Consider the following 72,089-nt stretch of genomic DNA (forward strand, 5'->3'; position numbering starts at 1 on the left):
CAATGCTGTTTTATATCCTATTCAAGTTGACCAACCATTTATGAAATGGGGTCTAGATTCTATTGGCATCACTAACCCAACATCAAGTGTAGGACATAAGTGGGTATTGATAGCCACTGATTATTTTACCAAGTGGACTAAAGTAATAGCTCTTAAAGATGTAAATGAAACCACTATTTTGAATTCCTTTGAAGATTTAGTTTGTAGATTTGGTGTACCAATTTCAATTATTTTAGATAATGCACTTGCATTCATAGGAAACAAGATTGCAGAATGGGCTGTTAAGAAGGGCATGTATGTGAATACTTCATCAAATTACTACCCACAGGGTAATGGATAAGTTGAATCTACCAAAAAAAATCTAATTCATATTATAAAAAGGACATTAGAAGGGAATCAACATTCTTAGCATGAAAATTTGAAATTAGCACTTTGGGATGATAGAATCACTCCTAAAAGATCAACTACTATGTCTCCTTATACATTGGTTTATGGTAAAGAAGCTAGATTACCTATCTTAGTTGAGTTTCTAGCATTAGATTTTATGCATTAGCTAGATATGATTTATGAAGAGCCTATGACTATAAGGTTGGCTCAACTCACTGAATTAGAAGAGAAAAGGAGAAGTTCTTTACAAACAATTGAGCATCACCAAGCTCAAATGAAGAGGATGTTTGATAAGAAAGTGTCTCCAAAAAAATTCCAGCTAGGAGATGTAGTATTGAAATGGGATGAATTGAAAAGTAGACCTAGAAAGCATACAAAATTTGATGCTATGTGGGCTGGTCCATATATCATAATGGGTAGCACACAACATAATGCTTTTCATCTATCTGTAGACACCTACATTTGATTACACTACTTTGGTAATCCTATTTAGTTATCTCTAAAGGCATCATTAATTAAATTTCTATTTATTTAATCATTTTCCATCCCCTAGCTGATTAATTTAATTAATCATCTATAGTCCTAATTGATAAATCAAATAACCTATTATTTAACAATTAAATCCTATTCTTCTATCTAATTCCAAAATCCCCATTTATTAAATAAATCTATTTGATAAATAAAACCCTCAAATCTAATAACCCCTAACCTATCCCTAACCCTTCATTTAGCCTAATCCACCCCATCCACCCATACTAACCAAGCTTAGCCACTAACTCACCCACCCTCATGAATGCCATCCACTTGCATATCCCTAACAAGCCTAATCTAATCCTAAATCACATCTAATCCCCCCCTAACCTTGTAACATTCCCTAAGCAAGCTTAAGACTTTCCTAAGCCAAGCAAAGTCAACAATCTCAACTCCCTCCAAAATATCCCAACCACCAAGCCTTCATTGCTCTTACAAAGCCATACTCTTACAAGCCCATTCATTTCTCTTACAAGCCATTTATGAGGGTCTTTAAGGCCTTGGGCCTCCTTTGTTGACTCATCCATCCCCTTTTCTCCATCCACTCACCCTATGACATGTGTCACTCCCTGGTTGGTGCTAAACAAGCAGAATCCATGTGCTCCCCTTTGAGTGCATCTTAGCCCTCCTTAAGCTTTCATCTCTCCTTGCATCTTAACCCTCCATCCCTCAAGCCCTTAGCCTATAAATTGAATCCCCTCCCAAGCCATTTCATCACAACCTTTGAGCTAAAGTTATAATGCTAGTTTGAGAAACAAAGCCTTTAACCATACCCTTATAATGCCAAATTGAGAGCTCACAAAGCTACCAATTTGCCATTACCCATCCATCTCCATTGAAGCATAGTTTGAGTATCTTGAGCATACATCCCAAATCCTATCAAATAGACTCATCCCTAAATCAAGTGACCATCCTAATTGGGAGAGCCATTCCATGGCTCATATTCTCATTTGAGGGTTTCACTTTTTCTATCTCATATGTTATGGTTCTTATGCTAGTTAATGCTTTTGTTTTTTAATAGATTAGTATTACTTGCTAACATATTTCTCATATACACTATCTACACTTGAACAAGAGGAGTTAAAAATCTCAGTTAATGGGATTCACCTCAAGTGGTGCTTTTGAGGTATTTTTCATATTACAATAAGTGCTTTGGTATAGTAGAATATAGGTGTGATTTAGTTTTCAAATTTCAATAAATGTTGCTTTAGCACATTTAGATTGAAGTTTTAGCATGTTAGTTGTTAGTAATAAAACTAGAAACAACACATCATTATCAATTTGCCATCAACACATGAGGTACATATCACACAAAGCATGGAATAAATTCCAAAACCCTGAATCATACATACTCCATGGGTTCATAATAGGTTCATGATGACATGGCATAGTTTTCAGCCATTCAGCTATAAGGAAATCAGATAGCATTTAGGCATATTGCTGGTACAAATTCTTTTGAAATATTTTTTAAAAAAAAGCAAGTATAAATTCTAATTTTAAATTATATTTGACTTGAATAAATATCTTGCCCCATAATAGTAATACGATGTATTATCCACCATCATACTAGACTGATATACCACTATATAAAACAATGAAAATACTGAATAATAGGAGGAATGATCACTCCAAAATAGCCGGTATACCACCCTAGTACAATCATAAATAACACATCATGTTGCTGTCATAAAGCAAGGCATGGATTCAAGCTTAGAAGTTGAAGTTTCCTAGTTGTTTTTCAATAAGTTTTCAACCAAATTTGCAAGGTGTCATAATAGCCAGCAGTTATTATTCCTCACAACCAGGATACAATTGTTTTACCATAGAAAATAGATCATACACTAGTACAAAAACAACAATATGTGACTAAAATAACTACTAATATTTGTATATATGTGACTAAACTTAGTCGTGTGACTAATAGTAGTTAATATCCAATCATTTATAACACTACTAAATTTACTACTAAATAATTTTAGTCACTAATTTTGATCATTTATTTGGTCACATATTTATTAGTATATCTGATCACATATTTAGTAGTATATTTGATCACATATTTAATAGTGTTTTTAATCACATTTTTAGTAGTATATTTGATCACATATTTAATAGTGTATTTAGTCACATGTTTAGTAGTATATTTGATGACATATTTAATAGTGTATTTAGTCACATGTTTAGAAGTATATTTAGTAGTGTATTTGATCACATATAATAGTGTATTTAGTCACATGTTTAGTATCATATTTAGTATCATATTTAATCAGATATTTAATAGTATATTTTCTCATAATAGGGAACAATGGAATTGAACCACCATCCTCCTACTTGTATAATAGGTGCTCTTCCATTGAGCTAGAACCCTTTAAAGAATAATCATGTAAAATGTGTAATCATAAAAATGATAAGACACAATTGAAAAAACCAAAAATTGCCCCAAGTGACAAGGAGTAAAAGATTACTAATTTTAATACTTCAAAATTTTCACTATTTCATTCCAATGTGTGAAGATGACTCTTTTGAATGAATTTGGTTAACCTATAAAATTAGCTAATGAGTCTCCAAAAGGTATATTCAAGTATAGAAGTTTTCCATTAGATGAGCGAAAGGAATATTTCAAATTATGAGGACAACTTAAAGAAATGCAATGAACATTGATTTTTGTATATAATAGAATTAACATAATATTTATTGTTTAATGATAAGGGTACAACTTGTAAGACAAATAATATACATTATTTTAAAAAGATGAGTCTAGTGGAGGATCCAACAATACTTGCACTCTAACACTTCCTAGCCATACCAATAATAATAATTTTTTAGGCCTTTTAGTTGTTTTATGGATACACTACATGTGGTTCGGGCAGAGAAATTCAACTTTTGCATACTACAAGTCTTTACCAATGCCAATGGCATCACATAAGTTTGGATTTGTAGACCCTATATAAAGTCAAGAGACAAAAGATGATAGTGGTCTATCCATTTCAAGTGTAGAAGATGAGGTAGCTAGTGCACACTCATTAACCTATCAATTTCATCACCATTACCCATATAGCTATTAAAATAATTCCAACAACATTTTAAAACCTTATAGTAGAAAAGAAACCATATTATCACAACACTAAGTAAAATTAATGTAAATTTTTTTTTAATATAATACCAAATCCTATATTACTACAACAATACATATTAAGAATATGGTTCTTTCACATTCCATGTAATTGAGAAAATATTATGCAAGCAAAACACAATCAATATTTTTGAAAAAAGAATCTCACTCATTAAAACTAACAATGCACTAAAATAAAATTAGCATCCTTAAACTCCATGAAAAGATTAAATATTGTACATGCATTAGAATAATATTAAAATAATTGATCACAATTAACTAAGAAGAAGAGCATTTTACTCGCAAGGATTAAATATTCGTCAAGATCCCAAAATGTGGAGAAAGGGTTCCTAACAAGTCACATTGGCCATTTACCTAGAACTCAATGAAACTCAATAAACTATTCCTCAGTCTAGAACCTTTCAAATTAAATTATAAACTTTTTTGGAATAACTTTAAAAATTCCATATTAGGAGAGACATATATGTTGAACTATGTTATGATCTAGAACCTATCAAATTAAATTCTAAACTTTGGTTGACAAACTTGGAAAACACCACATCAAGAGAGACACATTTCAAATTCTTCACATGTTCATGAATAATTGAAATAATTTTTGCAAGTTCAAGAATTTCTTATTATTCTTTATGGTCAATTTTCAAATTATTTTTCCTTTCTATGAAAATAGCTTCCCCTGTGTAGTCTTGATTTAAAGTGCCCTCACAATTTTTAGTGTCTACTTTAATTAAATGTTAAAAAAAAGGTTCCATAAACACAAAAATATGCAAATTAATTTTAACATGATTATCAATTAACTCCTATTTAACTTTCACGATTATCAATAGAATTAATTTTGATGTGTACTACTTGAGACAAGACATCTATACTCATAATATTTCTAAATATTAAAAGGGTGTATACCTTGTGGACCTAAGTATCCATAAACTTTTAGCATTTTGTTTTCATCACTTTCTCCTTTAACTTCTTCTAGCTGATCAAACAAATGATGAAGTTACAAGATATTTGATCCCTGAGACACATATCTAAAGTAGTTAACAAACAAAGTGTCAAAACACAATTCTTGTTTCATATAATGATATAAAAACTTACTAATTTTCTACAAATCAAGCTAATATTTTTATTTCAAAGAAAAAGCCCTTAAGAAAAAATGAAAATCTTTGAATCACCATTAAATGATCAATTATAAAAAACCATAATTTATAACTGTAGTAAATTACATGCCAAGTTTTCCCATCTCTATAACCTATAGATCCTCGACTTTTGGACATCTTTAAGTGTGGAAGTATATTGAAAAATTAATCATCTCCTCCATCATAAGTCATGACTTAAAATAGTCAGCATCCTCCTCCCATCATTTCACACCAAGCAATGTACTTTTATCTTCAACTCCATTACTTTTCCTTTGCTACATTTATTGAACAAGATTCACAAGTCAGATTGTACCATATCAACCAAGGCCACACTTGGAGTAGTTGTAATGTGACTAGAAAATGAAGCAACAACTTCATAGTTAGTCAAGATTAACTTCCAAGAAATAAATCATATAATCATTTCTTCTATTTATAAGTTGATCATTAAAATTTTTAAGTTTGAAGCTAAATCCTATATGAAGAAACTAGTCAGATCCAAGAAAATGAGTATAGGAAGACAAACCATATTTGATTATATCATTTAGAAATTTTCTTGTCCCTATAGAAAGGAAATAGGATGCTTATTTTTGTGGCACCTCCATGTAGCATTCTTCCATTTTGGTCAGTTCATTACAAACATCAGGCCAAAGGATGGGATTCAAGTGTTACCTAAAAAATTGACCTTTCCTTCTTTTCTTATGTAGAAAAAGAGCTCCTATTTGGATAAAAAAGAAGTATGATGTGTTCAACATCCCAGGAACTTGGAATTTAAATAGGTTTAGGTGCATTATATTCAATTGTTTATATTTTGATCATTTTCTATTTTATTGGTTGAGGACTCTTTCCATTTGGATTTTGTATTAGCTAAGTGTATGTTTGAACTAATAATACAACCATCTTACATTACTAAAAAATTGTCTACAACTTTCATAATATAAAGATGATATGCAACAAAAATAGAGATGTCTTGAGAAACTTTATCAAGAGCATCTTTGACAATATACTCTGATTCAACATCTATAAATGAAGTGGTCTTAGATCAGGGACCCTTAGTAGGTAGCCAATTCAAACAATGTTTTGCAAACCATTCAATTTAAAATAATGGAAATATCCTAGGATTTTTATTAACAAAGCTTATCTCTATTTTCTAATAGATGAGATAATTAACAAAAAACTTAAAATTTAAACTATCTCTATAGCATAACTAATTCAAAATTATGTATACATTAGAAAAAAATTTACAAAGACCTTGATTTGTTTTAGAATCAGAAATAGTAGAAACATCAGAATCTATATCCTTCTAGCATGTTCCTCTTGTTGCCATTATGTGATTTCTTCTCTTGTCTTTACTCTTGTGATGTTTTCTTCTTGGTCTCATGAAAGAGTTTCATTGTACTCAGTTTATTAGCTCCCATGCATCTTCGGTGTCTTCATGTGTCTAATGCTATGTGGTTTCTTGCCTCAGTTCACCAATTCATCAATGTTTTATGTCTTTGCATCTTCTTTCAACATCTGATGGATGCTAACTTGGAAATAGTTTCATATGGAAATACATATTCACTAATTGAATTTAAGATCTCTTCATCATGTCATTTTGGTTCATTGTCACATGTCTTTATGGTGCTACATCTTGGCATATTTATTTGGCCAATTGTATCCTTCGGTTATATAATGATCGATGAAGTGTATTCTACTTCAGCTCATGAATCATCATCATTATGATAACCTAAGTCAATTCATGTGCCATGAAGGTGAGAATATAAATTGTCTCATCTTTTACTATATGTTGATGCTTTTTACATGTCTTACTTTTGGGGTAGCATTTTGGAATTGAAGCATCTCATATGTTGTAACAACTATTCATTGAAGAGAAAATGTCCATGTGGTTGAGTCTGGAAAGTGGATGATGAGTCACCACTATGAAAGATATGACATGTAGGAGCATTATTTGGAATGCAAACTATGGTTATAAGACTTCATATAATATAGTTGTGATGCTCCCTTTGATGGAATATTGCTGATCTGGACACTATAGATATCAGCACATCTAATGTCCCTTGTTTTGATGGAAATTAAGAGTTCATTTTTGTATTCTAGTCATTCACATGGGCTATTATCTAGATATTTCAATTATTCATTTTAAAGCCTTAGATATTTGGATTATTATTGGTAGAGTATTATTGATTGTAGTAGTTTTGTTATGAATAGTATTTACTGTGCAAATTGAACTATAATTATTTTTTGTAGATGAAAATAGGCACTACATATACTATTATTCATGTGTTGATTCTTTGAGTGAAAAATGATTTATTATTGCTGAGAGAATTTAGTGCAATCTTCTAGTGTGAAGATTTAAAATTTGTGAGTTGTGTACTAAGAGTTTGATTATTATTCAATAAAGGAGTAATTTTTGGTGTGGTTGGGTTTTTGCCTCAAGTACTAGGGATTTTCAAGTTGTGTCTAGTGACATGATGATCTACATTTATGTGTAATCTTGTATGCTTTCTATTTTTCAAAATTAACATGTTAACGAAGCCAAATTCTAGACAAATGATCCCAATCTAGAATTTTGCTTCAAGCCCACATGAGTTAATTTAAGCCTATTGAATTTTTTAACCATTGACATGTTGCTATTACTATTGAGAAAGAACTTCCTACTCATGAATTTTTTTCAAATGTATTTTTAAATTTCACAAAGATTCATGCTAGTGAAAAGAGTTTACAATTACTAACTTTTTAGTTGTTGCTACATTAGCATTGAGGGATCTTGCATCAATTTACCAGAGGTTTTGTTTTAGAATCTTGTTAATCTATTGTTGAAGCATTTAGTATCATTATGTATGACCTAGCAACAAGATACATCTTTTTTTCTTGTACCATGATTTAAAGAGCTTGGTGTATAGAAATCTAAGGAAGTAATGACTTGAGGGTGACAGGTCTCTTTGACAAAGACTTTTAGGCTTTCTAGATAGTTGTTCATTTATGGTTACTTGTATCCCCTCCTTACCATTTTCTGAGCTTTCTCCTTACTAGTACTTCAAGCTTCTTTCAAAAAATGTTTTATTTAGGAGTCCCTTCAGCAATTGACTTAGGTGTATATGATGCAAAAGATCTAGCAACAAAGTTTATAGTATCAAAGGTTGCATTTTTCCTTCTAAATATGTGATCATATATATGTGTGTTAAATTATTTAGATCCAAGTGAACCTCTACCATCACAAATAAATTCAAATAATCATAGATGAGGAGACAACATTGATTTAGAAAGAAGTGCAATACCATTAGATTTTTGTACAATTTTTATGATCTAAATTTGGATGAGTCTTTCTAACCTATTTTTTGTCGAGAGATTCCTCCCAATGTCATCATTGTAGTAGAAGGCACTTATTTTTCCCTACACGAGGTATAAATTTTTCTTGTCAGGGTGAGGTTGAGTAGGCTTGAGTAGGCTTGAACCCAAGACCTTCCAACTAAGAAACTCAAAATTTACTATTGTATTGTAGACTCTTGCATGATATGGGTATGCAATTTTAGATTCAAAGATATAAGATTTTAAATATGGGTATTAAAATTTTGATTCAAAATTTCAAAATATCTACTATTTGTGACATCTAAGTATTTGATTTTTTTATTATCAATATTTTCAATTACAACCATGATTTGTTATATAATTGCAAATAAATTCATGTTTAGAATGAATAAAAACAAGATGAAAAGATCTAGAGAACATAAAACTTAGAAAAATCATTGACATGAGTTGCTAATAAACTATTGATATCTAATTCACTTAAATGCTACCATTGAAGAGATGAATTTATTAGTAGAAAGGCAAAACATTTTTCAAATAATCCTTCACCTCAACTAGTTTTAGAAGTCCCTCCATTGAAGTGAAGCCACATGAAAAAGAGAAAAACAACACAAACATTCAAAGACCCCTTTCCATATAGGAACATAAAAGGCTCTGAAAAGACTCTAAAGATATTTTGATTCACAATGTTAAAATGCTAGGAAACTAAACAAGAGTACATAATACATATTACTTCTCAAACAATACTTTGAGAAATGAGGCTTAGAATGCAAAATAAGTCATATAAAAGAAGGCTATCAATTTTAGATTAATTATAGCTCCAAAAAAGATGACCTTACTCTACCTTAGGGTTGTGTGGCTGCAAATTTGCAATTTTTTACCCTAGAATCGAATCTCCCGATTACCCTGCCCATGGATACAATCAAATACATTCAACAATAAATATTGAAAAATTAAAGAGACTCTATTTAAACCTAAATAACATTATTTTTTGGGCTTACTTGATAAAAATTTCTCTAATAGATTCAAAATCATTCCACTGTTAGAGGTATTCTCTCAAACAAAATAACACAATTTGTTCTAAATATTTTCACATGTTTTTTGTGAATGGGAAACAATATTGGGTGAGGATGAAAATTTTACAAATTTTAGCTCCAAAAACATGCTAATTAGTCTCTTGCCATTCCTCTGCCCTTTTCGTGTACCGCCTGTGTGTGCATCATGAAAAAGGTTGTTCTTTTTCCTTAGCAAAATTGATAGTTTACATTAATTAAAATATTAAATTCAGCTTTGATAATATTTTGTTTTAAAAAGACAAAATAATAAATTTTAACTTAAAATAATAAAAAATTGCATTTTAGTTTTAGAAATAGAATATTGATTTTGTTTTAATCAAATTTCTTAAAATGACTTTTTAATATAGTAGTGTTTATGAGGAATGCTCACATTACACATCTCCTTGAATTTGGGCATCATAAGTTCTTTAATTTACCAATCACAATGTCTTTTCTATGTTATTTCACATGGTCCATTAGATCAATACCCCTTCATAGATATAAATGAGCATGAAAAAAATTATTACTAAATAAATGGAGAATGGGTATTATATTTATGCTTTTGGATAAGATTGTGAGTTTTTAATTGTCAATTTTTCAGATCATCTATCATCAAGATGAGAGAGTTCAAGAATGTCATAACATGTAAGGAAGCAAACCAAGACTCCAAATAAAGAGGCTAAGAGGGTATTGCTATGATATGAATTTAGGCCAAATATTATATCTTATTCGAGCCGACATATTTTACATGTGTGAGGTCCATATTGCATAGGAACCCTTCACTAATAAGATAATCTTGTACTAATGGAGAGGAAGTGTTTAATTATTGTTTAACATTTTAGCCTTCATTGCAGGAACTAATACTTTAATTTTTTAATTTAAATTAATAATCAAATATATATTTAAGAAGAAATATCATTTATTTGCCAATTTTTTACTTATAATCCCTTGCTTGAAAGTTTATCCTCTATTAATTGAAAGGTTGACCCTCTTATGAAGGATCCTAATTTTGAATATTTTTGTAGAATTAGGTCTCTAAAAAATTAATCATTATTAGAAGATGTTAATGGATCTATAAAATTATATTTTCTTCTACTAATGGATACATAGTTGGCTTAAGAAGCTAAATAAATGATAATTGATCAAATGTCACCCTTAGCAATTTAATACAGTGTTCATTATTTTATTCGTTAATTTTTATTCATAAAATCAAATGCTCCATGATTATTATAACATAAATTTTACCTTTTTATATCAATATTTTATTATGATTTTATTAAAAATATATATTTGACATCTAATTAAAAATTAGTAAAAATATTTGGGGTTCTATCCCCATAGTGCAACAATAGAATTGCAATCATGTGTTGATATTGATTTCAGGTTCAAATCTTTGGTGTGTCTACCTTGCATGTGCTCACATTCACAACTATGTTGGTGTTGTTGTTGACTTTTCCCATTAGTGTTCCTATCCACAAAATCTTTCATTTGGTAGTTTTTGGTCACAAGTGTTTTAGTTTCATCAAAGTTTGTTGTGTTCTACTATCTAACTAGGTTCCACTTCCCTATATGCAAGCTCATATGTATTTCTTGTGATTTTTGTTGGTTATCATGTCTAATGTCTTAGGAGTTATAAGGAGATGGGTCAAGATATAAGGTGTAGAGAGTTATAAATGGACTTAGAGGGATAAGAAGTTGGGGTAAAGTGATTAGGAGTTTGATGGGTCTTGGCGATTGGCAATTTTCCATGTCCAATGTAGTTGGTTGACTTAAATTTCATCTGGTTTCCTAATGTTTAGCTGATATGAGACCACTAGTTTAAGATCCAGCCAAAAAGTGATTACAAATAAATAAAAATATATACTATAATTAAATTATACAAGGAGCTTATTAAATGATTAATTTCATCAAATAATTATAAAGGAACTCCATCAGATGATTAAAATGTATAGTAATGGTGAATTAAATCTCCCAATCCATTTAACAAAACATCATGTATTTGGGAACATGCAAAGTGAAACCATAATATTTGGTATGAGAAAGATAAGATCTATAGACCATGAATGAGTTATGAAAATAAAATTAAGCTAATACATTAATAAATATAGATTAGAGAAAGTCATTTATTCAGTAATTTAATTAGTCACTTGTCTTTAGGTGACTAAATATTAGTGACTAATTATCCAATCACTTATTTAGTTATTTATTTAGTGGTTTATTTAGTCATATATATTTGGTTGATCTCTTGATTTTACTTGGAGACCATATTAGTCACTTATTTAGTCACCTATACTTATAAATTGTAAATAAATAGTAGAATATGATTAGTTTTAGTCACTTGACTATAAGTTCTAGTGGTGTGACTAAAAGTTTTGGTCACGTAGTCACATATTTGCCAAAATGTACTAGTGATAAAAGAAATCATACTTATCTCTTTGCTATGATACAATTCCATCTTGGTTATCTAAACAAACAACTATAGGATCATATGATAGCTAACAGATTTGTTTTCAATTTTCAGCTTTCAATTTTTAGTTTTAGTTTTAGATTGGTGTAGTGAGGTGTGTTTATTTTAGAAATGTTTTCAATTTGGTAATTTTCTAAATTTCAAGAAGGTTTAGTTTTCTAAATGTTGAAGATGACTCTGTACCTAATGGACTTACAAGGTAGCTGGTCTATTACTATTTAGTAGGAAAACAACCCTGAGAGGTCACCAAATATGTTACCAATTTAACATACCTCCTAAATTGCTATGTTATATGTTGAACTAAGTGTGTTTTAGTTGCTGAGAATACATATTATAGAATTAAAAGAATGTAGAAAGTAAAGTATAGGAATTGGTAAACAAGAAAAATGGTCACTTTTATTTAGAAAACAAGTATCAAAATGGTACATTCTTTATTGAAATATTCAAAACTATTTTGACAAGGTATAGAGTGTTCAAGTTTTACACAATACATAAATACAATTCATTTAGATATCACACAAGCATTCTCAACTCCTAACTTAATATCTAAATAAACACATTATATAAATAGAAAAGTACTGAAGAAGATAAGAGGAAAGGCATCCATTACCTGAATCAAATATTTGTTGTGTTGTTTGTTGAAGGGTTAAACTTGCATCTCCGTCTAGGAATAAACCTACAAAAAATGAAAGAAGAGATGGGTTAGTTCACATGAACTGAGCAATGGAAATCTTTTCAGTTATCTATACTCTACTATTCCTACAACATGGTTATTCAGATAACTATGTTAAAAGACAAGAAGGCAAGAGAGAAATATGAAAAATAAAACATGTTGATGCTAATGAGTTTGTTCCATGTGCAGATACAGGTATAAAGATTGAGGTTGTTGAAGGATCTTGCATAAATTATATGCTTGAAGCCTTTCAACTGAATAATGTAGGGGCCAAGATCAAAGGGATGAGGAGGCTATCAAAGGGACACACATAAACTACAAGTGTGAAACCTTCTAGTCAAATCATGTAGAGGCAAATACTAAAGACATGGGGAGACTATTGAGGGGGCATACATAAATTACAAGTATGGGACCTTTTAGTTGAACCATAGGAGGAGATTGAAGAAACAAGGAGACTGTTAAAGGGATGTATATGTGTTATAGGTATGAAACCTTTTAGTCAAATCATGAAGGGAATATGGTATTCTTAGTCTACAGGTTAAAGGATTTGGATCTTCACAAGTATATGGGCAGGGAATAAAAAGGTGTTAAACAACAAAGATTTTATGGAAACATTTGGGATATGCACTGAAATTGAATAAAGCTACAAAAATTAATAAATTAAGGCATGAGTGTTTCTGTGTTACAGTCATAAACATTTTTGATCTACAGAATAATCAACTATCATTTATTTGTGTTTAAATTTGAAATATCATTAAGGAATGCATTCTTTATTTTTGCAAGTATTTACCAAAGGAAAGAATGTACGTGTTGAAGATAAATATCACATACTAATTTTTGTTCATCTATAATAGGGCAAAGAAATTTAGTTACAAAAGAGAGAGATTTTAGCATATATAAAAAAAATTAAGAGCAATATCTATAGAAAACTCTCATTCACAAATTGTTGAACAAACTATCGACTGAAATCAAGAGTAATATGGCACCATCAGATGAAGATCTAGATAAAATAGAGAGGGGAAATGAAAAACTAGTTAAAGATTCTTGTGAGATGCATCTATATCCAACATACATTTTGAATCTAAGTTGTTCTCTTTTGAGCTATGATATCACATATGAAGTATAAAAAAAAAATATGGTGGAATTCCAGGACTGGGCACATGTAGTTTAGTTTATTAGTGGAGTACTGCAGTAAACTTGAGGACAATTTTTTGCTAATTCTTCCAGCAGAGCTTCAAGATTTGATTGACCTCAAGGTTTCACAAAATCAACTATAAAGAAAACAAAGAAAGGTTGTAGTATATAAATCCAACACATAAATATCCTTGTGAGATTGAAGCTAGGAAATCAATGGATGATTATTATTTAGACATGCCTGTGCACTAAAATACTACATGCTTAACCAAAATTTAAATAAAGGCATACAACATTTTGACAACTATCCAAATTTTTTTAGATGGTTTAATGGATTCAAAAGGTAAAAGATCATTGGAAAATGTAGAAAACACCTTGTCTGGCAATTGGAAGATAGGAAAGGTTGATATGATTATAGAGGAAAGAAGCTAGAACTACCTCAGTAAGGATCATGCATTACATAAACCTCTGTGACTCAAATTTGGGATTTTGAAGCAAAAAATTGTTTGTTAATGGAACCAAACATTGTATCTATTTATTTGACTTCTCACAATTTATAAGAAAAAAACAATTAGAAGCCAATGATCAAGGCAGTTCTGCTATTTTACATGGGTCTACAAAGTAGAATATTATCAAGAAGAAAAGATTAAATGACTTGCGGCTAAGGTAAAGGAAGAAGTTGTCCAGCTCATTAAGCCTTTGAAAAGAGCAAGAGTAGTTGAACCAAAACCCTTATGGCATCCATGAAAGGAGTAGAACTAAAGAACCAACAAACATAAACCTACAAAAATCAACAACACCCACCAAAGAATGGCGTCTTGACCAATAACAGCTGAAATGGAAAATACTCCATAATAAATCCATAAAATCTAATAGCCACATCCAAATTTGCAATAAAAATGGTGAGCTCATGCTAAAACATGGCATCCAAACATACAAACCAGAACTGGAAACCCTTATGGCATCCATGAAGCAAGCTGACACAGGATAACCAACAAAAAATCACATGGAGAAATATGACCATAGCTAAAAGAAGGCGTTATTCAATGAGGAAGAAGCTATCCAACAACCCTCAAGAAAATAACTAGCAAGAAATAGTGACCAAAAAACAAGAAAATCACAGCTCAAATTCATAGCAAGAGAATCCATGTGTCTAGGGGTTGAAAACCCTCAGTCTTTCTTCATGCGTGAACTCCAAATGAGCCAAAACTAAAACAAAGTTGCCTTTCTTTTTTCCTTTTAACTTTCCTTTTCCATAGTTTTTAAAAATTTGGGTCCATGCAATAGGGTTGAGTTTATTTATTTTTGAAAACTCCTTAACTCCATTATTTATTTATTTAAGTTCCATATGCATTAAACTTCATAATGCCAATTATATATTATACATTAATGCATATATAACTTAAATATATAAAATATACTTTATAAATATTATATATATTAAATGAGTTATAAAATATATTAATCATTTAATATACACAATACAAATAAAGTATATTTTAAAATTCCTTTTATTATATTTACTAATACTAACATGTTTTAAAAAATTGAAAAAAAATAATGATAAACACGTTAATATTAATAAATATAATAAAAAAACTTTCGATTGTAAAATTAATATATCAAGTGTTTGTAATTATAAAACCATTGATTTTATTAATTAAATAAAGGGAATTAAAAGGAGTTTCAAATATTTTAAATGCCTAAATGCAAGGAGAGCTTTCAATGGATATCTTTAGAGATGTTCAGTTAATTAGTTCATGCAAAGATGAGTTCTATTTTAGCAAGTATGGATTGTTGGAGATAATTGAATGTTACATGCAGTATGAAGACTTAAGTATAGAGCTATTTTTGGAGGCTAAGGATAAGTTGATTTTTTCATGTAGTGATGGGACACTATAGTGCTATTTTTGGTGATTTATGGAGCAGTTAAGGGCAGTTATGCATGCAATTTATGATGAAAGCCTATTTTATGCATATTTTGCATAATTATGAGGAGTTTTACATGCTTTTTTTTGGGTTATTTGAGGGATCTAAGTTTGGTTTTTGTACATGATTTTGAGGAGCTAAAGGCAGTTTTCTAGTTATCTATCAATTGGGTAGGTGGTTGAGAGCAGTTTTCAGAGGCTTCTTCAAAGTTTTCATCATTTTCGACTATTTTTTCTATGCATGATTTTGGAATCTGAATTAGGGTTATGAGTTCTATATATTGTATATTCACATCATTATGAGGGATCTTCTTTTGGATTTATATTTTTGCACATTGAAAATTTTGAATTGATCGTAAGAGAAAATTTGTAGCAAATTTTTTTTCAGCATTGGTTATAGAGATTCAACGATTCCTTCTAATTGATTCTCGTGCAATATTGTGAATTTTTTACTTTAATGTTGTGTTCTCCTTCATTTAAGTTACATTCCTTATTGTAGATTTGAATCTTGGTACTTGTGATTACAAGTCTTTGTTTGTGATCATTGTTCTTTTTGCAAAAAATTGGTAAAACCTAGGTTTTCCTCTCAAAGAAAAAGATCTCAGTCCTTGCATAGAAACACTTTTGTGGTTGCATGTTTGTTTGAGTATTGTGAATCAATTATGTCTTTCATAATTCATATTGATTTGATTAGAGTTACAGTCAAAACCATTGGTGTATCACCTCATTTAGGTTAGTATTAATTATTTGTTATTCACTTCTCACCCCTTATCTTGCGTATAATTTATAATTAGGTGATCACTATTTAGGAACTGGCCTAGATTTCAAAGATTCATCTCTTATTTTAGGACAACCCACCACCTGAGAGAGTCTCCATGTTTCAAAAATATGGCTAGATTATGCATCTTGCTATAGGTACAATCCTAATTGACAATAGTAAGTCATTATCTTATCAAGCCTTACTATTACTCTCTACAATTGTATCAGTCTAGGGTAAAATCCTTTGGATTAAGGTTGACCTAATATTTATTTGTAAAAAATTTAATGGGGTGACATTCCAAGTGAATGGTCTAAAGTCCTCTAATAAGGCTTACTCCTAACAAGGTGATTGAAATCCTTTAATAGGGTCATATTTAGCACTGTGTATTATAACCTTTAATAGTGTTGGCCTTTCATAGGGCATCACTTCAAAAGAGTGAAAGAGAAACATGTTATTGGTGGTTTTTCCCAAATTGGATTTCCACATAAATAATTGTGTCAAGTGTGTTGATGAATCTATTATGTTTCATGTTTACATTTCTACAAGTTTATTTTGACAGTAACCTACAAGTTTTAAGTGATTGCATAATCTTATGGATGTATGCATGATGAAGTTAATTTTTTATGCATTCATTAACCTATAAAAAGTTTTATTTATACATCTGGACCTTGGATAACTGATTCACCCCCTAGCACCCTCTCACTTATTCTAAAGTATTCCAACATTGTAAAGTCTCATACTTATATGTTTTTGTGTCTTGAATCCCTTGTAAGTGGTTTTCATCTAAATAAATCCATAAAGAAGATATAGAATATTGGAAGAAAAGAATTCCTCTACTATTGTGTGAAATGAAAAAGTGTTTACCTTCAACTTCTTTCAATGCACAAGAACACTACCTCATATACCAAGTTGAGGAGATTAAATTGTGTGGACCTATACAACCTAGGTCAATGTGGATGGTTGAGAGACACTTAACATTTTTGAAGTGTTTGGTTTGAAAAAGAGCATGTCCCAGGGGTTCTCTTATTGAGGGATATATGGCATACCAAATGATGGTGTATGTTACTCAATATCTTCCTAATCTTGTAGCAAAGACCCATATAAATTGCATTTGGGATCTTTACTGCATTAAAAAAATTGAAGAGGGGTACTTGGTGGGGAATAGTAGATTTAGGAAAGTGAAACGTAATAAATTATGAGATGTTATTGTAGTTAATTATTTCATAATCTTCAAAATAGATCTATTGTAAGTCATCTATTTACTTTTTTACAACTATGAAAGAGTGGGATGCAATACATTTGTTTATTGCAAACAATCAAGATTGGATGAGCGTATGGATTAAATGATGTCAACACTCTAGTCATGGATTAAAATGGGAATTTGTGTCTTCATTGGTTAAAAAATCTCATTGTAATGGAGATCACAATGTTACAAAAAAGGAAATAGATTTAGCATGTGGTTTAAGAGATCTCCAAGTACTTATAAGTTTGTTAATCAATTGTGTGTTTTTGAACTTGTGATGGAATAGTTTATACATGTTTGACATTATGGTAGGTGAAACACCAAAAAACTATATTTTTCAATGGTTATAAATTTCACATCAAAGACTTAGATGATATGAAGAGAACTTATGATTCTAGAATAAGTGCATTCTTCCAGGTGACCAATATTTCATCTAGAAATGACTTACATCCTTAAGAATCTCAAAATTGATACTATAGAATTTTGGTTGATATAATTGACTATGAATTTAATTCCTTCAAATTATTTATTTTAATTTTCAAGTGGTAAAAATTGTGACTCAATCAAAATGATCCTAATAGAACTAGTTTAAAGCATGAGAATGGATTTCTAATGATTAATACAAGGTTGTTTGAGCCAATCAGGGATGAGCCCTATGTTCTTCCAAACCAATGTGAGTAGGCATTTTACTTAGAGGTTCCACATAAATTAGGTTGGTCATTTATTTTTAGACATGATCCAAGGGGAAGGCCAATAAAGTATAATGTGATAGAAGAAGAAGATACTGAGGAAGACAAAGAAGTGGATCAAGATCAAGAGTTAGTCGATGATGCTCCTGATGCAAATGATGTCTCTACTAATCATGATGATGATGATGAGGATGATAATGATGATTATGATGATGGTGATGATGATTATGATGATGAAAATAATGACAATGACCAAGATAATGGTGGTGATGATGTCGACAACGATGATGATCTTGATGATGAGATGGATGAAGAATAATATCAATGACAGGGGGGTTGATTAGCTAACATTGGAGGGGGTTTGATTATCAACAAGAAGAATGAAATATATATTTATGTAATCAATGCCCATGTTATTCAATATTCAGTTATTGATAGACCAATGATTAATTATATTAATTTGTCATGTACCTTTTATTGTTTATAATTTATATGTGATGGTAATATTGTATGTAATTTTGAGTATATGTATCATTAATTTTTTTGACTAACATAAGAAAATTGATTTACTATTACAAAAATCTAAAGCCCTTTCACAAGCATCCCACACAATCTCATGGATCATTAGGTATTTTGTGCAGTATAGGTATCAACGAATAGGTATTTGTCAAATTTGCCTTCCTCGAGCGAGGAACATATAGGAATGGAAGAATAAAGTGAGACATTTAGTATGTCTAAATCAAGAACATCGACTCAAGCTCAAAATATCAGAAAGAAATTCAATAGGCACATGAAATTTCTCCTTTCTCAAGGGGGGTCATGTTCTTATGATGATGAGAGTGAAGAAAACTATGATTATGCCCTTTAGGTACAAAATCTACAAAAACAATGGGTCCCTAATGAACTTCCTCCAATAAACACTAATTTTTTTGTTGGAGAGAGAATATATTGCATAGAACCATCCTTATTACATGGTTGGGGCCTATTTTCCATGGATGGAATAAAGGTCCCTCACAACAAGGTTCTTGATTTGATGGAGTATGTTAGACCTTGCTATGATTATAGTAGTTAGATGCAAATTGTTAGATATAAAAAAGCATGTGTAGGTATGCACTCATGAAAAATTATAGACAACAAAAAGTTAGTGAACAAAGTAAAATAGTGGCTATATACATTGACAGAAGGCCAAAAGCATCAGGGAATATTGGAGGTTTTATAAATAGTACATGACCTACGTCAACTAAGAAGTGACCCAATTGCATATTTGAGGCATGCAAGAGAAAATGTGTATTTGTATGTGTGATAAAATCAATATGTGGAAGCAAATAGCTTCTTATTAATTACAATTTGAATATGGTAGATACAAATAAAGCCACTATCATGGATGAGGTGGTATGTACTATGCACATTTTATATCAACTCCAATCAATGAATCCTGCACATCGTTACATTTGTATATTTTTTTGCTAAATTAGAATAATAAAACATTTTTTTAATATGTCTCAATGATTTTTTTTTAAATGCAGGGCTACAGTATGGATCAATAGCCACCGAGTATGCATGGTGGTGATGGTTCTTCTTATCGATAGGTAAAATCATTATTGTTGTACAAATTAGATACGAGAAATATATGAATGAATATATTTTATTATTTTTTATTATTCATTACTATTTTTAATTGATTTTAAATATAGAGCTAATAATAATACTCTCACAAAAGAGTGTTCATCAAGAAAAGGGAAAGGAAAAAGTAGTCCACGAGAATCGGAAATGCATGATTACTTGGCTAAATATATTAGTGATTTTGATTTAGTGGATGAACCTTTGTTGTCATTTAAAATTTTGATTAATGATGTAGGAAAAAAGTTACCACAATTGGCATTAACTCAACCTGAAACTCTTGCATTACAAAATCAAATTGATAGGTTGTTGAACCTAGTTCGCACATATACAGTAAGTATTAATGTATTTTTTAATTATTACAAAATCTCAATAATGGTTTGTATAGTATACTCTTCTATTTATGTCATTAAATCAAAGTCATATGTGTTAATTTTTTTAGAGGATATGGAGGATGTTGAGGGGTGGTCCCCTAGTGGATGATACTACAACTGGTTCAAGTACATCGCATGTTGTTCTATCCTACACTTGTGTTTTGCTTGAACAATATTTTTTTAATATCTCTAACAATCTTGTTTTATTGTTCTATAACAATCTCATTTTTCAATGCCTACCATTGATCCTTTGTTCACTACATTGTCTGCTATAATGAAAAAACCAAAGAGGCACTGCCAATGGCAAATTTAGCAACACATAGCTTGGTGACAAATGCAATGGCACCACCTATAGGTAAGGACCTTCCAGGGTGTTCCTATGTTAGATGTATGGGAACAATAAAGAATTGTGATCAATTGCTAGTTAGCAATGAAGATGGTCTTCCCTTGAAATTACCCCAACTTCCAAGTACTTTAAAGATTGATCCTTTATTTTACTATACAATTTTGTACTCATAATAAAATGTACTAACCTCCCATGCAGTCCCATGCAATAACTACTAATCACATTATTATTTGTAAGGAATAATATATTTTATGAAAAACTTAATGATGAATGTTTGTGTATATTTGGGTCGACCATATGCACAGGGTATCATATTTTGATTTCATTTGTAGATCATGTTTCCTTAATTTAATCAATTTCTTCAAGTAAATTAAAAGATAGCTTCAGTTCATTTATGAATCTAACAATTTTTTTCTTTTCTTAAAAGGTGGAATTTACAAATGAAATATTTAAAGGACCAACTCATTGATGCCATGAAAACACTTTTTGGACACAACATCTTTCAAAGTCTTAGGCTCCTTGAGAAAGAGAGCCAAGCTTTGAAGTATATTAGGTATAACTAAAAGACCCAAATGAAAAAAAATGATTGTTATGAGTGCCCCCCATATTCCCATTATTGAGTGAGAGAATCTTAAAAAGGATGTCACTGAGAAAAAAATTAGATGATGGAGAAATGATACCACCCAAGGAAAGAAGGTATGTCATAATATTAAGAATATAATTATGTAATAATTAATCTTAATACTTATGTGATCTAACATATTTCAAAATTTGCATAGGTTGCCTGACACATCAAAGGCAATTGAAGCAAGAAAATAGAAGCATGAGCAACACAAGCTTAGCTTAAGTGGATATTCACACTAATACATTTGGTACCAAATTGCAATGGCAGTGCCATTGCAGTTTTCTCGTCAAAACCTTGTCGTTGTTGCAATTGCAATGGTAGACCATCGCAATTGCGATGATGACAAGGTTGTGACAGAAAAACTGCAACTACACTGCCGTTGCAATTTGGTACCAAATGTATTAGTGTCAAAACTTACTGCACAAGTTGTAAGTATAAGTAAATGAAAATTTATATTCAAATATTTATAAATTTTAAACAATTTGGTCTTCAATTAAATTGATTACAAAAAACATTCATGATACCAACCAAAAATGTTGGCCGTGAAGTTTTTAAAAACAATCTCTGAAGAGGACAAAAAATTAGGCTTCACAAAAGGCTATACAATTGTGGTTAAATGACTCCAAGAAATAAGTACACAAGGTTCTTCTAGTGGATCTATCAATGAGGTAAATAATTCAATTGATTTTTATTTCAAATTGAATACTTTAGCAATTACAATATTTGATATTAAGTTCCAAAAAATAAGTCGTTATATTTATTTTAAGTAAGGAAACAATGATTATATTTTAGTTTAAAACTTTAAAGTGGATATATTTATATGTATTAAAATGAATGATTAAGATTTATCAATATTTTTCTTGTATTTATATGTTTATATTGTTGATAAATTCACTAATTATTTACATTGGATTGTAGCTTGCCAATCCTAATACATCAGTCAAGCACCGTGGAGGTGATGATTCAAATGTGGATCCTAGTATTCAAGGTATATATTTTCTATTTTATTTTTTATTTTTGAATTATTAATACAAGTAAAAAAATTTAATTGAATTTGGTGTAGTAATACAAACTTAACTATAATATGTGTTGGGATTAAGAAAAAAACCTTGTATTGCAGTTGTAGGGGATGCAGAAGTTATTCCTGATGAGCACGTTGAGGTCCAAACCGACAGGCAAGATGATGTGGTTGGACAAGGTAAAGAGTGCTATAATGTTCTTTAAAATCTTTAAAGTCTCAATTTTTTAAAATATAACCCTTTTATTTGTTATTATAAAGGACTTTCCTTTCCAAAGGATAGTGAGTGCACATTCATGGGTGAGAAGAATTATCGAAGATGACATGGATATACCTCTATAACAATATAGGGAATGACAAAAAAACAAAAAAAGAAATGATTCATGTGATCTTATGTAACTTATTTGATAATGACTAATGTTTATGTATAGATGTTGTATTTATGTTCTATTGAATTTTCAGGTGAATGTTCTAATGAATTTTATGTTTGAATGTTAATGTGAATGTTCTAACAAAGCTAATATGTTAATGAATGTTATCATGTGATAATTCATGAATGTTATATATTATTAATAGAATGAATTAATTTTAGATGTGAATGGGGAATTTAGATGTTAGGTAGGGATGGGGCCAAATGCTTCCACCTTCACCTGGTTGGCCTTGTTTAGTAGAGATTATTAAATTATTCCTGAAACCAAGTAAAGCTCAACATCAACCTATGATCGCATGACAACTAACTCTGTGAATCTTTTGGTTTTAGGAAATTCAGAAGGATGCCATAGTCAAACTCATTTATTTATGAAATTTAGGTGTAGTGTATGAAGTATTTGAAAGAATGGTTTTCTATGGGATTGCCTCAAATTATTCCCCTCTAATGTATTCTATTCTTTCTATTTATCTACAATCATGTTTGACTGCATTTGATAATTTTTGTTGTAAATTGGTAGACATGAAGAAGAATTTGAATAGTGGAAAAAAATTTAATTAGATCATTCTAAAATATGCATTGATTCATGAACTATTCTCATTATTTCCTTTGAGTGTCTTGATATGTTGAATAATATTACAAGGAAGAAGCAGAGGATCCTAAATTTTGGTCAAAGATTTGTCTTCAAAACATGGTCAAATGTAGAAAAGGAGGCCACCACAATATGGCATGTACTTGAACCTATGTTTCATTTTTTTGATAGTGAGAAACACTACTCCCTTTAGAATGGACTTGCACTATGTGTTCTATATGACATGCAACACATAATGGAGAAAGTAGGTAACATTTATATTTTAGTTACTATTTCAAAATGCCAAGTTCACCTTTTCTTTTTAATATTTTATGAAATTTCATTCTTTTTTGCTGGTCAATTTGTAGGCCATTCTACTCACTTTCTATTTTCAATGCTCATTAATCATCTTGATCACAAGAATGTGGTGTAGAAACCTCAAATATAGATTAATATCATTGAAATTTTTACAGATTAATACGGGAAAGAGGAACCTCCAAGAAAGAGATGAGAAAGGAAGACACACATCCCCCATTGAAAAACCAATAGGAAGAGTGCACATGATATTGCAAGGACCAGGGAAAGGAGCTTTGGCAACACCAACAATAACAAAAAAAGGAGCTCAAATCGTGATAGAAGAAACTAGAACCATCACAAATGGTTCTTGAATCATGTGATCATCTACATAATTTTGTGTGTTATTAAGCATGAATTTAAGATCATACTCACAATATGTTAGTATACATTATTTAGAGGCAAGTGATTCTTGGAAAATACTCCACAAAATCACATTCAGTTCTCATTGATTTTAGGGGATACTTATATAATGCTCTGTATTAAATATTGTCTATTGAAATTAGCTATTATAAAAAAAGCTTTTAAAAATTTCATGACTTAAAATTAGATTCTACCTCTTCCCAATTGAAACATGTATGATGAATAATGTAGTACACCTTACATAAAAAGGTAACATTATTTTAGGGATTTCTATTAATGCAATTGGATTAGATTCTTAGTATATTGATTTTTCAGTTCCTCAAATATATTTAGTCTTATATTGAAAAATGGTATGACTAGCTTGTTTATAAAATAGAGTTGCTTTAGAACACACTAGAGTTATATAGACATAGAACGATTTCAACATCTATTTTAAATTTTTTGTGCAAGATCATATTTTAATGTGTCATAAAAGAGCTTCTTAATAATTTAATGGTGTCTGTGTTTCCATTGAACATGATCATTGTTGTGATGTGGAGCCTAATTAGACTTACATGTTTATTTGGCACAATTTTCTCCCCATATTATTTCTACAGGGGTTTGGGGGCAGTGCCCCCAAGACGAGGTCAAGGGATAGTGCCCCATGTGTGCTCCATTGAATATATACACCATATTAAAGAGAATGATGGTTAATATTATTCTCATAGATTACTATAATTTGAGAACAAAAACCTCATAATATGCTAGAAATTGTGATCATGACTTTCATGCCCTTCCTTTTCCAAATATTGATTAGCGCTAGAAACATATAAATATATACCATATCATTATTTGAATTTTGTGTCTTTGGTAAGGGCCATAACCTAAAGCTTGCATGAAAACTATGTTCTTGTGAAAATTATGATTACTTTGAAATATCCACCAATATAATTCTTGCAACCACAACAAATTTTAAGAAATTTCAAAACCTAAAGTATCTGCCACCAAATCATAACATACATTCATGACTTCATTAATTTGATGCATTAAGAAGTCATCCAAGACCCTTTAAGAAAATCCTCACAATTCCTATCCATTAAACTATGATCTTTAAATACTTAGAATCATTATAAAATTGAGTAATAACACACCTCTTTATTCCATGCAAAGGTTAATCCATACTTCCTCAACTAGCTCCTTGACCCATGCAAGATCTAGTTGGTCAACAAAAACCCAAAAATTGTACTCCTTCTTTAGTTGATCTTTTCAAAATTTGTTGAATATCTTAGCCCTAAGCTCCTTTTTCATGTCTAACCCCATGAATCCACAATCAAACCTAATTTCCAATGACCTCTCTAAGTTGCACTAATCCCAACCAACATGGTTTTTCAGAGAAGACTTTTCAACATTGTAATTGATTTTTTTTCACCATGACTCAAATCAAAATTCCTCAAAGAAGCAATAACATCTCCAAGGTCGCAAGAACAATCCATCTTAAGACCCTGTAGAGATGCCAATGAAATAAAGGTAGCACTTGGAGAGGGACAAGAAATTTAAGAGGTGGCACTTGGACAGGGACCCTACAATACAATACATGACTCTCCCTCCACACCCATCCGCTTTCCCAATCTCTTTTGTTTTTTAATATTTCAGCAAGTTTTCATGATTGTGACATCTTAATCTGATAGAACACCATTGAGCCAACAAAACTTTCATCACATAACTATCTCCATTGTGAAAAATAAATTCGATGGATTTTTTTCACACCCATGGCATTGTTATTGCATTTCATCACACGTACGACAACCCACTAAGATTGTAATATGTCATACTTGTGACAGTTTCCTATCACAATTATAACATCATGATGATGAATTATTTGCCTTTCATTCTTGTAAATTGTGATGACTTTTGGCATGGAAATTAGGATAGACAAGTTTTTCATCACAATGTTGACTCCAAAAGTTTTACACTTGTCTGATGGGAGCCAATTCTTGATATTGTCACTAGGGCAATGGGAAGTCATCACAATTTGGGTCCAAATATAGTAGTGAATCCCTTCCCCTCCTTATCCATCTTGGGATACACAAATTATACTTAGTAAGGAAAATAGAGATTTTGACATTATGGAATCCCTTGTAGGGATGATTTGGAAGAGGGATAAATAAGAGAAAATTCATCCTTACTCTCCTTAGTTATATTAGAATTTATTATCTCTATAGATCATAATGGGGAAGCTATCAGATTAATCATGAATGTCCCCCTTTTATCTCAACAAGAGTTAGAGATAATTGTAGACAAAACAAGAGGAAAGGAAATTTTTAAGAGAAATATTAGAAAAAATGTAGGGGTAGAAACCATAGTGGTAGGGGCTAGGGAATCCAAAAGGGATAAGCCTCAAAAAGATAAAGAAAAACTATTTAATAAGGAAGCAAGTTTCTTAAGAGTTGAAACAAGTCAAAAGAGATAGGAAAAGGGTTATGGGGGAAGAAATCACTTAGGTAATGACATAGATATCTAAGAAGAAACTGTATGACCATCAAGCCCTTTAAAAGATGAATTTGTTAACGAAGCTAGAGTGGAAGAACAGGTCAAGATTATTTCTAAGTGTTTATGTTAGTTTTTATTTAATGAACTCATGAATAAATTTATGAATGGAGTTTTTGTTGAGGAAGAATTATTGAGACAAAAGGAATTATTGATCAAGGAAATCATAAAAGGTGATTATCTTATGGAGAAAGAGGAAGTGGAATAACTACTAGCAACATTAGAAGATCAGGAGTTAAATGGTCAAGAATAGTTGGGGCTAGCCATGACTCAACCAAGTAAGAATAACCCCAAGTATGAAAAAATAAAAAAGCGCAGAAGAAAATCCATTCAAGAACTAAGAATAAGGGATGGATGTTCTCATGGTCAATCTAAGTTAACCAATATCTTTAATGTAGGGAAGGGGAAGATCATTCCCAAGTCACCATGAATGTCCTTACTTGGAATGATTGAGGTTTAAATTCTCCTAACAAGCAGTGGGTCTTAAAATGTTGTATATCAAAAACAAAAGAAGATCTTATTTTATTACAAGAAATGAAGCTAGACAAGAATGATCTAGAGGGTATAAAACAAAAGCTAGGATTTAGGGAGATTGGGGATCTCTGGCTAGGGGAGCCTTGTGAGGTATGGATTTCATATGGGACTCAAGGTTTATGACTATAAAATCTTTAGAAGATAATGGAAATTGGAGTTGTGTCTTAGTAAGAAGCTCCTAAATTAAGTTGAACTTTAGGATTTATAATATGTATGACCCTAATCAAAACATGAAGAAAATTAGAGTTTGGAAAGAGATTGAAGAAAAATCAATTATTTATAAAGGATAGGTTTCAATCATAGGAGGATATTTTAATACTACAACTAATAAATCATAAATATGGGGCAAAACTCAAAAATTCCCTAAAAGAGTAGTATATTTTAATGAATAGATTAATAAAAAATGAATAATAGATATTGCAACTTCCAAAGATAGCTACACTTAGAATAAAAGGAGAAAAGGATTTAGGTCAATTATGGAGAAAATGGACAGATTTCTTTGTTAGAATGTTTAAAATAACTAAGAGGGGAGGATGAATTAGTTACTCAAGGTCCATATGTACCAATTGAACAAACAAATAATTAAACACTTTATTGTCTTACTTATCCTATTATAACTCAATCTCTACTATAATCTAAATAAAAATGTTAACTAGCACTTCACTTTCCTAATATAACATACTTTCTTAATGTAAAAATTTGAAATATAAAACACCATAAAACATTTAACACAAATTTGACACTAGAATTTAATGTGAAAACCCAATTTGGGAAAAACCACTAGCAACATGTAACCACTTTTTCAGTCTTCTAAAGTGAGCCATGTTAGGAGCCAAACCTGTTAAAGGTTACAATACACACTATTAAATATGACCTAGTTAGAGGATTTAATCATCTTATTAGGAGTGGCCTTGTCAAAGGAATTTAGAACATTCCATTAGAATGTCACCCAGTTACAAGATTTACATAGATTGTCAAGTCCTTAATGATTTTTAGGTCAACCTTTAATTAAAAGGATTTCAATACAAACTATTTAAAATGATTAGAAAGAAAATAGTAGGGTTTTGATATGTGTGATTACAACTCACTTTATAGTTTTAGATCTCTATTCAATTCATCTATTGATTCCCTATTAAGTCTTTCTTATCACCTTTGTCCTCAATTTTCTTGGCAATTGTTCAATCATTGACCCTTCTCTTCACAAAAAAATTAATCCATCTACTTAAATTAGCTTATCAACCTCAGTAGATTTGTTCCATCTTATTGGAAATTTCTCACACATACACAACTTCTTAGTCTTGTTCTCATCTTTGCATATCTCATTTGTGCTCTTCTTTCCCCTTGTTGAAAGTTTTTCTATGTGCCTCCTTAAATGGGTATTTCTAGTCCTTTGCCATTTTCACAATCATTGTAGATATTGAGGTTTGTGATTCAATCCAATAGATTCACGTTATTTGTTCATCTCCCTCCTTTTTTAGAAAGTTCTCATGAAATATTATTAGATCATTTACCTAATAATCTCCTAGAATTAAATGACCCAACACACCAATCCTATCTTCAACATGTTTTCCATGTCCCAAGAAATCAACCGAGTTAGCTGGAAATAATTTCTTATACATGTTTAAAATATTATCAGTTAGCTAACACTTAGTTCTGACACTTAGGCATCACTTATTTGCTCGACTGCCATAGAGATTTTGGCTTGGCATCAACACTATTTTCTCGATCGATATTGATGCTTGGCCAACACTAAATTTTATCAGTGCTTAATGTAGCTTAGTTACCACTAGCATCACTCGACATATACAAGTTTCTTAATCTTTTGCTATATTCCTCAATTAGGATTATACAATATGTTAGTCTTTTCTCATGTCTTCATAATGTAAAAAATCAAATTATCTTGTCAAAGTCTAATTAATCAAGCATCCATTGTATCTTCCTTTTCATAACTCAACCTTCCCCCTAGGTTATTTTTTTATGAGCAACTTCTCAAATCCTCTTCATCAATCAAATATAATTTATATTTAGATTAGATAGAAACATGTATCATCAATAGATTTGACATCAACGATAACATAACAATTGTTTCAATTGTAGTTTCAAAAAATCTTCCTCTTTGGCATTGATGGAAACACCTCAAATAGTTTCTTTTTCTTAGGAATACAAATTCCCTTGTTATTATCATGGAACTGAAAAGATCTCACTTCCAAAAGTAACCAATAACTTTAGTTTTATTCTGATTCTTATTCATGCAATTTTAGAAACTCCCTCTAAGTTCCAAGTTTAGACTTTCTCTTGTATCTTGTATACTATTGGAAATATTCAAGACTATGCTAAGTTATTGAGAGGGGAGGGGTGAATTAGTAACTTCTAAAATTTCTACCAATTTTCAATTCTCAATTAGCATTTAATCCATCACATCTAATCTAATTACATGCATGAGAAATTGAAAATATGAAAGAATCCATAACACTTGAACACAAAGATTTGGTGACCCAAAAAGCTTCCAAATAGAAAGTAAAATTGGGGTAGGGATGATACCCACAAACTTTAGTACTATAGCATAAAGTTGTTCTATTAAGGATTACATTGATCACTTCTAATGATCAGCCTTATTAGGAGCAAATAGGACTACTAACTCCACCTTGTGAGAGAATTTACAAACTTACAATGAAGTATGCACTCGGTAAAGAGATTTAGAAAAGACTATTAGGTCTACCTTGTTAGATGATTTTGACTAGTTCACATGTTAGGATGAAGTAGTAGATCTTTTCTTTGCAACTAAGTTTTTTGATAGAGATTCCTTAATGTACTTTTCACCTTCTATGATAGATTTTTCACTACTGCTCCTTGTACTGATATGGCCTTTACAATTCTTTATCTGTTGCATTCACAATACATATGCTTTCACATTCACATTCTTGCACTTTCTTGCTCTTGCTTACATTTTAATTACATTGGATATGATACAATACATCACATACATATACCAATCCAATTTACAAAATTATAAAGTCAGCCATGATACAAGTTAACACAAATATTACAAATTCGACCTACATGAAGATACTCAGGTTTTGAAGATTGACTCGGTGAGATTCTGATACTCGAGATCCATTGTCACTACTTGGAATTATCATGCTCTTGGTAGACATAGAATCTTGATCCATATTGATCACTTTCAAGTAGTCTTGAACTTGATCTACACTAGTGAATCAATAGATATTGTGCAACTTGGTAAACATTGAATCACTTGGTTACCATGAAGTAGCTCAGTTAACACTGGCTTTATATCACCTGAATTGTAAACTTGGTAGATACTACAATTCTCAGTAAGCATAGGCTTCACATCACATGAACTATGAACTCAGTAACAACTAATAAACTTGGTGTACACTGAAATACTTGATTTGAACTGTTGAACTTCACACTAACTAAATTTTCTCGATAACCACTAAGATTAGTCCAAAACACTTGGTAGCAACTATAGAAGCTCAGTGGCTATTGAATTACATGGAAAACACTATAAAATATTCAATAAGCTCAGTAGCTATACAGAATCTGAATAAGTGTGTGTCACTAGTAACAAACTTGACTAATATGTCAACAATCTCCCCCTTTGGCATTAGTGAAAAAACACTTATTAGTCCAAAATTGAATACCTTGTATTCATCACCATGTGATATTAGCTTGGTCTATTTTGAGATTTTTCAAAATTGATCTTTGTAAGTATATATATCGTATATCTTCAACATAGCATATTACTCCCCCATACTATGTGATCTACTATGTACATGTAACTTTTTCTCTCATATCATAACATATCTCCCCTTGTAGCTTTTCTCCCATATCTCATCTCCCCCATTTTGACAGTAATGCCAAAGATTTATTCTAACATATTTACATGGAGACATTAAAATGAGAGAAGAACTCAAAGTGTACCTTGAGGGTAATTGCCAAAGTTTTATCCTAGTTTTCTTGTAGTACCTTACATGTATGAATGGCAATTTGCACTTCTGCTAATAATTCAATCATGTGGTCAGCAAAAGAGAAGTTGTTATCCTGAATCAGGGTCTTTGAATATACAATGTGCTTCTACATAGAATCCATGACTGGAATGATCATATTTTGTATATCAACCAATGTTGAGTAGATCTTTGATTATTCTTTTAACAACTCTACTTGCATATCTAACAAAAGTTTGATCCTTTTAAAATGTGTAGATCTTGAACTAGGATCAAGTTGTATCTGTTGAGTACTTTCCTTAAGATCAATATCAATTTTGGACAATTTTCCCTTAACTTCCTTGGTATACTCAGTGACATCACATAGCTTTGCAAAAAGTGATGACACATTTGAATAGGACACCTCAAGATTGACCAAATTTTTTGAAAGCTCAACTTATTGAATAGCTATTTGCCAAGAAATGTGCTCTATAACTTTATTATTGAATTTATTTTCAGCCTTTTCAACCAGTTTTTCTTTTCCTTTGGTGTCCTCTTTGAACTTTTGGACTACTTCTCCAAGCTAAAACAAAATAGGTTGAGAAGAATCAATCTCAATTCCAATAGCCTCGGTCAAAATGTTCTTAGCATCATCTATAATCTTGTATTCTCTATCTCTTTCCTCTCTCAATCTTTGTTGCTTGGCCTTTTTCTAGAGGACTTCACCAAATATGTGCATTTGGTCTGTAGAATGATTGTAGATATCCTATTTGGGAATTTCTATATCCTCATCCAAATCTATGTCTTCCTCTATCTCTTTTCCTTTCAAAAATTTTGTACTCGATTGAGACTTAGGTTCAACTGTCCTCATACCTACTACTTTAGTGCTCAGAATGGAAACAATAGTGGACATAACCCAGCTCGCAATAAAAAATGATACAACACTGACTAGTGGAATACTTATAGAGATGCTAGAAGAATCCAAAATTGATGAAATCAAAAATGTAGAATCTAAAACTAAAGTAGAAAAATCTGGAGAGCTTACCATAGATGAACTCAAAACTAAAGAAGTCAAAATTGGAGAGGTGATGACTAAAGAACTTAACTCAACAGATGAAGAGGGAGTCTACAGCTTAGTTGATGAAGTGGAAGTCACTTTTGTTGATGATATGCTAAGCTAAGTAGGGGCAAAGAGTGATTGGACATTTGATGTATCTGTAGTAGTCGCAACCAAACTTGTTGAAGTTGTCTCCATACTTCATGTTGTCAAAGGTTTGCTTGGGGAGTGAGGAAGTGAGGAAATGACTCAACTATCTTTACTAGGTTAGTCTCCTCATCATCTTTCTTATTTTCCTTAGTAGCTTCTTCACCTTGATCTTGTTCATCTTCTTCATTATCAAAATGAGTCACTTCTTCAACATTTTCTTCCTCATCTTTCTCCTTATCCTCTTCTTCATCAACATTCTTTAGTTCAATTAGATATTCACTTGGTTTATAAAGATGATAAATGTTCTTCCAAGCATTTTTAGCATTCTTAACGACATTCTCTATATCTTTAATCAAAACTAAATAGGTATTAAACCTTAGAGTCATTTTATCTTCATTTTTCTTTAAAGAATTTTTTTACCTCAACATCTGATATGCTCGACAGTAACTACCTTAGGGTTTGTGCATAAATGTCTTTCACTATTTGCATGGCAAAATCCCATCTTGACTTTATTTTATCTAGCAATTCAATAGAGATTTGAGAGGCGATCTAGTCTGGTGAGTACTTCCATTTACCCATTTTGCTCAAATTTTCTTGAAAGGTGGGTGGAGCTTTGCTGAAAATAATGTCACTTCCTTTCTTCTTTGACCTACTTATGAAGACTATAGTGGATGATTTTGCAAGCTTTATGATAATCACCTTGCCCTTTTTCTTCAAAGTTTCTTCTTCTTTCTTTGATTCTTCTTCATCCTTTTTCTGTTCCTCATCTTCACCTTTACCCTCGGTTAACATGAGAGGTACACTAGATTTCAATTTGGCTATCCTCCCCTTTCCTTTGTTAACCATCTGAGGGAGCTTTATTTCTAGCTCAATTCTTGCCTTATCCTATTTATAAGTACCAAAGTAAGGGGCCTTGGGATAAATAGAATCATTGACAAGGGCTTCAATGATATCCGTGGTCTCATCAATGTTTACCTTGTAGCCAAGAGGATTGACCCACACAACTCTAGCCTTAACTAATTGAATGTATACCTTGTCACAGTGCACCATGAAGCACACATCATCCTTGTAGTCCTCAACTAACCTCTTCAGTATCCTAAACCTATTATTCATTTTATCCTTGAACATATCGAAGTAGTTGTCCATGATGCTACCATAGTTCTCACTCATTTCTACAACATATTCATTTATTTGGTATAGAACAGGCACATCTTTTCTCTGGACTATAGTGCCTTTGGAAGGGAAGAAATTTTGAACATAGATGAATAAATAGGTTAACAAAGAACTGAATTTGCATGGGTTATTCTTGGAAGTTCTAATACTTTCCATATTCTTATTGAGTTTTCTCGATAATAACTTGGCAAGGTCATAAGATAAGTTATTCTTCACCACTTTATATGAAAAATCCACAGCTTCACATGATATGTTATTAATATGGCTTGAACTATTTATCTTATGAGCTATAACATGAATACCAAACTTCAATTCTGCATCTGTGACACTACTTATTTTCATATCTCTTCCATCCCACTTGGCTAGGGTTTTCTTTTCCAATTCTACTCGACCTATAGTTTTGGTTATTTTGGCTTTGGCGAGCATGGGAAGGCCAGTGATTTGATGAATCATTTTCTTGGTTATCAATATTGGCTACTCTAACCACAATTGTTTGCTATGCACTTGGCTAAGGATATACCTAATCCATTTAATTTGAAACTCTCGGGGCATATGGAGAATGTGAATTAATTTTATTGCTTCCAAATGTTGATGCTTGGGTTTTAGGGTTCCATTAACACACAACTAACCTAGGGCATCATCCATCTCTAGAGTACCAATTTCTTGAATTGTACATTTAAAATGAGTTTGAATGTCATTAACAACAAGTACCTTAGGAGGGATTTGAGATTGAGCTCCACTTGGGTCTAGGGTTTCACCAATTGTGAGCATGAGTTTAAAGTCTGGCACTTTCCATTCAACACCTCAAACCAACATGTCAAAACCTTTCTTGACCTTGCTATTGTCAGACACCATTTTCACTTGGTAGCTTGAGAGAATTTTGAAAATGTTTGCAACAAATTTTCTCAAGTTTCTTGATCACACAAAAAATAGCTCTTCATAATAGCACTCAAAAATTCATGGTGAGAAATGAATTTGCTTCCATGCCTTTTGTTAAAAAATTTCTATTAATGCTTAGTATAGTGGTAGATGAGTTGACATTATGCTTGACAGTCTATCATTCACTAGTCTATATTGGTCACTTGATGAAGTCTTCATGACTTGGCAACCGTAAGTTCCTTCATTACTCCTAACCTTGCTTGATAGAGTCTATAACCAAACCTTACTCAGTACAGAAGGTAACTCGGTAATGACTGATACAGATCTTGCTCAGTGATCCCTTTGTATCTTGCATACAAATTTGGATCTTTGTTGCCTTTCAACTAGAACTAATTATGATGTCTTCTTTGATAGCTCGGTTCTAGTTCTTCCTTAAGAACTTAATTAGAAATGGTAGAGTCACCCAATTCTTGAGTGACCTTATCATCATTACTTGGAGCAGTATCCTTGATAAACTTAGAAATCCATTGTTGTCTCATCTACTTTTGAATGTTATCAGTCTTTGCCTTCTTCTCATCTTCAATCTTACCAATATTCATACAATTCTTGGCAAGATGACCAATTTTTGTACAAATAAAACATCTTATAATGGTATCTCTTTTCCTCATATGATGTTTAACACAATTTATACCAATGTGTCCAAATTCTCCATAGTAATGACATCTACACTAGGTATTGTAATCCCAACCAGATATTGCTTTCAGAATTTGTTCTACGGGATTCAATGTCTTTTTTTTGTAGTCTGATGCCTTGTGTCCATGTTTCTTACATTTATGATAGTTGCATTCAAATTTAGGTTTCTCTTTGCATTCATTAGCCTTATGACCATGCTGATTGCAATTGTAGCATTTTTCATTGAACTTTTCTTTTCCATTACTCCAACATTTGTTTGATGTATGACCTATCTTACAACAGTGATTGCAAGTAGGTTTTTGATTCCTTTGAGCACCTTTTTTGGAGGATTTACCTTCTTTTTTGTATCTGATTCCTACTTTTCCTTTTTTCCTATAGAGGTTTTGATCATTCAATTGATCCATGTCTGCTTGAGATTTCATCATTCTTTCATTGATTTGCATCTCAATGTTTAGGTCATTTCTCAATCTTTCACTAATTTATTTTTAAGATCTCAACTCAATTTTTGTTCTTTCATTGGTTTTCCTTTCAAAATTTAGATCATTCCTTATTCTTTCATTTTCCAGTCTTAGGCTCATGATTTTCTCATTTGCATTGGAGATTTGATCCATAAGGTCTACTTGCTGAAGGGATTAGTTTTGGATCTCATTGTTCCTTCCATCCATCTCTTCTTTTATCTTGTTTCTTTATTCCAAGACTTCACATAACCTTATTGACTGAATTTCTTGTTCTCTTTTTAGCTTTCTTCTTCTTGCAGGGAACCATTCTTCTCTAGGAGTTCTTTGATTGCATCATTTGCTTCATCTGAATTGCTTGAGGGGTGAAGGTCATAAATTATTTCTTTAATGTAAAGATGATCATTCATTTGATTTGGAAGTTCCTTTCTTCATTTTAGGGATTGGGAAAGTTGCTCCTTACCTTTCTTGAGTTGGGCAATGGCCATTTCCAAATCCAACTTTTCATTGTCAACAACTTTCTCAAGTCTAAATATCTCTGTATCCTTGATCTTTGCTCAAGCTATTAAACTTTTTCCTAAGAATCACAATCCTCTGATACCAATAGTTGGAAATATTAAAGACTATGCTAAGTTACTAAGAGGGGAGGGGTGAATTAGTAACTTCTAAAATTTCTACCAATTTTCAATTCTTAAACCAATTAGCATTTAAATCATCACATCTAATCTAATTGCATGCATAAGAAACTGAAAATATGAAAGCATCCATAATGCTTGAACACAAAGATTTGGTGACCCAAAAACCTTCCAAATAGGAAGTAAAACTAGGGTGGGGATGATACCCACAAACTTTAGTAATACAACATAAAGTTGGCCTGTTAAGGCTTACATTGGTCACTTCTGATGATTTGCCTTGTTAGGAGTAAATAGGACTACTAGGTCCACCTTATGAGAGGATTTAAAAACATACAATGAAGTATGCACTCGGTAAAGAGATTTAGAAAATATTGTTAGGTCTACCTTGTTAGAGGATTTTGACTGGTTCACCTATTAGGATGAAGTAGTAGATCTCTGATTTGCAACTAAGTTTTCTGATAGAGATTCCTTAATATATTGATGACCTTCTATGATAAATTTTTCACTACTACTCCTTGTACTGATATGGCCTTTACAAATCTTTATCTGCTACACTCATAATACATATGCTTTCACATTCACATTCTTGCACATTCTTGCTCTTGATTACTTTTTCATTACATTGGATATGATACGATACATCACATATATTTACCAATCCAATTTATAAAATTACAAAGTTGACCATGACACAAGTTAACACAAATATTAAAAATTTGGCCCACATGAAGATACTTAGGTTCTGAAGACTAACCTAGTGAGGTTTTGATACTCAACATCTATTATCACTGCATGGCATTGTCATGCTCTTCGTAGACATAGAAGCTCGGTCCATATTGATCACTTTTAAGTAGTCTTAAACCCAGTCTACACTAGTGACTCGGTAGATATTGTACAACTTGGTAAACACTAAATCACTTGGTTACCATGAAGTAGCTTAGTTAACACTGGCCTTACATCACTTGAACTATGAACTTTGTAGATACTTCAATTCTTGGTAAACATAGGCTTCGCATCACATGAACTATGAACTCGGTAACAACTGATAAACTTGGTATACACTAAAATGTTCGATATGAATTTTTGAACTTCACACTAACTGAATTACATTGTAACCACTGAGATTAGTCCAAAAGACTTGGTAGAAACTATAGAAGCTCAATGACTACTAAATTACATGGAAAACACTGTAAACTATTCAATTAGCTTTATATATGTAGAGAATCTGAATAAGTGTGTGTTACTAATAACAAACTTGACTGATATGTCATTAGTATACATACTCTCCCTCTAGAATTTTAAACATCAATTTCTCCCTCTAATTTTTCTATTCAATTTTTCCCTTTACATCTTACTTATATACTCTCCCTCTTTGAAAAAAATGCCAAATACACTATCTCACTTGGCTTCATTTCCTTCATACATCATGATTATTTAGATAATTACATGTCAGGCTGAATTCTATCATCTATATATGATTGATCTTCTTCTTTACTTGATTTGACTATCTTAGCCACCTCATAAAGTAGAACAATTTGCATAAATATGTAAGGTATTTTGATTAGTGCATTTTATGCAATGCCTCTTTTTAACTTAGTAGATTTTCTTAGGGGAATCACCCCTAGTTTAACTCTAAGATATTCATGAGAATCTTTTGGTAAAATTTTAATGAATATGTCAAAAATTTGTTCTTTGGTGTGTACATATTCTAGCTTCACTTCTTTGTCTTGAACTAGTTCTCTCAAGTAGTGATACTTGATAGCAATGTGTTTTGTTTTTGTGTGCATCATAGGATTTTTTGATATATTGATAGCACTTGTGTTATTGCTATAGATGACCATTGGATTTGTAATTTCTTCCTTCATTCCTTTCAATAATTGCTTGATCCACATAATGTTTGAGTAGTTCACTACATCTACCATATACTCGGCCTCAATTGTTGATTGTGAAATATAGTTTTGTTTCTTTTTTTTCCATGACACCAATTTATTTCATAGAAAGAATGCACCTCAACTAGTCCTTTTTTTGTCATCAATATTGTTTGCCCAATCAAATTCAATGAATACTTTTAGTTCAAATCTATCATTCTTCTTGTAATACAGTCCATAATCTTCTATACCTTTCAGATATCTCAATATCCTTTTCATTGCCATCATATGATTCTCCTTGTGATTTTCTAAAAATATAGGAACTATCCCAATAGCTAATGCAATATTAGGTATATATGAACAACATATTATAGTTTTCCAATCATTGATTTGTATAGTGTTTGGCCCACATCATCAGATTCATCACTTTTAGATAACTTATGTCTTGCAAACATTGATGTTCTCATTGGTTTGGATTCTTCCATTCCAAAATTTTTAATATCTCCTTGATATATTTGGACTAAGTAATGAAAATACCAGATTTCATTTGACATATTTGCAAACCAACAAGGAATTTGATTTCACCAAACATTGACATTTCAAAATCCTTCTTTATTTGATCAATAAATTATTTACATAATTCTTCTTTTCCTCCAAATATAATGTCATCAACAAAAAATTTAGATAGTAGTACCTCATTTTTCTTACTAGTCTTCAAGTGTAGATTATTGTTATCATTTGTCCTTTCAAAACCAATCTTTATCAAGTAATTGTGTAGTCTTTCATACCATGCTCCTTGAGCTTATTACAATCCATATAGAGATTTGTTTAGTTTACATACCATATTCTTCTTGTCTAGGTGCACAAATCTTTAAGTTGTAGGTTGAATATCCAACCAGAGTTATAACTCCTTGCAATCTTACTAAGGGAATATTTCTCCATAGTCAACTCTTTCTTCTTGAGCATATCCTTTGCATACCAATCTAACTTTTTTCCTTGTAACTTCACCTTTTTCATTTAGCTTGTTCCTGGAAACCCCCTTAGTTCCAATGACATTTTTTTCTTTGGTCTAGGCACTAGGGTCTAAGTATTATTTTTCTCAATTTGTTCAATTTATTCATTCATTGTATGGATCCAATCTTCATTGTCTAGAGAATCTTTCACCAATTTGGGATCAAAATCACAAAGTAGGCATGTATCATTTCTGAGTCTCTTCCTTATCATAACACTAGATTTTGCATCTCCAATTATTTGGTCAGCTTTATGATGTCTTCTTACATACTTAGCTAGCACAAGTGGTCTCCTTCTCTAGTCTTCAATAGGTTCATCTTGAAAAATAATCTTAGGCTCATTATCTCTTTCTTGTTCAAGTTCTCATTCAGGTTCAGTATTCTTGGCATTGTCTACTTGATGATCAACATTATCTATCTATGACTTGACATCTTCTACCTGTTGCTTGACACCTACTATCTATTTCTCAACAACTTATTGTTGCACCTTAGAATTCCTTGTCTATTGGGAAACTACAACTTTGTTTTCTTATTTAGGAGGAGTGTTGGGAGAACCATCATCCACATATATAAATGTAATATAATATTTTGGTTCTTTCTTACATTCAACATCATTTCTTTCTAAAAATTCATCAACTTTCACATTTGCACTTTCCACAACTTTGTTAGTGTTAGAGTTTAAACACTTGTAAGCTTTACTCTTAGTGAAATATCCTAGGAATATACCTTCATCACTCTTGGCATCAAGTTTTCCATTCCTATTATCTTTAAATATGTATCATTTTCTTTCAAATATTTTGAAATATTTCACATTAGGAGCATAACCATACCATAGATCAAAAGGTGTAGCATTTGTACCTTTCTTGACTTGTACTTTATTTAAGGTATATACAACAATACTGGTAGCTTCTTTCCAATATTTATGTGATACATTCTTCTCCATTATCAATGTTTTAGCACAATCCATTATTGATCTATTTCTCCTTTTAGTTATCTCATTTTGAGGAGGGGTCCTTGGTGTTGACATCTATCTTTTAATTCCTCTATCATTATAGAATGTGTTGAACTCATTGAAAATGAATTCACCACCTCTATCAGATCTCAGACACTTCAAACTCTTCCCTATTTCTTTCTCAACTCTAGCCAAATACCACTTAAATAACTAAAAAGTAACATATTTATTTTTGATAAACATCATAGTCATAATCCTAGAGTAATCATCAACAAATAGAATGAAATACTTATCTCTATAATAGAATTTATCATCAATAGGTCCACATAGGTCAGTATGAACCAATTCCAAAGTATCATTAGATATGTATTTTTTTCTCTTGAATCTAGACTTTGTCATTTTTCCTAATTGACATTATTTGCACATAACATTGTCAGGATTCTTTAGTTTTTGCAACCCTCTTACTTTCTTCATTTGACTAATGTTCACCAAATTGTCAAGTTTTGCATGACATAACCTTTTGTAGCATAACCAAACATTTTCTTGTTGTGCAAACAAACATGTCTCATTGGATAAATCTAGATAGAACAAATTACCTCTTGTCTAATCACTTCCAATCAACTTACCATCAACATCATATATTTTGGTCTTTCTATGATGGAATTCAACTCTGTACCCTAATTTTTTTAATTGTGAAACACTCAATAGATTGTAGGTAAATCCTTCAACCCAATAAACATTGTCACACTTGATTTTGTCAGTCAATTGAATTGTACCTTTAGCTTTCACAACACATGGAATATCCTTACCAAATTTAACAAAACCACCCTTGTATGGTCAATTTCCTCAAATTTATTTCTATCACCAATCATATGATTAGAAAAACCACTATCAATTATCCATATGTCACTTTTGTTCACATAAGAAATTAAAGTAGTTTTCTCATCTTCATCAAATTCTTCTTTAATAGCAACATAGACAACTTCATCATCATTACTTTAAGATTTAGTATCAATTCCTTCTTCAACAATATAACATGATTAATTACCTTTTTCATCCTCATTCTTCTTTTAGTCTCATTTATCTCTCCTTCCTTTGTACTTTCTATCCTTTCTCTCATCTTTGTCTTCTCCGTCAGGACATCTTGCAACAATATGACCAATTTTTTTGGATGAAAAACAAATAATAGCTAATTTACCTTTGTACCTACCTCTACCTCTTTCAAGTATTTTTGCAATAAGCACTTCAATTTCATCAAACTAATTATCAAAAGTGTCACTATTACTCCTTACATGTTTGCCTTTTCTTTTGCTAAGAACCAATTATGACTTAAAAGAAAATTCAATGGTAGTAGGTGTGTAGTTGTCAAAGTTAGACATCTAAAAAGTAGTAATTATACCAATTACACCTTCCAAAGTCAAGTTGTAACCTAGAGTACATCTCAACTCTTGTATTGTAAAAACCCTAATGGCATATATAAGAAGTAGAGTTTTCAATACCTTTCTTGTTATTGTTTCATCTATAATCTCTCCATTTGCACCTTGAATACATTTATAACTTCCTTGATTATTGTACAATATTGCACTATGTTCTCATCTTCCATCATTCTCATTTCATCAAATTTACCTCTTAGCCTCTTTGAATTGTCTCTTAAGACATTTTCATCTACTCCATTATGGTTTTCAGTTTATCCCACATTTATTTTGCACTATCACATTCTTTAATATCATCAAAGTTGGCATAGCTTAGGGCTGAAGAAATCTCCAAAATTGCCAAGTTATCTTCTTTCTTTTATTTTAGTTGTTGTGCAGTTAGAGGAATAGTTGTTATCTTCACATATTAATTGTTCGGAAATTTTTTTTGGCATCACTAATACTACCTATGTGTAGCCTCATCAACATTTTGAATGGAAAAATGTTCTCCTTGTTCATCTTTGGTACCTCCCTTTTGTGAGTTATGATCTTTAGCTTTAAGTACCTTCAAACTTCTCTTTATAAGAACTGGAGCTTTGATACCAATTATTATAGTGTTTAGAATAACTAAGAGGGAAGGTGAATTAGTTACTCAAAGTCCATATGTACCAATTGAACAAACAAACAATTAAACACTTTACTATCTTTCTTAACCTAGTGTAACTCAGTCTCTATTGTAATCTGAATAACAATATTAACTAGCAGCTCACTTTCCTAATACAACATACTTGTTGAATGTAAATATTTGAAATGTAAAACACCATAAAAAATTCAACACAAGTTTGACACTAGAATTTAATGTGGAAACCTAATTTTGGAAAAACCACCAGCAACATGTCACCACTTTTTCACTCTTTTGAAGTGAGCCCTCTTAGGAGCCAACCCTTTTAAAAGTTACAATACATATTGTTAAATGTGACTAGGTTAGATGATCTAATCACACTATTAGGAGTGGACTTATCAAAGGACTTTATAATATTCCATTAGAATGTCACTCGGTTAGTGGATTCACATAGACTATTGAGTCCTTAATGGCTATTAGGTCAACCTTTGATTAAAAGGATTTTAATAAAAATTGTTTCCAATTATTAGAAATAAAATAGTAGGGTTTTGATCTGTATGATTTCAGACCTTTATTTAGTTCATGTGTTGATTCCTTGATAAGCCTTTCTTGTCACCTTTGTCCTCAATTTGCTTGGCAACCCTTCAAGCATTCACCCTTCTCTTCACAAAGAACTTAAACCTTCTTCTTTGATTATTTTATCAACCTGAATAGCTTTTCTCTATCTTACTAGAAATATCTCACACACACACAACTTATTTCTTATGTTCTCTTCTTCTCATATCTCATTCATTCTCTTCTTTCCCCTTGTTGAAAGTTTGTCTTCATACCTCCTTATATAGGTAATTTTGGTCCTTTTCTATTTTCACAATCATTGTAGATCTTAGGGTTTGTGATTCGATCTAGTAGATTTATTGTATCTATTCATCTCCTTTATTTTCTAGAAACTTCTCATGAAATTTGATTATATTGTTTACTTAATCCTTTCCTTGAATTAATAAATGATCCAACATATCAATCACATCTTCAACATGCTTTCCATATCCCAATAAATCAACTAAGACATCTGGAAATCATGATTTCTTACACACATTCAAAATATTGTCACTTGGCTAACACTTAGTTCTTACACTTGGTCATCACTGATTTTCTTGACCACTATAAATATTTTGGCTTAGCATAAACATTGTTTATTTGGTCAATGTTGATGCTCGGTCAACACTAAATTTGTTTAGTAATTATTGCAGCTCAGTTGACACTAGCATCACTCGACATAAACTTCAAGTTCCTTATCTTCTATTTTATTCTTCAATTAGGCTTATGAAACATGTCAGTCTTTTCTCATGCCTTCATAATGTAAACAATCAAATTATCTTGTCAAAGTCTAACTATTAAAACATCCATTGTAGCTTTTCATAACTCCACCTTTCCTCTAGAGGATTTTGTTATGAGAAACTTCTCAAATCCTCTTCATCACTCAAATAGATATGACATTTAGATCTTATATAAACATGTACCATCAGTAGATTTGACATCAATGACAACATAAAAATTGTTTCAATTGTAGTCTCCAACAGTAGTAAATTTTAATGAATAGATTAATAAAAATTGAATAATAGATATTGTGACCTGCAGAGATAGCTACACTTGGAATAAATGGAGAAAAGGATTCAAGTTTATTGTGGATAAAATGGACAAATTTCTTTTCAATGGGGATATGTAAGAACTACCATGTACTCTAGAATTAGAAGTGAAACCCATCTCAGGTTTTGATCATTACCTACTTGAATAACACATCATAAAGGATAAAAAGCTAGGCAATTGTCTTTTCAAATTTGAACAAATATGGTTTAAGAATGGGGGCTTTCTAAAGATGATAAAATAATGGTAGAATGAATTTGTGTTATCTAGGTCTAAACTTTCCCAAGTTGTTAAAAAAATAAAAATTACTAAGAAAAGGCTTAAATTTTGAAATTTTGAACTTTGGGAACCTTTTTTAAAACAAGGAATAATTGGAAGAAGAATTGGGGAATCTAAATGTGGAGGCTATAGAGAAAGGGATGAATTTAGCCGTATATGAAAGAGAGAAGAGCCTAATGAAGGATTGTGAAGACATCTTAACCAAAGATGAATTATTTTGGAGAAAAAAATAAAGAGAAACATGGCTTATTGCAAGAGATAGAAACACAAGATTCTTTCACAACACAAAACAACATAGAATAGCTAATAGAATAAGTTCCATTCAAATTAGGTATGGGAAAAAAGTAGAGGACCCAAATGATATTGCAAAAGAGGAAATAAATTACTTTGAAGAAATCTTTAATAATAATGGTAACCCAAACCTAGGGGCATAAGAAAGAATCATTAAAAATATCCCAAAGCTTATATCCAAAGAACAAAATAAAATATTATTGGCAAAATTTTATTAGAAATAGGGAATATTGAGAGGGGGGTGAATTAGTATTCTACAAAATTTTGTTGCAACTAGATATTATTTATTACTTTGAACCATATATAAGAAAGTAAAAAATTAATGTTGAACAGTAATAATAACCATGCATAAAGAGAACTCATAACACCATATTTTGCTAACTAGGAAAAAGAAAACCTTGGTGGGGATGATAACCACTAGATGATGTACTAATATAAATTTTCCTTCTTAGAGGATGAATCCTATTAGGAGTCTATAAAAGCATTAATTACATAGGATTCCCTATTAGGAGACTTTGAATCCCTATTAGGAGATTCCAACCCTATTAGGAGTTGTAGTACAATGGATGCAAGAAGAGCTCACTACCCAAACATGCACTCCCAATTACTAGAAGAGCTCACTGCGCAAACAATTAATTAATCCTCAAGTATATAGATGTTGTACCTTCTTTTTATCTAATATCTAAACTCAACTCAATCTTGGATCACAAGATCACTTCTACATATGATATAATACTTCACATTCACATATAACATTACTTTGCATTCAATCACATAATTTGCATATGACTTCCCAAATGACTTTGCAAGATGTCTTTGCATAAATACCATGCCTTTACATAAATTTTTGTTGGGTCAGCTAGGACCAAAATATACTTTTCCAACTTATAGTAAACATCTAGGATGTCAGCCCTAATTGGTCAAGTGATTATTTTGTAAATAAAATAATTCCTTTACCTTTAATTTTTTTGTTCTGTTCACTGGTAAATTATGAATATCTCTATTATGTATTGTTTTTATTGATGTTTGAGGTTATACACATCATCTTCAATATGTATATTCTTTCCATTTGATTTCTCTCTCATAGATAACATCATATAAATAAGTTATACATTAAAACAATACACTATTGTAAACCAGTTTCATACTTAGACAACTTTCTAAGAACCAAAAGCTAAGTATCTTTATTTCCAAGATTTTCTACAATATGTACATCATTTTTTTCCATTAATGACAATAATTACATAACTATATATAGCCAATTGTCAATAATCCCCCCCTTTGGCATTGATGGCAATAAGGTAAGGAAAATTGGCTAAGTAACAAAAACTTTATCAAAACTTACAATACTTATCATTTATTCATACACTTCATATTATAAATTCTCCCCCTTTCAATATGATTACTACATACATAAATTACTACAATTTTCTTCTACAACTTCTCTCCCTTTGACATCAATGACAAAGGTCAGAATGTCCAAAAAAATTCAAAAAGTGATGTCTATTTGCTATCAAAAAGACTTTCAAAACTATCAAATTTTTTGTCTTATTGCCTCAAGCTACTATTATCTTCATGCAATCATCAAAAATCTCCTTTATACTATTCATACCTTTCTCCCATGTGTCCTTTTCTACTTCAACAGTAGTGAGCATTGCACATAAGGCATATGATGCAATCTCAACTACATTAATGTTAGAGTATGTGAAATTGGCATAAATGTCCTTTGCTTTGACACATTCCTCCAACTGTCTCTCAATGGTTGATATCTTTAGAGAAATAGACTCTCTAAATTGTGATAGTCTTCTTAGAACTTTCTCTTTTTCAAGTTACAATTTCCTGATGTCTATGTGAACACCAACAACTTGTCCTACAAACTCATTGGTTTTGCAAGAGGGTTTTTGTATCTAACTAGTTAGAGCTTCCAGCTCACTTTGCTTCCCTTGAATCTTATGATCCAAATATTTGGTAAATTTATGAGATAAAGTAAATTTGATGTACAATACCTCACCAACTTGTTGACATCTTTGGAGTTCTTTGATATAATTATCAAGACTCAGCAAATCATTCTAAATATTTTGACAAATGGTGCTAAAATGATTAGCATCATGTGAAATTTGAGCCTTAGACTCAACAACATTCAAAAAAATTGTAAACTTGTCATCAAATGATCTACAACTACTTTAGCTCCCTATTCAGGGTCTGCTTCTATATGTTTGGCTGTGAGGGTGTTGTGCAATCTATCAATCACCTTCATTAATGCTCTCTGTAAACTCTTAACTAATTTGTTCTTCTTAATTAACTTGTTCAAAGATGAGATCAAGTTAGATTGATCATCATCATCACCTATAAGGTCAGCAAGATATATAGAAGTGGATAAGCTAGATGCTCTCACCTCATCTTCCTTTTGTTTCTTCTCTACAGCCTTCTTTGATTTTCTCTCTTCCTCTTCCTTCTCCTCTCTTTCTTTTTCTTTCTTTTCTACTTCTAACTTTTCTTCTTTCAAATTCTTCTCTCCTCTTTTATTCATCTTTTTCATTCTTCTCCTCTTCAAGAAATTTTAGTTTGGCTTGTTCAATCTTCTTCTTTTCTTCTACTAACTATCTTTTCTCTTCTTCAATCAATCACAACTGATCATGAATATCTTCAGAGTGGGGCAGCTTAGGTTGATCAGAACTTGCAAAAGGATTATCATCAATGTTAATTGTAACACTTATTTGATCAATTTTTATAGTATCACCACTTATTGATACTTCTAAAGTTTTCTCTCTAGTGGTAGGGATTGTCTCTACCTCAATCATCATTTTATTATATTCTTATCACCACCAATAAATAGAATTGGCCTCATTTTGTTTTGTAGATAGGGTGCTAGTTTACTCATCAATTTCTTTATTTCTTCTTCATCTCTAGTCTTACACATATTTCTTATCATCAATTTTTGAAGTTCCATATCTTCTTCTCGATCTAGTGCCTTCTTTGTTATAAGTCTATCATAGACTTTCTAGTTGACAAAACCTTTAATGTATTCAAGTTTCAACTTATTAAGATTCATATATCTTATAGAAGAGATATCAATCTGTTCTTTCTCAATATCACTATACAAATCATAAAACTTATTCATCTGCACAAAGTTCCCTTCATTAACAATAGTTGTATTAATCTTCTCTATCTTTGGTTCCTAGGGTTGCCTTATTTTACTCATTTGCTACTTGGAAACAATAACCTTTTTTGGTTGTTTTTCTTCTTTTTCCTCTACTTCTTCTTCATCAATGGAATCTTCAATTTTCAACAATGTCTTCTTCCTTTTCTTTGGTCCAATAGCTTTCTACTTAACTCTATTTGACTACCTTTTAGATCCACTTGGTTGCTTGGTTGATGCTATAGAATATGAGATGCTTTGTTCTATAGGAGTTTCAATAATGGATACACTAGATGCTTGGCCAACTAACAGAGGTGTCACATATATTACACCTTGTTCACTAGTTTGTTTCAGTCTAGAGATTTTTGTCTAACTACTTATGATTCTTTTTCTCAAATACCAACCTCAAATATTGCTTTCTTCATTATATTTGCAACCTTTTTATGAGATGCTTTCTCTAATGATGCTTGGTAAGATGACTAAGTCAATTCCTCATATGTTCCAAATCTATAAGATGCTTGATCTATTTTGGATTTCAACATTAAATCAATATGACCAATAGCTACATCATTACTTAACTCATAACCTAAGGGCTCAAAAAATGTTTCCCAAGGTTCTACTACTTCAATATAGTTTAGGTCTATATCCACCATAAAAAATATACCATTCTTAAATCTGTCAAAAATTCCAGGTGCAATTTTGAATCTCTATTTCATCTCATTTTGAAATGTCCTCATGATTAAATTACCACTATCCAAGATTTTTTCTATGGGATGCATTTTGCATACATCTGTTATCTTATCCATAGTGCATCTTTCATTTCTCATAATCTTTGTAACTGATAAAAATAGAAATCTCTTAAGTACATGAAAGAAAATATGATTAATAAGTACATGAAAAAAAATATGATTAATTAGAGACTAGAATCTGAATACACCATTCTTTGTTCTCGTAATCTTCAAATTCCCAAGGAGTTGTACTCTCAGAATATCACTTAAATTTACTTGTTCCCTCTCAACACAAATCTTCTAGGCTACATAAATAAAGCCTATTGACAACTCATCACTCTTAGAACTTGCACAAACAGAATATGCAATGATTCTGCTCAAGAATCCCACATCATGTTTGATGGTGTTGATCACCATTGCCTTACCATTATAAACTGCCTTTGTATAACTTTCAACCTTTTTCTTAACTAATTTCTCACCAATATGTACACTTCCTTGTTTGCTAAGACTAGTAACATCATGAATAAGGTCAGCTAAAATGTCAACTACATCTTCTCTCATCCAAATCTTTCCATTATGAATTCTACTTAATATAATATGAGTCCACTCTTTGATATCAAGTTCGTGGTAAAAGTGATATCTGACTAAGTCTAAATCCTTCAAATGCTCATATCTGGGCTTAATAATCATAGCCTGATTGAAAAAAATTTCCATATCTTTGTTGATAAATCTACTTCCAATAGTTTCAAACTTGCTAAAAAAGTAGCTTCCTACATCTTCCAAATATACTATGTTGTTCAGAGTTGTTGATAAAGTTGAATTAGGGTTTTCCTCTAAGGGTTTCATACGAACAATCTTTAATTTGGGTGTTCTGAACTATAGACATATCCATAATTACACCAAATAGAATTTTATTGCAGAATTTATGTGTGGAAAATGATAAAATACCTTTTTTGAAGTAGGGTTTTGCCCGAAATCACTATGTCAATTCACTTCTGGGTGCTCTAAGCTTCTGAGATAATCACAATGTGGAAATAATCAAGTTTGTACTGTATTTATCCAGCTAGAACTTGCATTAATTACATACTTTTCTAACTTGAAAAAGCTATTTATTTTATTCTGAAATCAAATATCTACTCAAGATCATTTGTTCGATCTTCAAATGCTATCCAAGGTTCACCATAGCTTCCTTTCATCATGAAAATTCTCCACAAAACTTTAATTTATGAAATTTTATGTGAGAACATAGATTTCATCTTCTATCATAGAATAAAATTTCTCTGCTATAATAATAACTCTTATTTCATTTGTAACTTGTTTTGATAAGCTCCAAATCGTAAGAAAGCTTAGTTACAATCAAAACTCATCTAAATACATTTTCTCTCAACCTCGCCACTCATAGCTTGATCTCTAAATGAAGTTTCCAATTCTAGTGCTATAAACAAGCTTAATTTGCTGACTTCAATTTTCTTGTCTTGGCATCATCTAACTTTTCCTCATAAATATTTAATCTCTTTACAAATACCTCATCAAGTTCTTCTCGAAGTTCACTAACTACATTTTTTTTATCTTCATTCTCTTTCTTAGTCCTAGAGTTACTTTCATGATTCCTTTTGTTATTTCTAAAGTTTCTTTCACTATTTCTTATATTCTCAAAGTTTCTTTCATTATTCCTTCTATCATTTCTCAAGTTTCTTCCATTGTTTCTTCTGTCCATTTTGTAGTACTTTGTTTTATGTCCAAAGTTGTTACATAACTAACATACTAGGGTTTTGATTCTAGGATTCTACTAATCAATAGGTGTTTGACAATTCTGGGCTATGTGTCCAAATTTTTTACACTTATAACACATGATTTTCTTTCTTTCTTCATAAGGTCTACTTTCTCTTGATGACCTCTCATTATATCTTCTTCTATCTGTAGGGTTAGTATTTCCAAACATTCTACCATTTTTTCTATCATTATCATATTTAGGTTTCCTACAATCAATTGCATTATGACCAATACCATGATAATTATGATAGTAAAATTTTATAACATGATTAAATGACTTATTTGTACAATCTCTTTTCATATGACCAATTTCATTACATGAAAAAAACTTACTTCTAAATTCATAACTAGTTTCCTTAGGAGATTACACTTGCTTAGATTCATCCAATTTTATAGTTTTATTCTCTTATTCAACTTCTTTGGATTTATCAAAAGATTAACTAGAATCAATCTTATCATCATATTTATCTTTTTCTTCTAGATCTAACCACTTTTAAGTTTCTTTACAAACATGTTAAATAGGCAACCAAGACCAGTCTTATCATATGTAGGTCTTTGTATTGATATTGATTCATCAAGCTTTTCTCTACTAGTATAAATCTTTCCAAGTTGTAGCTTACACTAGGTTAGCTCACCTTTTACAATAGTGTTTTACTTATGAAGTTTTTCATGATCTTATTTTAATGTTTCAAATTTAGATGTCTTCTTTACAAGATTTTCTCTAAGATTTAAGTTTTCAATCTTCAAATAATATTCAACTTTTCTAGGATCAGTCTTCAAACTCAACTTTAGATTGGTAATCTTCAATTTATGCTTCAAGATATTGTACTTTATTTCTAGTTTTGAATATTCATCATGACTAGTTTCAGATTCAGTAGATTCAGGCTTAGATTTGAGATGTTCAATCTTGTCCTTCAATTGTCCAATGAAGACTTGAAAGGAGATCAATTTGTTCAAGTGCCTCTTCAAGGTTCTTCATCAACTATTCCATATCCATAGGGATCTTCCTCAAGATATTAAGCCTCTTCTAGGTAACTGTGCTCTAATACTAATTGTTAGAAATAGGGAATACTGAGAGGGGGGGTGAATTAGTATTCTATAATTATTTTTCCAAATAGATATTATTTATTACTTTGAACCATGCATAAGAAAGTAAACAAGTAATGTTGAATAGTAATAATAACCATGCATAAAGAGAACTCATAACACCATATTTTGTTAACTAGGGAAACTTTGGCCAAGGGAAAACCCCAGTGGGGATGATACCCACTAGATAATGCACTAATATAAATGTTCCTTGTTAGAGAATGGACCTTATTAGGAGTCTATAAAAGAATTCAGTACATAGGAACCCCTATTTGGAGACTTTGAATCCCTATTAGGAGATTTGTATCCTATTAAGAGTTGTAGTACAATGGATGCAAGAAGAGCTCACTACCCAAACAAGTAATTAATCCTCAAGTATATAGATGTTGTACCTTCTTTCTAACTGACCACTGACCTCAGCTTAATCTCAGATCACAAGATCACTTCTGCATATGATACAAAACTTCACTTTCACATATAACATTACTTCACATTCACATATAACATTACTTCACATTTAATTACATAATTTTCCTATCACTTCCCAAATGACTTCACAAGATGTCTTTGCATAAATATCATGCCTTTATATAAATTACTATTGGGTCAACTAGGACCACAATATACTTTTCCAACTTAGAGTAAACATATAGGATGTCAGCCCTTATTGGTCAAGTGATTATTTTGTAAACAAAATAATTCCTTTACCTTTAATTTTAATGTTCTCTTCACTGGTAAATTGTGAATATCTCTTTTTTGTACTATTCATACTGATGTCTGAGATTATACACATCATCATCAATATGTAGATTTTTTTCCATTTGACCTCTCTCTCAAGATAACATCATATAAGAAATTTATGCATCAAAACAATACACTATTGTAAACCAATTTCATACTTAGACAATTTTCTAAATACCAAAAGCTAAGTATCTTTATTTCTGAGGTTTTCTATAACATGTACATCATGTGTTGCCATTAATGACAATAATTAAATCACTACATATAGCCAATTGTCAACAAATTTACCTTAAGGAAGTAAGTATGGCTCTTAATCAAATGAATCTAGATAAATCTCTAGGCTCATAAGGATTTTTGACATGTTCCTTTCAAAAAAATTGGGACTTCATAGACATAGAGGTAAATAAGGCTTTGGAAGGAGTACAAAATTCAAAAAACTCCTCAAATAGGTAAATAATATCTTTATTTCCCATATCCTAAGAAAGGACAAATCAAAGACCTTTAATGATTATCATCTCATAGCTCTTTGAAACAATCTCTATAAACTGTTTACTAAGACTATGGTAATGAGAATCTAGAAACTTCTATCAAACCTGATTAGTGAGGAACAAACAAGGTTGGTATAGGGAGAACTATCTTCGGTGGTGTAATAATTTCCCAAGAGGTCATTCATACCATTCAAAATATAAAAGAAGCTAGTATGTTAATTAAAATATATTTTAAAAAGGCATGTGGTAGAGTGGATAGGGGATTTTTTAGGAAGTGCCCAGAAGCCTTCAAAAATGGGTGAATTTGATCTATAATGGTAAGTGGGCCATCCAAAGGATTTTTTGGAGTAAGAAGGGTACTTAGACATGGGGATCCAACATCCCTTTTTCTTTTTATCTTAATGGAAGAAGGGTTAGGAAGATTCATAAACAATGCCAGGTATGAGAAGACTATTAAAGGAATAAGGGTCACTAGTGACATGGATCTAACAATCCACCAAACATTTGTTGATGAGACTATGCTTTATGTAAAAGGCACCAAAGAGGAGGGAAAAAACATAAAACAATATTAAGTCAATATAGTAGTACATCAAGCTAAGAGATCAAGCCTTAGAAGTCAGAAATATTATCCTTAAATACTAATCCTAATTTGGAGTAGAAAATTTACCAAATTTTAAATTTCAAAAGAGGAAGTTTTCCTTTTAAATACCTAGTTCTCTCTTTAGACAAAGGGGCATGTTTGAAAAAATTGTGGGATCAAATAATAGAAAAGATCAAAAGAAAAAATGGATTCCTAGAATGGAAAATGGATATATTCTGCGGGTAGAGAAATGATGATAGACTATGTCTTTTCAACACAACTTATTTATCAATTATCTTCTAGTGATCTCCTTGGACAAAATAGAGAAGAAATGAATAGACTCCATAGGACTTTCTATTGGCAAGGAATAGGATAAAAGAGAAAAAAATCCTTGTTCATTTGGGATCAGGTGTCTAGGCCAAAAGATGAGGGAGATGTAGGGATTAGGGACATAAAAACCCAAGATAAATCTTTAGGAGATAAACTAGTATAGATAATATACATGAATCCACACCTAAAGTGGTAAAATATACGCTTTAAGAAATACCTAAGTAATACTAATTTGATCAACATATTCAGGGAGAAATCGCTACTTAGAGGATCAAGAATTGAGAACTTCATTATGGATTGTAGATCCTCCATCTAGGATAGACTAACATGGAACCTAGGGATTGGGGAGGAAGATGTCTTCTAGGAAGACTCTTGGGGAGGATATAGTGATTTGGAAATGGATGATAAACTAACCCAATTAAGGATGACTCTTGAATCTAGATGGGGAAAATGATTCATATATTATGTGGCCTTTGAGGCTAGAGGAAAAGGTTGGAAACAGAAGGATTTTAAGGACATAAACCTCTCACTAAGGAAGTGGAAGATATAATAAGAACATTATCAAACAAGAAAGTAACTTTCAATTTTGGCAAGGACATGTTGAAACAAGTGACTAATTGTGTATTATCTTTGATGTTAGACAAAACATCATATCATTAGCAGTTAGTGTATGTTGAACTCACTTGGGCATTGGTGGTAGTTTTCTATTACTATCGACCATTCCAAAGTTTTCTTAGTTCAGAAGATAGTTTCTACTGAGCCAACTTGGGCACCATAGGAAAGTTTGTGAAAGATGGGTGTTAACCAAGCTCACTCAATTAATGAAAGAAATATTGGATGGAACCAGTGCTAACTGAGCTCACTCCATTACCAAAAGAACTTTGTGAATATGTAGCATTGATCAAGTTCACTTGGTTAGCATAGGAAAATTGTTTCTAAGTTAGTGTCCACCGAGTAGGGTTAGCTAAAGAAGGATTTTCTTGTTTTGGCATAATTGATTTATCTAATTAGTTCTAAACAATTGAGAAAATGAATATTAATTATTCTAAGTTTTATTCTAGCCAACTTGACTATAGGAAAGATATAAATAAAAGGTCAAGTTGAGTGTTGAAGTGAGAGAAGTTTGTGAAGAATAAATGCATCCAAGAGAATTGAAGATCTGATGATGCTAAGAGGAAGTGAATTAGAAGCATAAGAAGAATATCCCTGTGAAGCTGAAAATATATATTCAATCAAGAAGGATCAAGTATACAAGCCTGAATTGAGACCTGTAATTAGCAATTCAGTTGCATTCGAATCAGGTCATGTCATTGTTACTTTCTAACTTTATAGTAGTGATCTAAATCTCTTAACAGATTTGACTTAACAGTTATTTGTAAATCCTCTAACAAGGTGGCATTTCAATTGAAGTGTCTAAAGACCTCTAACAAGGGCACTCCTAATAGGGTGATTAAATCCTCTAATAGTGTCACATCTAATAGTGTATTTTGTAACTTTTAATAGGGTTGGATCCTAACAAGGCTCACTTCATAATCTAGTGAAAAATAGTAACTAGTTGCAATTGGTGGTTTTCCCAAATTGGGTTTCCACATTAAACCTGGGTGTCAAATGTGTTCATGCTATTTCAAATATGTGTTTGCAACTAAGTTAACATATTAAGTAATCTCAGATAACATTTTAAGATTTTCATGTTAATTGTTTCCGAAGCATTCTTAGTATTTACCAAGTTACAACATTTTCAATGTATTTAGCGAGCATCAATAGAGTTTAGTTTTTAGAGATTATTTCATACTAATATCTAAGGGATCTAGGAATTTTTTTTGTAGTAATTGATTCACCCCTACCCTCTCAATTACTCCTCTTGTATTTCCAAAAATTGGTATCAGAGCTTTTGGTACTTGCAGTGAAGGTTTCAAGGACCTAAGCTAAAGAGTAAAATGTCTTATAGAAGAGAGATTCACAAGTTATATAGAGAAAACTTTACAGTACAACAAGGACTTATGAGGTTACATCTAGCACCTATCAGTGATTCTGGTTGTAAGTATCTTGATACCAAATACAAGACTCTTTCTGGAACATTATTAGTAGAAGATATTTCTGAAAATAAAAATCATAACATCATAATGATTGATATTGCATCTACTCTTAGTTATGTTGAATTTGATGAAGTAAAAGACTGAACCACAACCCATGCAATGTGAATCAAACTAAAAGGCATTTATGTAGGAGATGACAATTTAAGAAGAGCTAAAGTAGAAAGTATTAGAGGTAAGTTTGAACAGATAAAAATGAGAGAAGATGAAAATGTTTCAAAATATGTGGAAAGAATCAAAGCAAGTGGGAGTGCAATCAAAGCATCTAGAGGAGACATTGATGAAAATATAGTTTTAAGCAAGGTACTTAGAACTCTTCTTCCTATTTATGAAATTAGAGTGTCTAATATTCAAGAGATGAGATGTGATCTAAATAAAAAAATAGCTTTGGATGCTATATTGGAGGATTGATAGCTTTTGAGCTGGATAACTATGATAACTAGGTTCCTAGTTCAAAAGGTATTGAGTCTACATTTGAAGAAAAACTCTCACTCAAGAAAAAGAGAAAGAAATCAAAGGCCAATAAATTAGGAAATGAAGGAGAAATAGAAGAAAGTTCTGACAGTGATCTTGAAGTTGTTGAAGTCCTACTTGCAAGAAAATATTCCAAAGGTAGAGGAAAGTACAAAGGTAAAATTCCTCTAATTTTTTTTTTCTTGTGAAGAAGTTGGTCACATTGCTGCTAGGTGCCCAAAAAAAGAAAACAAGGATGAAAAGAAAAGCAATAAGCACAAAGGAAAGAAGGAATTCAAAAACTACAAGGGTTGCAAGGAAAAAGGTAAGAAATCTTGTTTTATGGCTAAAGCTTTTGATAACAATGAATATGAAATGTTATATATCCTTGTAAAAGATGGATCTGATGATGAAAAGAGATGAGATGGCACTTATCTCTCATGTTATAAAAAATGATACATGGATTATTGACAGTGGCTACTCACATCATATGACTAGAGATAAAACAAAATTTGAACACATGGAATATTATGATGGTGGTAGTATAAGATTTGGAAATAATGAACCTTGTTGCATAAAAGGAAAAGGATGTATTTATTTAACCAATGGACTTGTATATGATAAAGCTTGTTAGGTTGAAGGATTAAAACATAATCTACTGAGTGTGGCATAGTTGAATAAAATTGGATTCAAGGTAGAATTCATGATTGGGAAGGCCAAACTAATGGATGAAAAAGGAAATCTAGTTGGATCGGGGAAACAAACAAAAGCTAACCTATTCTATCTTGATCTTAGTGAAAGTTCATGTTTTATTGCTCAAGTAGAAGAAATTTGGTTATGGCACAAAATATTATATCGTGTAAACTTTGATAATTTGGTTAAGTTGAGAAAACACAAAAGAGTAAGAGGTATTCCCAACTTGAGGAAACCTAATATGGGTCTATGAAATTTTTTTCAAATTGGTAAGATGGGAAAGAATAGTTTCAAAAGAAAGAAGTATCATTCAGAAGAAGTATTAGAGCTTGTGTATACAGACTTGTGTGGACCTATTGGAATAGAGATTTATACTAGAGGAAAAAATTCCATTCATTTTGTTGATGACTATTCTAGAATAATGACTACAATGTATCTAAAGGACAAATCAGAAGCTTTTCAAAAATTCAAGTGGTATTTGGAAAGAGTAGAAAAATAAATTGGAAAAAAGTTGAGATGTTTGAGACCAAAAAAAGGTGGTGAATTCATCTCCAATGAATTCAATGAATTTTGCATAGAAAAAGAAATTAAAAGACAAGTATCAACTCTTGGTACACCTTAGAAAAATAGCATAGCTAAAAGAAGGAACAGATCCATCATGGATTGTGCAAGAACATTGATGATAGAAAAGAATTTTCCAATCAAATGCTGGAAAGAAGCTATTAGCATTATAGTTCATACTTTAGATAGAGTAAAACTGAAGAAAGACTCAAATCAAACCCCTTATGAAATATGGTATGGCTATAAACCTAATGTAAGTTACTTTAAAGTATTTAGTAGAAAATGTTACATTTTGAAGGAATCTAGTAAAGGAAAATTTGATGTCAAAGGTAATAAAGGAATATTCCTAGGGTATTCTTACAGAAGTAAAGCATACAAATGTTTGAAATTTTCTACTCATAAGATCATAGAAATTGCACATGTGAGAATTGATGAGTTTGTAGAAAAGAGTGAAGAAGAAAGTAGAAAAGAGCTTGAGGATTATAGAAGATCTTTTAAGGCTTCACATCTTGAGTCCCCAAAATACTCAACATCTACCAAGTTGCAAATAGTGTAACCTGAGTTGCAGTCAGAGGCTACTGAGCTAGTTCAAATTGAGTCTGAAGGACCCAAGTCATAGAAAATAGCACCCAAGCTTGATATTTAAGTTCATGATGAATACAGTGAAACTCACTCCAAATCCAAAGAACTTGTGTTAGCAAAACATGTCAGAAGGTATCATGCACCTGACCAGATCATTAGAGACAAATCAGATGGAAGAATGACAAGAAGAAAATTGAAAGGTGCATGTTTACTTGCTGAACTTGAACCTATAAATGTTAAAGATACATTGGATAATGAAATTTGGATTGAAAAAATGAATGAAGAAATAAAATAGGTAGAAAAGAATAAAAATTGGACTCTTGTTCCTAGACCTAAAGATAAAAATGTCATTGGCACAAAGTGAGTATTCAGAAACAAGTTGAATGAAGATGGAAAAGTTTCTAGAAAGAAAGCAAGGTTGGTATGTAAAGGTTATTCTCAAGAAGAAGGTATTGATTATGGTGAAATTTTTTCTTATTTTACAAGATTAGAAGGTGTTAGAACTTTACTAGCATATGTAGCCCATAGAGAATTTAGACTTTATCAAATGGATGTAAAATCCACATTCTTGAATGGAATTCTTGATGAGGAAGTGTAATGCCCCGCCAAGAGATCCAAAGAATTAACCTAGAATTTCACTAAGTTTGGTAGCATTGTTTTTTTTTTCACATGAAAGTAAATACCACATATAACTTATGCACAATAACAGAAGCAATAGAAATGTCCATCTGAAAGTAAGCATAACATACATAATAGATTACATTCTTTAAAGATCCCTTAACGTAGAATCACATCTAAAAACATCTAACATACACGGATCCATCTAGTACAACATCCACATAACATAATAATGATAAGTCCAATGTTTATACATTAAATTTCAAATGCTCATTCATCCATTGTACATGTCATAGGGTATGACAAGCTCAAAGAATATACATACATAGAATAAGGTACATCATCCTATTCTAATCCATAATACATCAAAGTAATGATAATCACATGATACAACATCATAGAAGATCAAACATAATAAACTAAGTGCATGGTTCCTCCCAACCGTTAATAGCATCATTAGACCATCGTGGATCCTAGCCATCCCTCCATGCGTAACATCCCAAATCACCGAAGAGATCATTGGTATTAACATAGTAGGAATGTCACTCCTAACATATACAACATCATATGTAGAAAGTAATCTAACATGAAAATATAAGCATAAGATAACATCATCTAACATATGCTAATCATCAACGAAAGGATACATATCTACCATTATGAAGGACGCATCAGCCACGATGTCTCAATGAATCTCAAATGATAAGAGTGGAAAATACATTACCACCTGACTGCGTGGTACCTATGTGGTCCACTACCACCGTGCTGAGGAGATAATCTCAAGTGCCATACAAGCTATCCAAAACACATAGCATTAATCTCTATAAGTCCAAGAATCCTAAAAGTATACTAACTCAAAGGTTCCAGACACAAAATTTGACATCTAATCCAAGAGGCACACAAAGACATGTAGGAACCTACTATGCAAGCGGGAAAGTGTCATCGAATTTATCACGTATAAGTTACCCTGGTAGTTAGCTAAACTCCATGGGTCCATACTGATCTCATGCGGCCACTAGTATCCTCTCATACTGATGAGGCATACTACAGAATGCAAGGTCGCAACCATGCATTCTCACTACTCCCATCCTAACCTGTACAAGCACTCAAGGCATGGGCGAGAACAAAACACTTATCTTTTTAGGTTCATTCAGTTAGTATTAGGTGTGAATGTTATCACTTATTAATCCAACTTACAATGAGTTACCCTGGTAGCCTCTTAGGGCCTCGGCCCCCATTGCAAGCCACTTCCCGTCACTACATGCAGATATCCTACCCTAAGCTCATGGAATCATAAATCTCAAAAAAAATCACAAAAGATAATCCATAATAAAATCATCAAATATGCATAAAAGCATCAAATCTCCATGAGCAAGCATCCATAAAAAATCATGATCACAACAGCTCTTTATTGGCAACTGAAGCATCACTGATAATCAAAAGTATCCAATGGTTCTCAATAACCAAAATATATCTCAATGATACTGATCGAAGACTCCAAAATGATTGAGTCAAAACATGTCACAACATGACATCATCAAGAATAAATCCACATTTCAGTCCCATCATGGAGACTAGAAAATAACCAAGGATAACTGATCGATGACCAAAAATGGTTAAGTCAAGTGTCTCATACACAAAAATCTCAACTATAACAATCAGTAATTACAACCAATACATAGAGCATTCCATCACATATCCATGGTTGGGTTTATAAAGATCGAGATTAAAACATCATCATGACATCACAATCACATAACCCTCGAGCCTCTGGTAGACGTCCTATAACTGGTCAACACTAGTCAACCCAAAACCCAAAACAATAGCATAAAGAATACATAATGCAAACACATGTTTTGGTTTTGCTAAAATACATACTTGAATTAAATGTGGAGGTTTTTAGTTTATGTTTTCCAATTTAGATATCAAGTGGAGAAATTTCATGTTTTACCTAACCCATGTATTTGTTTAATAGATAAAAGTTTCTCCCCAAAACCATTAGACTCAATTTTCTAATTGATCTAATAATATTTTGTTTATATAAAAATTGTTTGAAAATAACATTCCCAATGATTCCAATATTATCAACAAAATCTACATATTTCAAAACTTTGATTTATAACACGTTCTAATAATCAACCTTAATTAAACTAAGTTTAATTAAGTTAATTATTAATATCTCTTTATTTTAATAATAATTGATAAGTTATTATTCATATTTTTAAAAATCTTTTACAATAACTTAAATTTACATATATACGTATATATACATACTTATATATAAATATATATATACATACATATATAAATATATATATATATAATTATTAATATTCACATTTTTATTAAAACGAAATATAAAATCGAATTTCATATAACTTAACCAAATTGAAAAAAAACCTGCCATCGTATTCATGACTGTCACCAATGTAACGTCTAGCGCGGGTACCCTGCGACTGTTTCCTCAATGGCACTATTGCGGGTAAGCTGCATAAGCAGGTACCCAGCAACCATATAAAGGCGTGGGTATGAGGGGTGCAATCCGCCCCCACCCAATATAATATAATTTTTTTTATAACATGTTCAAAATCGCATTTCACAGATGCGTACGAAGTTCAGATTTTTAATAAAGATTATCGACTACGATTCTATATTTGACTTTTCCAATTAAATATATATATATATATATATATATATACATATGTATGTATATATATACGTATATATATATGTGTGTGTGTATATATATATACGTAGAATTTTATAAACATATATATTTAAATATATATATGAAAATGTTTATTTATGCAGATCTAAAATTATATAAATATATTTTCACAAAGAATATATATACGATTTCATGGGTTTCTTATAAAATATTTACTCTCTAAATTTACTCAATAATTCATCCAATGGATTTGGCTACAATTTAAACCCTAGCCCCGTGTTCTCTTTAGATCTATGCATATAAAGATTCTCAAATAAAATGTAACTACCCATATTGAGAATGCATACAATTAAATAGAAAAATCCTCAGAAAACATATGGAAGACACGAAGAAGACAGGGAATGCAAGATGTAGAAATAGCATAAGTAAAATCACAAGAATCTACCCAGATTCTGATGCTAATTCTCTCTTCCTCAGAAAAACCCGCAAAGCAAGCTCCTCCCTTCTTTAGAGTTCTCGAGTCCTCCAATGCTCCATGTAATGCCCCGCCAAGGGATCCAAAGAATTAACCTAGAATTTAACTAAGTTTAGTGAATTTTTTTTTTTCATGATAGTAAACATCACATATAACTTATGCACAATAACGGAAGCAATAGCATTGTCCATCTGAAAGTAAACATAACATAAATAACAGATTACATTCTTTAAGATCCCTCAATGTTGAATTACATACATGAATCCATCTAGTACATCATCCACATGAAATAATAATGATAAGTCCAATGATTAAACATTACATTTCAAATGCTCATTCATCCACTGTACATGTCACAAGGTATGACAAGCTCAAAAATATACATACATAGAATAAGGTACATCATCCTATTTTAATCCATGATACATCAAAGTAGAGATAATCACATGATACACATGATACAACATCATAGAAGACATATACATCCATCATAAAGATCAACATAATAAACTAAGTGCACGGTTCCTCCCAACCGTCAATAGCATCATTAGACCATCGTGGATCCTAGCCATCCCTCCGTGCGTAACATTCCAAATCACCGAAGAGATCATCGGTATTACATAGTAGGAATGTCCTAATAAATACAACATCATATGTAGAAGTAATCTAACATGCAAATAAAAGCATAAGATAACATCATCTAACATATGCTAATCATCAATGAAAAAGGATACATATCCACCATTATGAAGGACGCATCAGCCATGATGTCTCAATAAGTCTCAAAATGATAAGAGTGGAAAATAAACTACCACCCCACTGCGTGGTACCTAAGTGGTCCACTCCCAGCATGCTAAGGAGATAATCTCAAGTCCCAAACAGGCTATCAAAATGACATAGCACATATCTCTATAAGTCCAGGAATCCTAAAAGTATACTAACTCAAAGGTTCCAAACACAAAATCTGACATCTAATCCTAGAGGTACACAATGACATGTAGGAACCTACTATGCAAGTGGGAAAGTGTCATCGCAATTATCATGTACAAGTTACCCTGGCAGTTAGCTAAACTCCATGGGTCCATACTAATTTCATGCAGCCACTAGTATCCTCTCATACTGACGAGGGATACTACAGAATGCAAGGTTGCAACCATGCGTCTCACTACTCCCATCCTAGCCTGTACAAGCACTCAAGGCATGGGAAAGAACAAAACACTTATCTTTTTAGGTTCATTCAGTTAGTATTAGGTGTGAATGTTATCACTTATTAATCCAACTTACAATGATTTACCCTGGCAGCCTCTTAGGGCCTCGGCCCCCATTGCAAGCCACTTCTCGTCACTACATGCAGATATCCTACCCTAATGCTCATGGACTCATAAATCTCAAAATTACAAAAGATAATCCATAAAATCATCAAATATGCATAAAAGCATCAAATCTCCATGAGCAACATCCATAGAAAATCATGAACAAAACAGCTCTCTATTGGCAACTGAAGTATCACTGATAATCAAATATCCAATGGTTCTCAATAACCAAAATATCTCAATCAAACTGATCGAAGACTCCAAAAATGGTTGAGTCAAATATGTCACATCATGACATCATCAAAATAAATCCACATTACAGTCCCATCATGGCGACTAGAAAAATAACCATGGATAACTGATCGATGACCAAAAATAATGGTTAAGTCAAGTGTCTCATACATAAGAATCTCAACTATAACAATCAGTAATCACAACCAATACATAGAGAATTCCATCACATAACCATGGTTGGGTTTATAAAGATCGAGATTAAAACATCATCATGTCACTACAATCACATAACCCCCAAGCCTCTGGTAGACGTCCTATACTGGTCAACACTAGTCAACCCAAAACTCAAAACAATAGCATAAAGAATACACAATGTAAACACATGTTTTGGTTTTACAACTTGAATTTAAATGTAGAGATCTCAGTTTAAGTTTCCAAATCTGAAGAATGAATGGAGGAACACATATATTGTTTTTGGATAAATAAAAGTTTTCCTTATTAGAACTAAAAATCCATTTTCCAAATTATAAAATTTGTTTGATACATCCCCCACTCAACTATCAATTCCTTATTTAATAATTTAAAACATTTAAATTATTAAATAGTTGAAAATTATTAAAGATTCATCTTTATGAAAATAACCTTCAATATAAGTCATTATCAAACAATAACTTAAATAACATATTTACATACTACATATATACATACATACATATGTAAATTGTGAGGCCTCGCCCCGACCCTTTGTAGCTTTAGTTGTTATTTTATTATTTTTGACACTCATGACTCGAGATGTCGAGACATTATCTGATGCTTAGAACCTATCATATTATTACATGTTGTGTGATGTTATTTTCAGATACTTGAACATATTATATTATTTCAGGCTATGTGATGTTACTTCTAGATATTTGATGTTTGTCATTTAAGGTGTTAGGTATATGTATGTTGAGGAAATCAGTAAAATGTAGGATTAACACATTAATTTTGAAATCTTTATGATGAAGGATATAAGTAGGATGCAAGAAACCTTGATTGATGTATGTTTCAATTTATGTGAATTTCTGATACGTATATATGTACATGTGATTTTTGAAACTACTGATGTGTGCAATGAGTGTGCAGATATTTTAGTCAAGGAAACTGACAGAGGAACATAGCTGATCTCAATGTGCTAAATTTGGAAACCTTATTGTTCGTAATTCAAGTATTGTATTGTGAGATGTATGAATGTATCTTTCCATGTTTAGTAAATGTGAATGTCTTGTAATTATGTTCTGTTAGTGTCACTTGACACTCATGAATTGTGTTTGCTCTTCAGCGTGCTAATTAGGGTTAGCTATGTACCCTTTGGACCTTAGTTGGTTTAAATGAGTGTCAGTTTTCTAATTTGATTGTTAATCGAGTTTAGTCATCCCTAATCTGGATTAGTGCTTAATTTGCATTTTAGAGTTGTTAGTTGGTCCTAATTAATTCTTAGCTATTGGTTGGCTCTAAACCTATTCCTAAGGCTTCAAAATATGAAATAATTATACCCAAGTGGTATGGGTATGGGTTTGGGGTCTTTTCCAACCCCTAAGCCCCTTTTGTTGACTTTGGAGATCACTCAAAAGTCTCATTTTTTCCTTTGTGCGAAAATTGCAAGTGGTTATCTTGAGTCACCTCACCTCACCTCCACTTAGTGTTTAACCCTAGTGTGGGTTGAGTTAGGAGTTTCTAGAATTGCTAGTGGGTGGTAGTAGTTATTGCTCCTTTTTGGTGGTTGAGTTGGAGGCTTATTTAGAGGCCCTTCTTGGACTTGTAGAGGTGGTTACCCAATCTCTACATTTAGAGAGGAGTTTGAAGATTGAAGCATGGAAAGGGAAACTCTACTCAAACTTGTTCATTTGCCATTACCTCTTGTGAAGGTAGGAAATTCTCATCTCCCTTGTTTAGTTTCCATGTTTGTTTCATGCTTATGCTACCTTGTTGTTGTTTCAATGTTTGTATGTTTGTGGGTATGTTAGGAAGCTTTGAAAACCATGTTATTTTTGGATGATTTCCTTTCATGTTTATGTTTGCAATTTTGAGTTTTTCTTGCATGGGAGTTTTGGTATTACTCACCTTTAGAGAGGGCAGAAGTGACCAATTTTGGGAAAGGTCTATTTAGTCGGACTCCAACCAGTGTAGAGTCTCTTCTCAAGATGAGAAGAGGGAGAAAGGGTAGGGTGTTATGAGCCCCTACCTGTCAGCACAAACCTCGTATGATTATGGTATGTTGAAATGGAAGAATGAAAGTTCTTGGTATATAGCCCCGATTGGGCATCTGTTTGGTATTGTGCTTGACTTCTCCTAGTTGGAAGAATCCACCTTTCCCTAGTTTTGATTCATTGTGAATCATGTTGTGATAACCTTGTATGTATATGCATGTTTGAATTGTTCTTGGTCATGCTTTTGGTCACCTGATTAGATTCTGTTCCCTCCACGATTCTTAGAAATGTGATGCAAAAAAAGATAAATACCCCTTGATAAGGGCCATGAAGGAAACTTATTTTGGATTGTTAAAAATTTGGAGATTGGAATCCTATGATTATTGTATTTATATTTTGTTGTAGTGGCCATGACGTCGGGTTTTCTTCCTGGTTCTTTCCAAGCTGAGCCCTTGAATCAGGTTGATAATAAAATAAGTGATTGAGTAATTTTTGCTTCTCTTGAAGTTTTCATATTTTATTTCATCATATGAATGTATATCAAAGAAAAGATGAAATGAGGATGTTCAATTATACAAGTTTTCAATTTGAAAATGTATGGTATCTCCTTTGAGTTTGATATGATTTAGTGCATGATTGATTGTGCTGGAAGTAAATTTGCAAGAACTTTGTGTGTTAGATACTCCCTTTGAACGAATAGAACATCATCATCTAGATCTCCTTATTGTCTCAATTGCCTTAAGATTAGTTTAGTCACTATGTCATTTAATTTGTGCTCCATCAGTTATAATAGATAGTTAAATGAATATGTAGATGATTGTTCCTTGTAATGTGGGTATCATTAAAATGCATAGCATCTGAGGTTCATGAAAATTATTAACCAGGAAATCATAAGAGGTTTAAGTAGATTTTGATGATCTTGCAATAGTTGTTTTGTTGAGTATTTTGTAAAATAAGATGATTAATTAATATCATTAATCAATAGAACACCAACCCTTTAAGACTCCATAGTAAGACTCAAACCAATCAAGAAAGTTTCAAAATGCATGTAAAAAGGCATGTAGTAGCACATTATCATTCTGGAAATTGTATGGCAAACACAAAATTTAGTTGATGCTATTATAGACTAATAAAATAATAGACCCTCAATGAAATAAAAATCAATACTTTATAAAAATCTTAATATCCAAGCTACTAATGTCTTTTCTTACCATATTAACTTTATGCCTTAAATTCTTACCCAAGTCCCCTTGGGCGTCAGCTTCTTAGATGTTTATTTTTAATAGTTTTTTCTTTTAACAAAAGTCAATTTTGCTAATGGGAGGGTGACATCACCTATCACCACATCCCATCCCCATTTTCTTTTTGGGAGCGCTCACTTACTTTTTGTTTGAAGGCAAATTGTTTTATGCCTTCTCCCCACCATTCTTCTTCTAGCGCTCACCTTTTTCCTTGGAGAAGGCTTTAAAACTTGGCATGTCATGTCTCTTAATGAGACCTGCATTTCTTTCCTTGGGAAGTAGTATTGATGCAGCGTCAGAAGTATGTGGTACATACTGAGCGTTGGGAAACACAGGGGAGTGAAATGAGTTAGCATAGTTTTATGCATAGAGAAAATATTTTAAATTTTTTTTCCCCATTGATCGCTTGCATAAGTCAATGGGAAGGGGGCGCAGGTCTATATGCGTAGGCCTTTGGGGAGCACGCAGACCTATGATAGGTGGGGGGGGGCGGGGGGGGGGGGTCTTGTCACGCCACTTGGCATGGGGGGGGGGGGGGGGGGGGGTGTAGGGGTAGCTTAGGGTAGGAGGTTAGTTTGTAGGTAGTTTTATATTTAAGTTTTTTTTCGTTTGTAATTAGTATGTTTTTTTAAAAATAAGATTAGTGGTTTAGTATGTTAGTTAGTTTATTATTTATTTTAATTTGTGTTTTATTAAAATGTTTAAATAAGTTAGTGGTTAAAATTTTAGATTAGTTATAAGTAGAGCTAGATAGGGTAGTTAGTATATGATATGTTAATTTTCTTTCCTCTCAAATGTTATTAAGTTATTTAGTTAAGCTATTTTATTAGTATTAAATTAAGTTAGCTTAGATTGTTTTATATTAGTTAAATTGGCTTAGTTTAGATTTAATTTAGCTAGTATTTTAAAGTATAGTTTAGATTAGTTTTGTATCAAAAATTAAGATAAAATTCAATTGGAGTTAGTTTAATTTTAAATCAATTTAGTTGTTTTACTATTTTATAAAGTTTTAAATTAATGATTGGTTAATTAATAGACTTTATTAAAATGATAATCAGAATGATTGCTTTAAAATGATAGCTAATAATGTTTTAGTTTTGTTAAAGTATTGTTAAAAAAATTGTAGAAAATGTTTCATGAAATATTTTTACTATCTTAATTTAAATTCATATGGTCATTATATTAGAAATGTTTTATTTGATTTTTATAAAATTACGATTGGAATAAAATTAAGTATAGTTTATATAGGTATATGGGTAGATGCGATATGTCTTTTAATGAGTTCTTGTTTTGATAATTCAAATGAATTTAAGAGAAGCCAGTTTTAATTTATTTAGTTGTTAGTGGATTAAATTTAAAATTAGTAAGTTTATGATAGTTGATTTTTATGTTAAAATAGTTGAAATGTTTAAGTTAATAAATTTTAGATATATTTATATTCAGTTTTAATTTTAGTTAATTGTTTTCTTAGTGATGGGGACACAACCCAACAATAGAATAGACACAATAGAAAGGGGGAATTATATTAAATGAGAAAATAAGCTAGTACAAATAGTGCAGAGAAAACAAACTTCAAAACATGCCCTACGGGCTTACAATAGCATAAATATGGAGAATATTTCTCCTTTTAGCACCTCCTCTCAAGCTCCAATCCGAACTGCCTTTTACAATGCCAGAAATCTCCTTAAATAGACCTCAGAGGGTTAAGGAATAGGAGTACATTCTAGAAAGTGCTAGTAGGCATCCACCGACAAAATAGAAGGTTCCAGAAGCTGCATTAGAAGTCGGTGCAAATCTAGAAGAATCCAGAAACGGTAGTCGAACTTCTGGGAGGCATAACTTTTGAACCGTAGCTCCGATTGACGAACTGTTTATATTTTTGGAAAGCTCTCGAAGTGCTCTATAGCCCTATGGACAAGTTTCACTCATCCCCCATTTTTTGGCCCTTTTCGAGGTCATTTAATGCCCCAAACCTGACTTTGAAGCATTCTTAGGAGGTCTCCAAAACCTGAAAAACTGCAATAACTTTCAAACCGTGGGGCCTTTTGACCTGATTCTTTTTCTGGAATGCTCTAAATCTCAATTACATTCATCTGGCCAAGTCACACCTTCTAGGTCACCAAAATGATGGTCAAATTGCATGCTCCTATTTTTTCGAGATTTTCAAATGCATTGATAGTTGAACTATGAGAGTTGGAACCTTTATTTGAGCCAAATGGGTATCCAAAAATGTAAAGACATAAAATAGAAACTAAGTCTAAGTACATTTTTTTTTGGTGACACAGGATTGCCCTTATACCTCTGGATGCTCCTGCATCAGACACCCAGGGTAGATTGAAAAGTGACCCTGTCACTTTATGGATGGTAGAGGAAATCCCAAATGGGAAACCTTAGCTGCTGAAATCCAAGTTGAGTCTTCGATCGGTCGTCCTTTTCATTTGACCAAATACTCTTCATACTGCCTGTTTCTAGTACTCCTACCCACACGATGATCTAGAATGTCTTCTATCTCCTCCTTCTTAGAAGTAGGAATTGGGCATGGCTCTAAAACCAGCTCCTCATCTGCACCATCATCATGATACTCTGTTAAATCTGCAATGTTGAAAATGGGAGAAATGTGAATACCATTAGGCAGCTCCACCTCATATGCATTTCCTGAGTTATGTTTCTTCAAAACTTTGCAGGGGCCAAATTTCTTCATTTTCAGCTTTTTGTAAGTACCAACTGGAAATCTTTCTTTTCGTAAGTGCACCATGACAAGATCCCCTACTTGAAATTCCTTATGTCTTCTCCTTTGATCAGCCCTAGCTTTATACTCTTGATTCATCTTGATAATGTGTGCTTGAACCTCCTCATGTAGACACTTGATGTGTTCAGCAAATTCCTTAGCTTCAGCACTTGTTCTCTCCCCTTGTTCTATCTTCCTCAATTCTGGTACAGTCCTTGGGCTATTTCCATATACAATTTGAAATGGTGATTTTCTAGTACTCCTATTTACAAAGTTATTATAAGCAAACTCTGCCTGTGGTAGAATCAAATCCCATCCCTTGGGCTTATCTCCAACTAAACATCTCAACAAATTGCCCAGACTTCTATTTACCACTTCTGTTTGGCCATCAGTCTATGGGTGATGCGTGGAACTAAATTTCAAGTCTATTCTCAACTTCTTCCACAATGTCCTCCAAAAATACCCCACAAATTTAGTATCTTGGTCAGAAACTATACTCCTTGGAAGACCATGTAGTCTTACCACCTCTTTGAAAAACAAGTCTGCAATATGGACAGCATCATGAGTTTTGTGGCATGGAATGAAATGTGCCATTTTGGAGAACCTATCAACCACCATGAATACTGAGTCATTACCCCTTTGTGTCCTTGGCAATCCAAGAACAAAATCCATACTTATGTCCTCCCATGGCCTTGATGGAACATGCAATGGCTGATATAGGCCAGTATTTTGACTAAACCCCTTGACAACTTGACAAACCTGGCAACTCTGTACAAACTTCTTCACATCCTGTGTAATTTGAGGCCAAAAATAATGTTCTCTAAGAATGGCAATGGTCTTATCCCGAACAAAATGTCCTGCCATCCCTCCACTGTGTTTCTCCTTAATCAGATTTTCCCTCATGGAACTCCTTGGAATGCACAATTGACTACCTTTGAACAACATGCCATCCTGAATCAAATAGTCTAACCACTTGGTTCTATCTATAGCAACAGGTTCTTTACAAGCTTTCCATGCTTTAGCAAAATCAGGATCCTCGGGGTACAAATTCTTGAGTTCATCAAACCTAACTACTTCAACCGACATTGTTGTAAGCAACAACTGTCTCCTACTTAGTGCATCTGCAACCCTGTTAGATTTTCCACTTCTATGCTTCAACACAAATGTATAACTCTGCAAGAATTCCACCCACTTCATATGCCTCTAATTCAATTTACCTTGACTATTTAGGTACTGTAATGCCTGATGATCAGTATAAAAAACAAATTCCTTTGGCAATAAATAATGCCTCCATTTCTTTAAGGCCTAAACTATTGCATAGAACTCTTGATCATAAACAAAATACTTCTTCTTTGCATCATTCAATTTTTCACTAAAATATGCAATAGGCTTACCTTCTTGGCTTAATACAGCCCCAATAGCGCTACCACTAGCATCACAATCCACCTGGAATACTTTTTTAAAATCTAGAAGTGCCAACACAGGCTGTTCAGTCACCTTCTTCTTCAGCAATTCAAAACTTCTCGCAGCTGCTGCAGTCCATTTGAACTCGTTTCTATCCCCTCTTATTGTATCAGTTAGAGGTGCACATATGCCACTAAAATTCTTAATAAACTTCTTGTAAAAACTAACTAGACCATGAAATGATCTTACCTCAGTAGCAGACCTTGGAGTAGGCCATTCCAAGATGGCTTTTACCTTCTCTGGATCGATTTTGAGACCTTCAGGTGATATAACAAATCCCAAATAGACTAACTCCCTTTTTGCAAAGACACACTTCTTTAGATTAATTAATAGTTTCTCTTCCCTTAGCCTTTCAAGGACACTACGAATATGCAGTAAATGTTCTTCCAAAGTCTTGCTGAAAATTAAAATATCATCCAAATAGACAATAACAAATTTTCCCAAGAACTTCTTAAGTACCTCATTCATGAGCCGCATGAAGGTGCTTGGGGTGTTCGTCAATCCAAAGGGCATGACTAACCACTCATAAAGACCCTCCTTGGTCTTGAAGGTTGTTTTCCACTCATCTCCTTCTCAAATCCGTATCTGATGATAGCCACTCTTCAGATCTATCTTTGTGAAGTACTGAGCTTCACTCAAGAAGTCCATAAGATCATCCATCCTTGGTAAAGGAAACCGATACTTGATGGTTATCCTATTTATAGCTTGAGAATCTATACACATCCTCCACTCTCCATCTTTCTTTGCTGCAAGTACTGTAGGTACTGCACATGGACTCAGGCTCTCTCGAATCAAGCCCTTCCTCAACAGCTCCTGAACCTGTCTATTTAGCTCCTCTGTTTCAGTAGGAGTCATCCTATGAGCAGCCTTGTTAGGCAAACTAGCTCCTAGAATCAGATCTATTTGATGACTAATTTACCTTATTGGTGGCAATCCATCTGGAACATTATCAGAGATAATATCTCCAAATTCTCCTAGTAAATCTGAAACTTCAAATGGTATTTCACTACTACCTTCTTTATCTTTTCTAGGAATCAAAGCATAGCACATACGCTGATGTTTCATGCCATCTAAAAACTTCCTTCCTTCAACAAGACAAATCCTAGCACTACTACATACCTTTTCACCTTCCTTTTTCATGGGCTTCAATTTGTGGCAAACTCCATCCTTTGTCAGAGAGTATGTGTTTGCATGTCCATCATGTATTGCATGTCTATCGAACTGCCATGGTCTACCCAACAATAGATGGCAAACATCCATCGAAATAACATCACAGAGAACTTTATCATGGTAACTCCCAATTTTGAATTTTACTAAACATTGTTCACTTACCAGGACCTTATGATCATCTTTTACCCAAGAAATCCAATAGGGCTAGGGATGTTTCTCCCTCTTGAGCTTTAGCTTAGAGACCATCTCTTCTGATACCAGGTTATCAGTGCTACCACCATCAATGATCACATCACAACATTTATCCTCACACTTGCATTTGGTACGAAACAAACTCCTCCGTTGCCCTGGTTCATTCTCACCACTTAGTAGGACTCTTTCATTTACCAAGGCCTCTCCTCTTTCTGCATCCTCTGAATGTGATGATTGTGCATCCTCATCCACATGAGCAACCCTAGCTTGGCCCTCAGCTCTCCTATCTGTCCTT

The sequence above is a fragment of the Cupressus sempervirens genome, chromosome 3 (genome assembly GCF_028749045.1).
Source record: "Cupressus sempervirens isolate cs-2001-9-10 chromosome 3, ASM2874904v1, whole genome shotgun sequence".
NCBI lineage: Eukaryota > Viridiplantae > Streptophyta > Pinopsida > Cupressales > Cupressaceae > Cupressus > Cupressus sempervirens.